This window comes from Eubalaena glacialis, chromosome 13 (assembly GCF_028564815.1).
Source record: "Eubalaena glacialis isolate mEubGla1 chromosome 13, mEubGla1.1.hap2.+ XY, whole genome shotgun sequence".
NCBI classification, from domain to species: Eukaryota; Metazoa; Chordata; class Mammalia; order Artiodactyla; family Balaenidae; genus Eubalaena; species Eubalaena glacialis.
In genome coordinates this window covers 28,717,855-28,788,858 of record NC_083728.1, presented here as the reverse complement: position 1 = coordinate 28,788,858, position 71,004 = coordinate 28,717,855, and the positions used below count along the sequence as shown (strand labels likewise).

General features: G+C 49.0%; 2 protein-coding genes across 7 annotated transcripts; one reads left to right on the top strand and one right to left on the bottom strand.

Moving 5' to 3' along the window:
* Window positions 1-3,237: 3,237 nt before the first annotated feature.
* On the bottom strand, window positions 3,238-4,821 carry FAM110A (family with sequence similarity 110 member A). The gene has a single exon (XM_061209013.1). The coding sequence runs from the start codon at window positions 4,685-4,687 to the stop codon at window positions 3,800-3,802; it is 888 nt and encodes a 295-aa protein (XP_061064996.1). The 5' UTR covers window positions 4,688-4,821; the 3' UTR covers window positions 3,238-3,799.
* A 26,522-nt stretch (window positions 4,822-31,343) lies between these two features.
* On the top strand, window positions 31,344-48,669 carry SLC52A3 (solute carrier family 52 member 3). 6 transcript variants are annotated; one of them, XM_061209092.1, is made up of 6 exons: window positions 41,204-41,293; window positions 41,784-42,396; window positions 44,051-44,556; window positions 46,606-46,729; window positions 47,237-47,281; window positions 47,902-48,669. In XM_061209092.1, the coding sequence occupies exons 2-6, from the start codon at window positions 41,830-41,832 to the stop codon at window positions 47,911-47,913; spliced, it is 1,254 nt and encodes a 417-aa protein (XP_061065075.1). In that variant the 5' UTR covers window positions 41,204-41,293; window positions 41,784-41,829; the 3' UTR covers window positions 47,914-48,669. The 6 variants fall into 6 exon arrangements, with proteins under 6 accessions (XP_061065074.1, XP_061065078.1, XP_061065075.1 ...); XM_061209091.1 differs by lacking the exon at window positions 41,204-41,293 and adding an exon at window positions 31,344-31,368 and having other exon boundaries at window positions 47,237-48,669; XM_061209095.1 differs by lacking the exon at window positions 41,204-41,293 and adding an exon at window positions 31,929-31,952 and having other exon boundaries at window positions 47,237-48,669.
* The last annotated feature ends 22,335 nt before the right edge of the window (window positions 48,670-71,004 follow it).

Sequence of the window (71,004 nt, the reverse complement as noted above, 5' to 3'; positions counted from 1 at the left end):
TGCCTAAAATAATCAAGAAAATAGCAGGAAAAAAATGTTACTTAGAAATACGGAGTAAAGTACCAGAAGAAATAGTTTAAAAAGTTGACTGTGGTTGCTTTGGGGAGCAGGGCTGGGAGTGGGAAGTACAGGGCAAGGGAATGTTTTTATTAGTAGTATTTAATTTATATAGATCCATCCATGAGTTGGGGACAGGAACTGACAGGGAAGGAACGTGAGGGAACTTTTCATGGCTCTATATCCTGACTAGGGTTTGGGGTACAGTATGTACTTGTCTAAACTCAGCAAATGGTACCTTTAAGATCTATGCATTTCACTGTATATAAATTTTACCTCCCACTCCCAAGAATAACCATAAACAAATACAGAACTCTAGCTAATGATATGCATGCTGAAGTGCCTTTAAGGGGAAGTGTACTGATGTTTGCAGCCTACTTTGAAAAGCTTCAAAAAAAACAAGTTGTTTTAATGGATGGATAGATGGATAGATGTCTGATAGAGGAAATACAGCAAAATATTAATAATTGTGCATCTAGTAGGTGATATATAAGTGTTCACTATATAATTCTTTCAACTTTTAAGTTTGAAATTTTTCTTAATAAAATTTTGGGGGAAATATATGAATATATTATCTGAAAAATAATATTAAATTAAAAAAAAACTGGATGGGGCTTCTGTCTTGGGCCTGGATGGACCTGCATAATCCCCCTGGACACAGGATGTCAGGCAGGATGGGGGTCTCCTCCCCCTGGTCCCCTTCAGCAACTCATTAACAAAGCCAGAACCATTTCATCAGGGACAGGAACAATGCCCCTTGCTATATCCCATCCTCTGCCAAAAGGATAAACTGAGGTCCGGCAGGTAGGGATGGGTACATTTCCCAGGGGGCCCATCACACCTTCATGACAGAAGTGACCAGCCAGGTTGCCAGTCTCCCAAGCCCACGTGTGTATAATTAGCTGGTGGGAAATAGATCAGGGAGCAGATCTCATCTCTGCCTAATTAGGGGCTAGGCAGCTGGGGCCAATCTGGCCTGGGGAAGCTGCTATGGCAGCCAGGCGGCCCCAGGGGACACGGCAGCAGCTGCAGGCCCTCAGAGGGCCTGAAACACAGCGGCTGCCACTCACTGCCCCTCACACTCCAACTGGAGGCAAAACAATAGAGGGCCTGTTTCTGCAGATCCCCGAGGCTGGTAGACCGGTGGGTACGGGGAGTGGCAGAAGCCCCTAGCCGCTCCCTCCACAGAATCCTGGAGATGGGGAAGCCCTCCCAGAACCAGGCAGCCCCTGTCAGAGAAGTCAAGGCTCAATGTGGCACCTTCCCCACTTCCAAGAATCCCTCCCTGCTCTGTTCCAACAGACCCTCCCAATGCTCCTCTCGGCTCCCCCGGCCCAGCTCCTAGGAACAGCTCTGGTCTTAGGGCAGAAGTCCCTGAGTGTAAATGACTAGTTTCTGCTTGGCTGCCCCTTCCCTCCCCCTAGACTTGGCAGGGCCCATGGCTGTCTTGTCAACCGCTGGGCATCCAGTAGGTGCTCAATAGTGACTAGGAGGAAAGGCTGCCAGAATGGGGAAGAGAGGTGAGGCGTGTGCCGGGAGAATCAAGGAGCCAGAGTGCCGGTGACTGGGGTGTCCAGCAGGCCAGGGTGTAACCCCAGGCTGGAGTGCAGGCCCGCTCTGTGACAGCCCACAAGCCACTACCCCTCCCTGCTCTAAGACAAGAGGTGACCTTCTCAGGTGACCATAAAAAAGTCACCTTGAGGACTCAGTGACAGGTTTAGTATGAAAGGTCTGAGCCCAGCACTTAAACTTCCTCCAGGAACAAGGGGTCTCCCAGCCCATCACCAACAGTCCTGTGACCCGAACCTCAATTTCTTCACATGTAAAATGCAGCCAACACTCCCACCTTCTTGTGTTTCTGGTGGTCTGGCAGCTCATGGCAAGGGGCAACCCTTAGCACCGAATTCTGGCTGGGTTGCCTTGGAGGGAAAGGTCTTTGACACCTCAAAGGACACGACCTCTGCAGAGCTTACCCAGATTATCCCCCCGACCCCATCACTCCTTTAACATGGGGACCAGGAGGCGCAGCTCCTGCGTTGCCAAACTTGCTGGGAGCCTATGGCGGGTCATCCCCCTCCTGTGCCTCAGTCTCCCCGTCTGTATCATGAGGGGTGAACTCCATTCTCATGAATTTGAACACCATCCTCTTCTATAACCCGATTTCCCCTTGTTTCCCCAAATGGCCCAGGCCCAGCCAAGTCCCCTGGGGACTGGTTGTGGATTGTCAGACAGACAGACAGCTGGGCTGACCTGGATGTTTGTCAACAGCCCAACGGAAATCTCCTCTTTATGCTTAAAATAAAACCTACATCAAACCTGTCACCAGGGCCCCCATTAGAGCTTCCTGTTTCTGAGTGCTGCAGCCCAGGCAGCCTGCGGGAGAGGAAGCACCACCCAGCCCTGCCACCCCCCCACGGGAAGAGGGGATACAGAGGCCACCCAGGCTCTCACCCTTTGTGTGCCCGGCCCTGGCTGCTTCACCAGCCAAGGGTGAGGGACGGGGGTCTCCTAGCAGGTAACTAACCTGGAGGGAGCCGAGACCTCAAAGCCCAGTGCCAGCCACCTCCTTCCCCTTCCCCAACCCAAACAGGACCATGCCTCCAACTCTCCCACTGAGGCCCACAGAGGGAGGACTGGCTTGCCAAGGGTCACCTAGAGTTGGAGGCAAGGCCACTCATTTTTGCTATCCACCTCAAGTCCCTCTTCCTCTAAGAACTTCCACTTCCAATCTCCAATCGATGGCCTGTGTGACCTCAAGTTCAGGGCTTGCCCTCTCTGAGCTTCCTGCCCTCTTGGGAACTGGGCTGGGATGGGAAAGGGCAGAACACTTAACGGTTGGGGAGGGTCCATGTGCCTGTCAGCCTTTCCCAGGCAGGTCCCCTTCCTGGTGCAGGGGCAAGTCCCCAGTCCTCTTCCCAGTTCTTTCCCGATTCACTCTGTGGCCAGACCCAGCGTCCTCCACTATGAAGGAGGCCCATCAGCTAGCCTCCCAGAAGGGTTATGAGGGTGCCCTGTGAGGCAAGCCTCAGGCAGAGCCAGCCACTGGCCTCATGCCCCCCCCAGATACTGGGGTGGACAATCACTGAGTTTTGAAGGCCCCACCCCAAGACTTCCCCCACCCCTTCCCCTTGTGTACACAGAAGAGTCTGATGACCCAGCCCTTGAAAAACAAGCATTTGTGTTTATTAACCAAGAGGAGGGAAGTCAGAGCAGTGCAGACTCCTACCAGTCCTTTCTGTAGTCTACCCACCTAGGCCCAGGCTGGCAAGCCCCTTGAAGAATGTGGATAGGCCACTCCTTCCTACCCCCACCCCAGGGTGAGTTCCCAGGGAACCAAGGCCCACTGGGTAAGGAAGAGGAAGTCAGTAAAGGACAGAGGCCAAGGAAGGAAGAAAGAAACAGAGCTGCTGGGTAGACAGCTCTGGTGAGATCCCTTAGTCCCTCACTCTCAGTGGGAAGGGCTAAGTGCCCCAAATCCAAACCTACAAGCAGGGGTACATCCATGTCAAAACCCTACATGTGAGTCGTAGGCGGTAGTCCAAAGTCAAGAGCCAACTCTCTCCGGGTCAGTCCTTGTCAGATGGATGCTGGTCCAGCCTCTGAGCCTTTGCCTCTATAGCAAGTTCACACGAGGCAGCAGCCTCTGGTCTGCCCCAAGCAAGGGAATGGATGCAGGAGAGGTCAAGGGGCCTATGGCTTCTGTAAGATCTGTCCCGTGGCGAATGTCGAGTCCCATGGAGGCCTAGCCCTCAGCTGCTGGAGTCTCCCGCGCTTGTCGCAACCCATACAGCCATTTGATCACCCGGGCGTTGCGCTCTATCACTGACACACCATAGGGGACGCGCTCCCGAGCCAGCTCCTCGATGGTGGCAGAGCTGCGGCGGGAGCAGCCCCCCTCGGAGCTAGCCGGCCCAGCACTGGGCCCAGCCAGGGACACGATGTCTGAGTTGGCCCGGGCTAGGTGGGCCACACCCAATCCCCGTGCCTCCTCCTGGTCCAGGCCGCAGAAGTTAAAAAATCGCTCCAGGTCAGCTGCTGCCCGGGAGAAGCGTTCACTCAGGTCTGACTTGGAGCGTTGCAAACCTGGGGGCCGGGCCGGGCTAGAGGTGGCGGCAGTGCCTGGTGATGGGCAGGGCTGGGCAGGTGACGCCGGCAGGGGAAGGACATCCACTCGGCGGACTGCAGCAATACTGGGTGGTGGGCGTGGGGGGGTGGCTGGGGGAGCCTGGCGGGCCCCCTCTGACCGTCCGGGGGTACGGCTGGCCTCAGCAGGGGACACAGGACTATCACACAAGTTGATGAGGCTGCTCAGGATGTCCAGGTCCAGCTGGGGCCGGCGGCCGGGGCCAGGCAGGACTCGGCGGCTAGGCGTGAGCACCGTGCGGCGAGTTCCAGCACTGAAGAGTGGCTGTTTGCACAGCAGGGGCTGCACAGGTTCCTGGCGGGTACTGGCCACTTGCAGGCTCTTGACGTACTTGGCCTTGTCGGCCTCCAGGCGCTCTACAGCACTAGGTTTCCGGGCTCCACAGTCTGCTGGCCGCTGTAGCGGGTAGCTGGGGACCTTGGTCTGTAGGCGGAAAGGTAGGGCTGGGGTGTCTCGGGCTCCCGGAGTCAGCGTGTCCACAGGCATGGCTGTTACATACCCCGAGGGCTTCTGTCTGAGGAGACTGGAGAAATGAGGAGACAGAGATCCAGGCAGAAAGCTGGCAGCTGGACACCGCAACGGCTGCAGGGGAGGAAAGAAAGAAAGGGGCAGAGCACACTCAGACAAAGGCTCAGCAAAGACTGAGAGAGGTTGAAGACGCCTTCCTCATTAAAAGGTAAAGGCCACGCCTTTGATTCACAGAGAGCCAATCAGCAGGCAGAAAGCACCCGCTCACGGCCCTGTGGCTCCGCCCACCCCCCTCCTTCTCCGTGGGCCCAGCCCAGCTGAGGCAGAGAGAAAAAAAAGGTGCCAAAGAAGAAAGACACGGGCAGGCTGTGCAGAAAAGACGGGACATGGCACATTTTAAAGGAAGCAAAGGGGGTTCCAGGCTGAGTGCTGGGCACCAGCCGGCTCAACTTCAGTGGGTCCTCTTCACATTTCCATCTTGCAAATGGGTAAACTGAACCCCAGGGAGGCGAGCTTGATTAAGCTAATTCAGCAAGTTGGTGGCTCTGCCCCTTGCCTCCAAGCAGGGAGTTGCTTGCGCAGGGGTCTTGGGGTTGAGTGACCAAGAGAAAGGGCTCCAACTCCACACCCCACCTGGAATACCCACAGGAAGCCTGGTACCACCTCCACCCCACACTCACCCAGGCAGGAAGCTGCCCTGTGCCACCCGCCTAGACATGCCAGGCCCCAGGCATAGCAGCAGAACTTGTGGAGGAGGAGTGTAGAAAGTCCCCACCCCTGCCCCAATGGAGTCCAGACACCCATTAGCTTCCAGTATGAAATTCCAATGCCAGGCCCACAGTGATCCATGGATGCCTGTCAGGTGGAAACGTCAGCCCTGAGCTATGCTGCTCTGAGAGAAGCTGGAAATGCCCAAGATCACACAGCCCTGCTTAGGAGCATCCAGCAGACTCTGGATCTGCCAGCAGCAGTAGGATGGACACGCATAGGCAGGAGGGCCCACATCTGGATGCACAAGTCTCCACATGATCACCTAAGCATCAGGGCCCAGTACCCCAGCCATCAGGCCACCCCTGTCCCTTTTTCCAAGGAAGGGCTAGAGCCACAAAGTGCCCCCCGCAGTCCCCTGGAGATGGGCCAGAAGAAAACCCATAGAGCAAGTCCTGAACCCTTTCATGTGTAAAATGGGGGAAAGGGACTCTGTCTAGGTGATCCTCAAGAGGACCTGTAGCTCAGGCCATCTAAACCTGTATTGTCTAATTCAACAGCCACTAGCCACATATGGCTACTCAGCCTTAACTTTAAATTTATAGTAAATACACACAATTCAGTTCCTGAATCACACTAGCCACATTTTAAGGGCTCAATAGTCATATGTGGCCAGTGGTCACTATACTAGACAGCACAGATTAGAGCATTTCCAGCCATAGCAGAAAGCTATGTTGGACAGCCCCACCTAGACATCCAGAATGCCAGGAGGGAAGAGTCTGGATTGGGGAGGAGAGAGAGGAATCTGTCTTCTAGACATTTGATACCATCCTCTCCTGTAATCTTCCAAGTCTGGGATACGGGTCATTGTCACCTCATTTTTACAGATGGAGAAACTGAGACTCAAAGAAGTGACCAACCTAGGTCCCAGAGACAATAAATAAGACACAAATTCATATGAAGCCTAATTCACTTATCTAAAAAGAATGAATAGTTTTACTCATTGTTGCTCACATTCTCCTAAAACAGCTCCATGAAGGGGGTGGGGGTAGGGGGGTGTCCGTTTTGTTCACTGTATCTCAGTTTCAAGATATTGCCCTTTACACATAATAGGCAGTCAATAAATTTTTACTGAGCTGAAATACCTATGGGGACCAAATGTAAGCAGGCCGACCAGGGATAAGCTAGAGAGGGGCCTACCCACCCTACTGCAGGCATATGGGTCCAAAATGGTAGTTATAGAATGTTCTAGGAAGCTGGGAATCCAGAGTGCATGGAAACTCTAGATTCTTAGCATATTTGATAATAATAATTTTAAAAACAGTGCATGGACAGGGCAAACAAAACATGCCTGCAAACATATCTGCCCCCCGCCCCAGTCTGGCCCCCAGCCCCCAGTCTGAGACCTCTGCAGCAAAGGCAAGTTGACAATAGAACCTTGGGGGCTGTTGGCCCAGAGCCAGAGCTGCTCCTGAGTTAGAAGGGATAGAGTAGGTGGGAGAGAAAGGCTGCCCCACTCAGGGCCCACCCCCAAGGAGACCTCAGGAGGGAAGGGTCACAGGAAAGGCAGCCTTGCTGAGCCCTGTCAATGTAGCTAGACTCTGCCCTACCCCCCGGCCGCCGCCTCCCAAACCAGTCCAACCCGTTGGTGGCAGCGGTTTCCTCCCGGGCACCATCCCGGGAAACAGAAGGAGGAAGGAGGTCAGATGGGCAGGGCTAGGGCAAATGTTCTGCGACACCCCTCCTCCGCCCCCCACCCGGCTCGGGCCCCCACCCCCTCCGGCCGGACATGCAGACCCCAGGGGCTCTTCTGGCGGGACCCGGACAGATGCTAGAAGCCAAGCCCGGCTTTGGGGCCGCTGGCCGTCTCGCCCGGAGCTGGCCCCCTCGCCCGCTGTGCGCCTTGCGCAAGCAGCTGCGCCTCTTCCAGACTTGGTTTCCTTATGTGTGAAATGCTGTTAAAAATACACCTTCCTGATCCTCCAGGTCACCGTGAGGATGGAGCGATAAAAACAAGTTGAGGACTTTCCTCAGCACCTGTTAAAAAGGCGGCGCTGCATGAACTGGGCTCCTTGTTTTTATTATGAATTTGACCTAACTCCTGAGACCGCCCCTCTCGCAGGGGTCTCTAAGCATTCTCCAGAAGAGTCTGCCCGAGCCTAAGCGGCGGACAAAGGAGGCTAATCAGTGAACAAGACTCATTTCACAGGTGGGCAAAGCACGATGTGCTGTGGCTCCTGCAAGTTGAAGCCAGGGTCCCGGTCCCCACGTGGGACTCGTGTCCTCTCTGAGGCCTCCTCTCATCGCCCAACGCCCCACCCACGGATTTCAAACACTACCCACAAATGACCGCAGAAGCGCCGGCCCCGGACCCTTCCCATTGGTATCCCCGGGGCACGCAGCCTCACCTTGCTCACTCCCCACTGGCTTCCCTGGCGTCAGCCTCAGGAGGCTGCGGAGGGGGAGTAGGGGGAGCACGGATCCCTGGTCTGGCTTTTGCCCTTCCCAACTGGGGGCAATCTTGGAGACTCCCAGCGGCGCAGGACGCCAAGAGCCCGGCGGCATGCTCTGTGATTCTGTCTGCTCGCCGCCCCTCTCTGAGCCCGGGTTGTCCTGGCTCTTAAATGAGGGAGCTGATGGCACGATTCCTACAGCCTCGTCTAGGCCTGAAGGTGAGGCCCTGCCCGGGCCCCGCCTTCCCCGAGGAGGAGGGAGAGGTGCCCGGGCAGCCCCCGACCCCGGCCCGGTGCCCCCGGCTCCGGCCCGCACGTACCTGGCTGCGCCCTTGCCGCCGCTCTGCGCTGCTCCGGCCCGGCCCACCTGGGCTCAGGTAACACGCGTTTGCGCAACTTCCGGCGGCCGGCCCCGGGCAGGTGAACACGCCAGCCCAGGTATTACTCGAAAAGGGAGAACGAAAGCCAGGCAGCGGCGGGGACCCGACCCAGCCGCCCCCGGCCTACCCCAGGAAGCTCTTCCGAGAGCCAGGCCCACCTATCCCACAGCTGCACTGGCCCGCACGTCTGGCGCACAGAGTCTTAGTGGCCAGCTCAGGCAACTGCACCCATCTTGGAGATGGAAAAACTGAGTCCCCCTTTCTCACAGCCACAATGACCACCAGTTAATGTATTAACTTCTCCTGGTGTTAATTAACCCATTTTAATCTTCCCAACAACCCCTACAAGGGGAGCTCTATTATTATCCCCATTTGACTAATGGAAAACTGAGGCTGGGACAGGCTGAGTCAGTTGCCAAAGTCACCCTGGAGAGTCCAACCTGGGCACTTTCCCCCCAGACCAAGCCTTAATTAATGCCACCCCTTTCTAGCTGTGTGTCCCCAAGCAGGTTGCTGGACCTCTCTGGCCTTCCATTCTGTCAATAAAGGAAAGCCCCACCTTCCAGGCCAGGTCAGTGTGAGTTCTTAGAGCTTGAGAATGCCTGTAGAAGCTTTGTGCAAGCTGTAAACATTAGTAAGGACAGCAATAATAGAAATAATAATAACTAGAATTTTTGAGTGCCAGACACTGTACTTATTTAAATCTCTGGACCGCCCTGGGAGGGAGGAACTATTTGATCCCCATTTTACAGATGAAGAGACTGTAGCCCTGCAGGAAGGAACTCCTGGGAGGGAGGTGATTGTCTCTTCTGCCAGCCCAAGCTCTATTATGTCACTTCAGGTGGGACATTTGATTAAGCCAGTTTCCACTGGGATTCTGAGGCCCAGAGAAGGAATTGCACACTGGGCTCCGACCTGAGCCCCAGGGAGGTCAAAGAGGGCCCACTTCCATGTCTGTGCCTGGTAGGGGCTGCACCAGGGTTGGGGTGGAGGGCATGAGGGGACAGGAAGTGACTCAAGGAACAGCTCTCCTCCACCTGGGAGTGAGTCAGCCCTGAAGCCACTTCCAGCCCCTGGGCCCTGATTTTAGGGGGATAAGGGAGGTGACGAGACCATCATTCTCCACAGCAGCCTGCTGGGTCCCTGCCTAGCCCTCTACTAAGGCAACAATGGGGAAGGATTAGGGGGAGTGGTTGTGCTCAGTTAGGTTCTAACAGTAGTAAAAGTAAGACAACAGTGACAATTTTTATAAAATGGGTAAGACCTTTTCCAAGTGCTTTCTTTGTACCTGGCATTTGTTCTAAGCTCTTTATATGTGTAAACACATTTAATCCTCACACCTACACTATAAGGTAGATACTACTATTATGACCATTTTACAGTTGAGAAAACTGAGGCATGGAGAGGTGGGGCCACTTGCCTGAGGTCACACAGCTGGTAAATGGCAGAGCCAGAACTTGAACCCAGGCCCGGGTCTGGGGGGCAGGGGTGTGGAGAAGACAGTCCTCAGTGTTGGGCTTTGGCCACTCACTGGGGAACTCCTAAGGAATCTATAGCCTCTCTCTCTGGGCCCCAGAGGGAGAAGCCACCTTAGGAATCACTCCCTGGCTATGGTTCTGGGTCTTGTTTCCTCAGCTATAAAATGAGGGCAATAATGGCAATGTTTTCCCAACAGAAATCAGATGTCATCACAGCTCTGCTTAAACCACCCCATCCCCAGCCCCCAAGGCTCCCCATCTCCTTAGAATAAAATCCAAACTCTCCACTTGGCCCTCAGGCCCTCCAAGATCCAGTCCCTGCCCTCCTCTCCCACCTCATCTCCAGCTTTTCCTGCTCTAGCCATAGAGTCCTCCCTGCTGTTCCTGAGCACACCAAGGTCTTTCCTGCCTCAGGGCCTTTGCACCATCCTTTCTCTGCCTGGAACCTCTTCCCTCTTCGCCTCTTCAGAGAGGCTTCCCTGACCACCTTGAGGCTCCTGCCAACTCTCTTACCCAGTCTGTTCCCTTCCAAGCATTCATCTCACCCTGTCATTTTAGATATTCACTATCACTTGTTTCCTATCTCGCCCATTGGGCTAAGAACTCCATCACACTCTTCCATATTTCCTTCCTCCAGTGACAAAGCACAAGAGGGGATGCCATTGACCAAGTGGCAGGACTAAAACCCAGGCCACCTCAAAGACCAAGGCCCCTCAGCACCAAGCCTTCTCCCAACCCCCAACCCTGACCCAGGCCTTCCCCCACCTGTCCCACTCCTCCTCCAGCCTCCAGGAGCCCCTATTCAAGCTGAGATCCAGACAGCTCTAGCTGAGCCCTGTCCGTCCTCCAAAGCTGCCGCATCCAAATCTCTGCACACGCTGGGTCCACTGCCGGCAATGACCTTTTCCACTCCAGCGCCCTGGACACCCCTGTAGCATGGACTCTAGGACCAGCCTGAGTGAGTTCAAATCCCAGCTCCACCAGTGATTAGCTATGAAACTTGGGTAAGATACTTAACTTCTCCATGCTTTGGTTTCCCCAGCTGTAAAACAGGATCCCTAACAGTGCCTCCCTCCCAGTGTGAGGCCTGTACATGACAAGCGCCACCAAAATGTGAGCTGTGATAACTATTCAACCAAACAGATGCTCCAATGCCCAACTCCTGGGTGAGGTCTTCATCAGCCCAGACTGAAAGTTGGCCACTTCTCTCAGAGGTTACAAATTGAAGAATGCAGACTCACTTGAGTAGATATTTCTCCAAAAGAAGGTATACAAATGGCCAATAAGCACAAGAAAAGATGCTCAGCATCACTTATCATTAGGGAAATGCAAATCAAAACCAGAATGAGATACCATATCACACCCATAAGATAGCCATTATCAAACATACAAACGGAACAAACAAAAACAGAAAATAACAAGTGTTGATGAGGATGAGGAGAAATTAGAAACCTTGTGCACTGTTGGGAATATAAAATGGTGCAGCCACTGTGGAAACAGTGTGGCAGTTAGGCAAAATTTTTTAATAGAATTACTTTAGGATCCAGCAATTCTACTTCTGGGTATATGCCCAAAAGAACTGAAAGCAGGGACTTGAACAGATATTTGTACACCAATGTTCATAGTAGCATTATTCACAATAGCCAAAAGGTGGAAACAACCCAAGTGTCCATTGACAGATAAATAAACAAAATGTGGTATATGGTATATACATACAGTGGAATGTTATTTAACCTTAAAAATGATGGAAATTCTGACACATGCTACAACATGGATGAACCTTGAAGTCATTATGCTAAGTGAAATAAGCCAGTCACAAAAGAACAACTACTGTATGATTCCACTTATATGATGTACCTCGAGTAGTCAAATTCACAGAGGCAGAAAGTAGAAAGGTGATTGCCAGGGGCTGGAGGAAGAAGAGAATGAGGAATTACTACTGTTCAATGGGTATGGAGTTTCCATTAGTGATGGTTGCACAACAGTGTGAATGAACTTCATGCCACTGGACTGTACACTTTAAAATGGTTAAAATGGTAAATTGTATTTTATATACATTTAAAAAAAAAAGAAAAGAAAAAGAAAAAAAAGAGGGTGCAGAGTCTGGAGCCAGGCTCCCTGGATTCCAATTCCAGCTCTCGGTGCAAGTTATTAAACATCTCTTGGGCTCAGTTTCCCTTCATAAGGAGGAAATAACAGCAGTAATGACTACCATACATCATAGAATTGAGAGAATTAAAGGAGTTCATACTTGTAAAGTACTTAGCACACGGTAAGCGCTCAAGAGGTGTCAGGGATTTCTATTTTTTGCTAAGGGGGCAGGAGGTGTGGTTTCTGATGTTTTTCATTTTCATGACACTGTGCACTCCCACCTCACCCCTCCCTTCCACCTGCTTCTCATTCTATTCAGCAGAAGCTTGGCCCAGACTTGGGCGGAGACAGGGAGGCCCTCTCCTGCCCCAGAGGGATTCAGGAAGGCTCCTGGCAGCAGAGACAGCCAGCCCGTAGGACAGCCCAGCTCGATTTCAGCCCAGCTGTCAGGGTCAGAGACACCCAGCTGGGCATTCTCCAGGGCCACACCAGACCCCACACTATTTCTGGAATTTTCCCAGATGCTCGTGCCCTGGCTTGCCTGGAGTCAGCCTTGCCCAGAGCAACCTTGCACAGACCTTAGGAAGGGAGAGGCAAACAGGCTGTGGGAGGGGTGTGGGTGCAGCCACCTAAGGCAGCGATCTACTGTTTGGCCCACGACCTCACATGTCCACCAACTCAATCCACTGGGCCTCAGGTTTGCACCTGAGCTTGCAAAATGAGGACAAAGGGACTTGCAGTGGAGACTGAGTAAGAGAGATACCACATGCAAAGCCTTAGGGAAGGGCCTGGCACACAGGATAGGGTAGGGAAGGTGGGGTTGGGACAGACCCACAACCTAGCCCACTTCCTGGCCCAGATTGCCCTCTGCCTGGGCCTGAGCTCACCATCACGGCTTCTTTTCTCGGCCCAAGGAAGTGAAGAAACTTGCCCAAAGTCACAAGTAAGTTAATGACAGATCACAGACAGGGCAGTGGTCTCATGATTAGATAAATAATCTAAAATACATACATATATATTTTTTTTCAACCAGATGATACATGTGCATGGCTCAAAATTCAAAAGCTATAAATGGAATGAAGTTTAAAAGAAAAAAAACTCCCTCCATTCCTATCCCCAGCCACCCAGTTCCCCTCCCTGCAGGAATCGTTGTGATCAAACAGTTGTATGTCCTTCCACGGAGATTTTAGGCACATACAAGCAATGATGGACATATATTCTTTCTATTTTTTATGCATGTGGCAACATGCTCTGTGCACTGTTTTCGTCTTGCTCTTTCACTGAATAATATATGTTGTTCTTAATAATACGTGTTATTAACATATTAATTATAATGTTATTAATAAACTTAATATATGTTGTGCTACATCAGTACATAAAGAGCCCATCAGCCCCTACCAATGGCCACTGAGCGTGTGTGTCTAGTCTCTATTACAAACCACACTGCAGCCTCACTGTGCCTACGTCATTCTGCCTAGAAGTGGGACAGCTAGGTCAGGGGGATGCATGTGTAATTGTGACAGAGATGGGGGACTGTGCTCCGTGGAGGCCATACCAGTTGGTCTCCCACCAGCAGAACACAGAGCAAATGATCAATGTTAGCTTTAGTCATTTGATTACTGGGGCTTTGGGTACCCCTCAATTTTGCACTGGAGGCAACTACCTCATTTGTCTCACCCTAGCCCCTTCCTGTATCACATTCCAGTCAGGGAAGATAATAAACTCGCTAATAAGTGAAATTATATGACATCAGATGGGGTAAATGCTACTGAGAAAAACAAAATAGACAAGGCGGAGGGCAAGGCATATGAAGGCAGTAAATATTTGTTGAAAGAATGAAGGAAAGACTTGTTTTCTTTCTGATCTCCCAGAGCTCCTCTACCCAAAGCCAGGAGACGGGTTTGGAGGAGAGAGGGTAAGTAACTCCCCTTGAAGAGATTCAAGACTCCCAGACGCTACAATTCTGAGTGTCTAGGATTCTAAGATGGAAGCCAGGTAGACTGGGAACCAGCCCCAGAGTTGCCAAGTCTGACCATGTGACTTTGAGCAAGGGGCTTAACTTCTTAGAACCTCAGTTTCCCCACCTACAAAAGGAAAACAACAATAGCAATCTGTGGTGGGGGCTCCCCAGGAAGCAAGGACTGGTGCAGGTCAGATGCTCTACCAGGAGGGGTCCCGGGCCCACCCCCAACTCCAAAGTCTCTGGTGACTAGTGTCTTCCGTTGAGGGTGTGCCTCTACCTTTCCCCCAACCTGGGGTAGATTCCCAAGAGTCCTACAGCCAAAGGTCCAAGAGTCCAGGGCCAAACCATCAGCTGCTCACCTGCCACCTAGCTCAGGAATGTCAGTCCCTCCCGATCCCCCCAGCTCTTCTTTCTGAGAGGGACAGCACTGTAATTCAGAGCCCCGTAAGCGGAAGGATCCCAAGTGAGCCCTAAATCCACCCGCTGGCTTTCCGGAGAAGTGAAGACAGATGCCCTGGAGGAGACCCCAGGACGCTGCGGGGAAGAGGCAGCCAGGAGGGGATGCAGCCAGGGCTCTACTGGCCATGTTCCGGTTAATAAGAGGCTAAGAAAGTGACCACCGGTTACCCGTCTGGGTTTCTCAAGGTAAATCTAGATCTACCCAGACTACAGGCTGAGAGATGGAGCAGAAGGACCTGAATCGGATTCTCTGCCAGACTTCGCCTGAGCAGGACACTTGCCTTCCTGGGCCTCAGCGTTCTCATCTGTGAAATGGGGTACTACAACCTCTCCGCAGGTACGACTCGGGGAGGACGCGCACCGCAGGCGCTCTGTGAATGGATCCCCCCCTAGACCCGGGCTCGCGCCCCGGACCACCTGTGCCCTCACCTGGAGCCCACGCTAGGCGAGTCCGGCTCCTCCAGTGCCGGTCTTGAGGAGGCTGACAGCTCGGACCCAGGCGGGGAATGGCCGCACCCAACGCGGCTCGGGAGGCCTCAGCCCCACGTGAGGACCCGCGGGGCCTCTGCGGAGCTGTCCTCCTTAACTGAGATAAGCCGGGGGACCTGACTGTCCCAAGGCCCCCAACAGAGCGAAGGTCCTGCGGCGCAGGGGAAGGGGAAGTGAGCGCGCCGCCCCACTCCCACCCCCGACACCGGAATGGTTTGCCCTGGAAATCCTGATTGGTTTCTCTCTTCCGTTCGAACGCCGCGCGGCCCGCGTTGCCAGGCGACCGCTTAGCTTCGGCAGGGCGAGGAAGCACCCCGGCTCCGCAGCCCCTCCCCGCCGCTCACCTCCCCAGTGGCCTCAGGTTCTTCCGGCAGCCTCTTTAGCTCAGGCACCTAATTCTTTTCCTTGCTCACCCGGGACTTTCTCTTGGTCCCCAGCTGGTTCCTAGTCCCGACTTCAGCTAACGCGCTGTGTGAGCCAGTGCAAGCCCATTTCCCTCTCTGTTCCCCCAACTGCACAATGATGAGTGGGTTAGCGTTAAGATGTGCATGCCCAGCAGTCCCGAAATTTACTAAGGAAATAACCAAAGATGTGAGCAAAGATTAATATAGTCCAGCGTTATTTATCATAGCAAAATAATGGAAATAACTTCAGTGCTCAGTGAAAGGAGATTGGTTATATAAATCCATCCTGCAGAAGAACTGAGTTTTTTACATACCAGTTAGCTTTGCATGACAAAACTCTTGTCAGTGCTCATGGCATAACCCTCTGAGATAGGTACCTTTAATTATCCTCACTTTCTGATGAGGAATATTATGCAGTCATTAAAAATGATGCGGTTAAAATACACTTAAAGTATGGGGAAAACACTAAGAAAGTATTAAATTTTTTAAAAGTATGTTTCAAAGCACTATGTACAACATAAACATGCATTAAATACATAATGGTAATATCACATGTACTATATTTATGTATAAACATTTATAATAACAACAGTTAATGTCTTCTTTCTGCTTGTATGAATTTTCCAAATTTCCAATAGTTAAACCAGTCAAGGGAAAAAAAAGAATACATTTTTTTAAAGAGGATTAGAAAAATTAACTCTAACACCCCTTCCAGATGAGCAAATTTTTTAGCTGTGAGTCACTGTTTGGGTGTAGGGCATTGCTCAGTTTGGACTCAGCCTCTTTCTATCCCAGGTGGTGTTTTTCATTCTCTGATTGAATTGTCAGTGACTGAGCACTGACTGTGTACATGCCTTGGACAGGTGGGGGAGGAGGCCTAATAATAAACCAATAGCTAACAATGACTGCATGTTCTGGCATGGGCACCAACTAACCATATCAGAACAGATACTATCATAAACAGGGAGTCTGTGAGGACCAGCTAAATATCAAACCTGGCACTAACTGTGCCCTCTGCTAGATTGTGCTCAAATGTACCCACATTTTCTCATTTGCCTTCATTACTGTCTGAGGAGAGAGATTCTATTAATATTCCTATTTTATAGATGAGAAAACTAAGGTTTGTCTGGATCCAGCAGGAGTCCTCTCAGCCATTCTGATATATTACCGCGTAACCGCAGTTTGACAGTAGCAGTGAGGAGAGGCAAGGAGGGTCTGTGATCCTAAAAGACAGAGAGAAAACTGAGTAGGAGCAGGTCCAGACTTCGTACTTCCTGGGGCTTAAACAATTTAGGGAGTGTTATTTAAGAAAAGGACTACAAAATTACAGATATAAAATTAGGTAATAAAGTGGTGATTTGGTTAGAAAGATAAAAGAAACCTCAACAAATGACAAATTCTACAAAGATTACAAAGTCCAGAAAAATAACATTATTTTTGTGAATTACCTGTTTGACATACCTCCATAAAACTTTCCATAAACAAGCTTCCGGTTCCATGTATACATTCCAAACCTCTCCTCTACTACCTCATACTGGTGGTATTGGACACCGTAAGACCATCCATGTATATGGAGCTACGACCTCTGACTCTGCACTTTCATGTCACAGTGCCAGGTGAGTCAGCTCAGTGTACCAGGTAGGGGTATTTCTGGAAGCCATTCCTATACTAGGGCAGTTGGTAATAATTATCTACTCACAAAAGTGACTGGAAACAACATAAATAAAAGCACTAACCCCAAATTAAATGTCAAGGTCCTCTTCGCCAGATCCCCAAAATGCTCACACTCACTCCAACATCAGCTGACACAAGGGGAAGTCGGAATGGAAGGAGATGGTGGTATTAACAGAATGAGGTTAAATTACCTCACTTTGGAAAATTTTACAAAAGCATATGACCATATGAACACATTGCTAGAGTGCCTCTCAGACCTCGGCTTCCCTGTCATTAAAACAGGAATGACAACAATGGTGTCATGGTCTAATTTTTCTCTGAAATGTATAGTTTTAATCAGGAGCTGGGAGATATTTGAGATGCCTGGATAAAGGCCCTGCTGACCCTTGCATCTTCAAAGCTTGCCTCTGCCCTGCACGCCCTGGAGCTTAAAACAAACAACACCAAAACCCTGAGCCTCATTCCCAGATTAAGAAAGTAAGGCAAACGGAGGGCAGAAGGAACTTCCCCCGGGTTCCAAATTAGGCCACACAAAGAGAGATTATTTGGACACACTCAGATTCCAGGACGCTGAGCATCTTCACGTGCCAACAACATACTGGTAACGACCTCTATTTCAAGGATTTGTTAAGCACCTGGTGCCAGTTTAGTCATTGAAAGCGTCCCAGTCCTTCCCCTTCCCCACTGTGTGGGGTGGGGAGGGAGAGCCCATAAGAATAAGAAGGTGGCCAAGCTGTCCTTAGTGTGTCCGGAGCAGAGGGAGCTGGAGGATCCTTATGCCTTATCTTGACCCAGCACGTGAGCAACAGTAACATCCTGCCCTGTACGCAGGCCTGTGGCTGCTCCGGTGCCTCCTCCAGCAGCCTGACCTTGGCAATGTTTTCTTTTTCTTTTATTTTTAATTGGGGTATAGTTGCTTTACAATGTTGTGTTAGTTTCTGCTGTACGGCGAAGTGAATCAGCTATATGTATACATATATTCCTTCTTTTTTGGTTTTTTTGGGTCTCCTTTACCAACTGTGAGCTCCCAGAAGGCAGGGTCCACACTTCTTTGCCCACTTTTCCTGCAGTTAGAGATTGGCAATGCACTTAACCATGGTAAAGACTCTGAGAAGGCCTGGAGCAGAAACTCCTCTTTCTCTTTGCTTCCTCCATTGTTTCCCAAACATACTCAACCCTGAAGTCCTGTGTCCTCAGAACACTTCCTAAACAGCCCACAGGAACAGTGAAAACACCATGTATAGAAGGTGCGTCTCCAGGATGTGACAAGGGGCCCTTCCTCCTCTGCCAGTGCCTCGCTTAAAGTACAGGCTGCTTCCCCTGGGACCAGATTTCCCAGACCCAGGAACTGTCTTCAGTCTCCAGTCCCCACCACACATGCCTCTCAAACTACCGCAGTGCCTCCAGGGGGCCAGGTTCCACCTGCCAAAGAATCAGGCCCAGCTTCCAATGGGGATATTCCAGGACACATTCTGCTGGCCCTTCCTATCTCTGAGCCTCAATTTCTCCATCTGTACAATGGAGGTAGTAACATTCAACTTGAGTGGACTCAGAAAGGTGCCCTGAATACGCAACCCAAGCGAGATTCTGGGTTTCTGTCCTTAGAAAGGATTTGATTCTAAACTAGGCAGGATCAGAGCAACCACAGAGCCATGAGATCATGGGGCACCAGTCCCCCGGATTCCCAGGAAGAAGCAGCCAGGAGACGCAGCAGGGGAGAGCTCAGCTCAGCAGGAGCACCCAGAGAGCCCAGCCCTCGCAGCCTCTACTCTCCCCCACCCCCAGCCCTCTGCAGCCCAACCTAGCAACATCCGGCTGCTTGGAGCTGTGCCCACCCGCCACCCTGATGTTCCCCTGTGTGCCCACCACCTGCCATGCTCTTCCTGGCTCACTCCGCCTTGTCCAGTGGAAGTCACTTCCTGGAGCCTTTCCTGACCCCCTCCCCGGCTGAGCTGGGAGACCCTTTACCGAGTCTCCTGGATTTTTCCCGATGTATCAGATTGTGTTGCATGTCCACTTACAGGTTCACTCTCCCCACGAAGGCAACAGTGAGCACTAGGGGTGGCAGGGACTGGCCTGCTCCTCTCCCACACCCCAGGGTCCAGCCCAGTGTACACAGCAGGCACTCAATTAATATTTGAGAACAGAACTGAGAAAGAGCCTGTCCACTGCTCCCGTACATCCCCCATCCTCCCTGCTTCTCTCCTCCCAAGAGCCTTCCAGAGGGGTGACTGGTGCAGGTCAGGGGCCCTGATGGACATGTGTTCAAATGCTGGTTCCACATTCTCTTGGCTGTGTGATCCTGGAAAAGTGGCTCCACCTCTCTGAGCTACATCTCTGCCACTACAAACTGGGAATGGTGATATCGCTTCACAAGGATGTTATGAGAGTCAAATGAGGTAGTGGGAACCAAGCATTCTGCACGGGACTTGTCACATATGGTAAGTGATCAACAAACCTCATGATTAGTACCATTACTACTATTGGAATTACTGTTATGGGTCAGAGTGAAATTCTGGTTCCACTAAAAAGTTTCTGGCTTGAATCCTGGGCTGTTCCATCAGAGTAAAACCCAACAGTGAGTGAAGCTCACTGTGGACAGGTCTGTGGCCCCTTTCTATTGTGTCGGGGAGGGAGATTGGACACAGAGTCTGTTCTTTTCAACCCCTTGCCCCAGCAAGGGCTGAGAGTGAAGCCAGCACCTTCACAGAGACAGGAAACCTGGGACCCCTGCTCTGACACTACAGTGACCCTCCCAGCTGGGAGAGTCTCCTGACCTTGCAGGCTTCGGGCTTTTATCAGGTAAATGGAGGTGATGATAGCTCCCAGGATATAGCATCTGAGAAAGGGCTTGGCAAGTATAAAAACAGGGCTGAGCTGTCCAGGTGGGACTGTTATCACTGAGCTGCTGCTGGGGCTGAGCATGCCTCCGCCTCTCCATCTTTCTGAGGCTCAGCTTTCTGTCTGGACAATTAGGAGATGGCAGCTACTTGTTTGGAGGCCCCTGCAGACCTCCCTCCTTGACTTCCTCTTGTCTTATTTCAAGATGTATTCACTCATTCAACAAATATTATCTGAGCCCCTGGTCTGTGCCAATTACTAGGAAGAGAGATGAAAACACAAGGAGTTACATTTAGTGAGGGAGACAGAACAATAGATGAGCAAGTGAACCAAGAAATGAGAAATGTTATAAATAAAAATGAAGCAAAGTAAAGAAACAGGCATGAAAGAAAAGAGGCTGCTTTATATAGCATGGTCAGGGAGGCCTCTCCTCTGAGGTGAGACACAAAGGGTAAGAAAGAGGCAGCCACGTGGAAATCAAGAGGAAGGATGAGAGGGAGCAGCATGTGCAAAGGGCCTGGGGTAAGAATGAGCTTAGTACATGTGAGCCAAAAAGCCAGTGGCTAGAATGGAGGCAGAGGAAGAGACTGATGTTAAATTGCTGAGAGTCTGTAGGCCACAGAGGGAAGTTTCGATTTTAAACATAAAGAGAAGCAGTTTAAGGCCAAGACTGGGAATTCTGGGGTCAGCCAGTCATGGTTCCAATCCCAGCTCTACCACCCACTAGCTGCCTGACTTGGGAAAGTTCCTTAAACTCTGAACTTTCCGTTTCCTCATCTGTAATCAGAAGAATAATTTCACCTACATTGTAAGGTGTTACCTTGAGTACCCAAGATGATGCCAGCAAAACCTGGCCAGAGTGTGGCTCAATAAAAAAGGTGCTATGCTAATGACAATATCAGAGATTATACAGCACAATCACAGGGGCTCCTGATAGATCTCCTCAAATCCTGGCAGAGAGCACACGGGCTTGGGTCCTGGAGCCAGGAAGCCAGCGGCACCAGGTGCCAGCACAAACAACTAGGGCGTCCAACAGTCTTCTGGGGGTAGGGGGCAGGTGGGCCGCTGAGGGAAGTAGGGGAGGGAGCAGACAAGCCTGAGGATCATGGGGGATTTGGCCCCAGCTGAGCTCCATCAGCTCTCCACTCCCAAATCCTTCAGGTTTCAGGAGTGGGGACAAGTTTTGAACCTGAAACTCCCAGAATTTTTAAATCCTGAGGTCATCAAATCCTTAGAATCCCTTCAGTCTAAAACCCTAGATGCCCATCATGTTCATCCCTTAGACTGTGATAGTGAAATGGTCCTTAGGCCATCACCTGACACCAGGGCAAGTCAGAGTGGAAAGAGATGATAGTCAAGGTCCTACTGTATAGCACAGGGAACTATACTCAATATCGTGTAATAACCTATAATAGGAAAGAGTCTAAAAAATATATATATATATATAAAACTCAATCACTTTGTGCTACACCTGAAACCAACACAATATTGCAAATCAACTATATTTCAATAAAAATTTTTTTTAAAAGTACAATACCCTAAAAAAAAAAAAAGAAAGAAAGAGATGGTGGTTTTCACTGTGAGGTTAAAAATCAAACCCAGTGTTTCCCACAGTAGGAGAAAAGGGGGATAACTATTTTTAATTAGATGTACCAAATAAATCCTCTAGGGCAGCACTGTCCGCTAGAACGTTCTGTGTGGGTGAAATGTTCTATATTTGTCTTGTAGAGTAGCCACTAGCCACACATGGATATTGAGACCTTGAAATGTGATTAAGCACAACTGAGGAACTGAATTTTAAATTTTATTGAATTTTAATTAATTTAAATGAAAATAACCACACAAGGCTAGTGGCTATTGTACTCAGTAGTATAGCTCTAGAGTCAAAGTTACTCCTCTTCTCCTCCCTTGCACCAAATCTGGTTACCTCAAGGAAGTAAATGTGCCCGGCTTCTTTTACTTGAAGGTAGACTAGAATTTAATAACACCATTTTGTTCCTATTCCATTATATTTTCCCCAGTATTTTTCTAATTGTAACAAATGATACTCCACCCAATCCCACCTCTGCGTGTGACACATGGGGAAACCAAGGCCCAGAAAGGGGAGATGACTAGCCTGGATCACTCTGATCAGGCGGCAGAAGCAAGAGGACGCCTGTGCAGACCAGGACAGATGGTGGAGGCTGGGAGGGGAGGCTTGGGTCTCCTCAGGGCTCGGGGGTCTCCCCTCCCCAACCCTACAGCCTGTGAGCCTGGAAGGTCAGAGGCTGGGCCTGACAGATGGGATTTTGCAGGGGAAGAGTGTTCTGAGAGTGAGGGGCCTTTGTTCTCCTAGTGTTCCAACCCCAGATGGCAGGGCCAGGCCAGAGTGCAGTTGGGGGGAGTAGAGCCCCTCTAGAACTGGAAGGTCGTGGCCCCAGAGACAGAATCTTTGTGGAAACTTAACACCCAAGACCCTCCACCTAAGGGCCTGGAGCAGGCCTTTTCAGCTTTCAACTTGACCTCTCTATTCTATATGCAAATCAGATGCAAATGAGCCTGCGGTGCTGCAGGAGCCCCACCTTCCCTTCTCTCTTGCTGGGGCCCAACCCGCAGGTCCAGACACTGCAAGCCCCAGGCCCATTCTCAGCACAGATTCCTCAGACTCCTCACCCTGGGGATGGGCACAAAATGGGCTCACCTGTCCCATCTATGCCTGGACCCTGCTTCAGACTCTGGGCCACTCCTGCCCTGTCTCCCCACATCCATCTTCCACCCAGTGCAGGAAGATCTTTTAAAAATATCAATCAATATACAAAACTATAGTAATCAAAACAGTATGTTACTGGTATAAAAACAATCGAGAGCCCAGAAATAAACCCATGCATATATGGTCAACTAATATTTGACAAAGGAACCAAGAATGCTCAATGAGGAAAAGATAGTCTCTTCAATAAACAGTGCTTGGAAAAGTGGATATCCACATGCAAAAAATGCAATTGGACCCCTATCTTACAACACTCAAAATATTAACTGGAAATGGATTAAAAGCTTAAACCTAAGATCTGAAACTGTAAAACGCCTACAAGAAAACATGAGTATAAAATGCCTTGACATTGGTTTTGGCAATATTTTAGATATGACACCAAAAGCACAAGCAACAAAAGCAAAAGTCAACAACTAGGACTACATCAAACCAAAAAGCTTCTGTACAGCAAAAGAAACAATTAACAGGACTTCCTGGTGGCGCAGTGGTTAAGAATCCACCTGCCAATGCAGGGGACACGGGTTTGAGCCCTGGTCCAGGAAGATCTCACATACCACGGAGCAACTCAGCCCGTGTGCCACAACTACTGAGTCTGCGCTCCAGAGCCCACAAGCCACAACTACTGAGCCCACGTGCCACAACTACTGAAGCCTGCGTGCCTAGAGCCCATGCTCTGCAACAAGAGAAGCCCCCGCTGGCTGCAACTAGAGAAAGCCTGCATGCAGCAACCAAGACCCAATGTAGCCAAAAATTAAATAAATAAATAAATTTATTTTTAAAAAAGAAGAAACAATTAACAAAATAAAAAGGCAACCTAAAGGATAGGAGAAAATATTTGCAAATCATATATCTGATAAGGGATTGATCCTTTAAAGTACTTTTTTTTTTTTTTTTTTTGGCTGTGTTGGGTCTTCGTTGCTGTGCCCAGGCTTCCTCTAGTTGCGTCAAGCAGGGGGGCCACTCTTCATTGTGGTGCACGGGCTTCAAGGGATTGATCCTTGAATAGACATTTCTCCAAGGAAGACATACAAATGGCCAACAGGTACATGAAAAGGTACTCAACATCACTAATCATCAGGGAAATGCAAGTCAAAACCACAAAGATATCACCTCACACCTGTTAGAATGATTGTCATCAAAAAGACAAGAGATTTAAAAAAAAAAAGAAAGACAAGAGATAAAAAGTGTTGGTGAGGATGTGGAGAAAGGGAAACCATTGTGCACTATTGGTGGGAAGGTAAACTGGCACAACCACTCTGGAAAACAGTATGGAAGTTTCTCAAAAAATTAAAACTAGAACTACCATGCCAGCAATTCCACTCCCAAGTATAGCCCCAAAGGAAATGAAATCACTATCTCAAGGAGATTTCTGCACCCCCATATTCATTGTAGGATTATTTACAATAGCCAAAACATAGAAACAATGTGTCTATCAACAGATGAATGGAGAAAGAAAATGTAAATATATATATATATATATATATATATATATATATATATATATATATATATATATATATGTATATGAGTGAATGAAGGACCAAATGCCCATTCTGAAACCCCTGAAGAGGCAAAGAGATTGGGTTGAGAAATGCAATAATAATCATTTGTTCATTCAACAAATTTACTGAGCTCCTACTATGTGCCAGGCACTGAGGTGGGGGCTGGGGATACAGTGGTGAACAAGACAGAAGCTCTCTGCTTTCCATGCCCACAGCCAGTGGGGGAGACAGAGAAGGCACAGGGATTACAGTTGTGAGTGATCACGGGCAGCTGTGGGGTCCAGACGAGGGGGCAGGGCAGGCATCTAGAAGGAAGTCACGTCTGGGCTGCAGCCCAGAGAGTGAGCAGGAAGACCCAGCCAGAGCACAGAAGGGGAACAGAGAAAGAGGTATGGAGCTGGAAGAGATGGGAAGCTAGGGCACGAAGGTCACGCAGGTCCTCAGGATCCCTGGCAGGAGCGGGGGAGGGGTGGGGTGGAAGGCCTGTCCTGGCATCACTATTTCCCCAGCTTTACAGACAGAAACACAGAGGCCCAAATCAGAGCAGGGACAGATCTACCCCTTCCCAAGTCCCCTCCAGTGTTCTTCCCACTGCATCATGGTCTTCCAGGAATCCCAGGTCCATCCCCAGAACCTCCTGGAGTCTTGGGAATGGGCCACTTTCCTGGCCTGCCCACACCTCCTCGCCCCTGCAGACCAGTCCCACATTAAATAACTCTGACCTCAACGTGGAAAAGGTGATTCCCTTTCTGAGTCCTTTTCAAGTCTCCTTACATCAGTGAGAAAGTCTTCTCTGCTGCTCTGTGTTTAACACCAGTGCCCACTAGTCTCCTGCATAACAAGTAGAGAGCAGGCCTCAGCTGCAGCCTGGGCACTGCATCAGCCTGAAACACTGTCTCCATTTCCAGAGGTACATTCTATTCATGACAGAAGATACTTGCTTTTCATTTCGTGTGTCAAGTTTCCTTTTTACAATGAATCCATGGTCAACTGTAAAACACATTTTGGAGAAAATTAAGGAAGTCAGTTGTGGACTAAATATTAGATATCAGAGAAATGTTGATATTATTAAGTGAAACAGTGGTCCTGGAAATAGCCTTACTTTTTGGACATGCAAACTAAAGTATTTGGGGACAAAAATTGATGCTATCTATAATTCACATTAAGATATTTCAGAAAGAAATAGATGAAGCAAATATGGAAAATACCAATGTTAAATTTGGGTATTGGGTATGTAGTTCATAATGTTATTCTGTATTTTTCTGTGTGTCTAAAATTATTCGAATTCAATCTTAGCCAGCTGATTTAAAGAAAAAACGTTAAGAAACAATCATTATGGCAGACTCTGGGCATGGCCAAAATTGTGAACATGCCATGAGAGTGAAGGAAGCCTGGGCGAGGTGGGAAGAACATTCTGGGTTGGGAAAACCAGAAGCTTGGGGCTCCTTCCCCTGGGACCCCCTGATTCTCCCCTCAGGGCTGGCTTCTGGTGTTCTGAGCAGCTCCGCAGGCCTTGCCACTGATTGTTCCCTCCCCGGTATATTTGCTCTCAGGTTTGGAGCCAGGGAGGAAGCCAACAGCTTAGCTGTCCTCGAGGGGCCCGGCCACACTGCCAGTGTCTGGAGTGGGGAGGGGCAGAGGGCACAGCCCCTTCACATCAGCCCATCCCCCCCTTTGGACCTGGGCCTGGGCATCTGCCTCTCACTGGCTACCTCACTAGACAGATGGGGAAACAGGCCCAGGCCTGACCCAGATGCCCTGTCTCCAGGGCCTGGGTGCTTCCTGAGGACCCAGGACACACAGTCCTGCAGAGGGAAGAGGTGAAGACAAGGCCTGTGGCACCAAAGGGGTCAGAAGCCTGCCTCTGGCCCCCAGCAAGTCAGGGGCATTGCGGGAGGGTGGGGGAGAGAAGTGTGAGGAGGTTGAGATGAGGGTGCGGTGCCCCCCAGCAGGAGAGGATCCCCCCTCCATCAGTGCAGCCCAGCTCCCCTCCACCTGTCACTCACACATGGACCTGAAAGTCACTCTTACCCTCACGCCCAGCTGTCCCTTCTCAAGGTCTCCCCTGTCACTCATCAGTCAACAAATATTTCCTGAGCTTATCTGTGTGCCAGGCACAAACTAGGTACCAGGGCCTCAGCCAGGAACAAATCAGACATGGTCCCCACCCTTGTCGAGCTGATGCTGGTGGGAGTCAGACACCAAACAAGGTACATGAGAGAACACGTAACACAGCATCAAGGGCACAGTGAAGAAAACGGGAGCGGCATGTGCAGGGAGACAGAGTCAGCAACCAGGCTATTTTAATAAGGGGTCACCTCTGAAAGGTGAGTTTGAGCAGAGACCTTAATAAAGTGAGGGAGGGGCCATGGGGTTGCCTGGAGAAAGAGCCCCAGGTAGAGGGAACAGCAAGGGCAAAGGTCCTGAGGCAGGGCACGAGTTTGCCACATGAGAGACAGCAGGGAGGCCAGTGTGGCTGGAGTGGAGAGTGAGGGGGGTGGGAGGAAGCCGTGCTCAGTATGATGGGAGCAGAACCCCACAGGGCCGGTCCATGGGGAGGAACCGAGCAGGGCTGGGAGGGTTCTGAGCAGAGGCAGGACAGGCTCTGAGCCATGTTGTGAAGGGCAGAAGGGGGAGAAGTAGGATGGCCAGTGAAGAGATGACCGCAGAAGTCCAGGCAGGACATGAAGGAGGCTGGACAGGGTGGTGGCAGTGGAAGGGTACCGAGTGGCCCGATTCTGGGTCCCGAAGGATCTGCTAAGAGATTAGATGTGGGGTGTGCGAGAAAAACAGGAGTTGGGAGAGGAGAGAGCAGCTCCATTGCAGAGACCGTGTTCCTTGCTGTATCCCCGGTGCAGGGACAGAGTTAATCTCAATCAATAGTCACGTAAAAGAGAGATAAAGGAAGACAGAGATTCCCAGCCTCAGGTTCCTCTTCAGACCAGGCTGGCTTTTTTCTTTTTCAAGCCTGTCAGCGGCGACCTCTGGTGGCTAATGATTGGAACTGCAAATCCTCAGGTTGAGGGCCATAAGGAAGAGTATGAACCCTGGAACATCCTTGACTGGAAAAAAATCAGAGACCATACCCCAGCCCTCACCCATTTTACAGATGAAGATACTGAGGCCCACCTACGGTTGAGGTCTGATCTCCATCTCACTGGCTGCTCCTTCTGGCCTCCCAGCTGTTGTTTTCCAGAGCTGAGTGGGCATTTCACAAAATCCCCCACAACCTCCCATAGGATGCTGGGAGTCCATCCTTGGCATTCCTACATTCCTAGGAAGCATCATGATGCCTCATCTTGCATACATTCCAAATCCCCAAATTAGCCCACACCTTCCCTACTTAGCTAGATGGGAAATCTCTACCCGATCTGGGCTGGAATTTCCACCATCATTCGCTCCTGGAATCCTGCCCCAGGGCGCCCAGCAGAGGTCTGTCAGCAGGGACCCATTTACCACATACACACCTGAAAGTTGTTCCCATTCAGCCCAGTTTTTCCAACTTGGGTAAGGGGCGTGATCCCCCATCTGCACACCCCATTCAGGTGGCACCACAATTCCCCCCAACTTCAACTCTTGGCGTGCCTTGAGCTGTCATTGTTCTTCACACAGGACAGAGCCAAGGAGAGGAAAGGAGGTCCTAGGTATGCTCTCAGCAGAGCAGAGGAGGCTGTCACCCCCCTTGAGCTGCATGGAAGACTTCTATTGATGCGACACTAGGATGGCATTTGATGTTTCTTTTATTTCTTTTTCTTCATTTTTTTCTTTATTTCAGCAATTTTTAATTTTAGGTTACACAACTAACAGGGTTATAGACTCCTAGAAAAGTAAAATATTTCATTTAAGTCTAAAGTCCTCTTCAATCACTTCCCATTCCACTTCCTACTCCCTGACCCCCTCCACACACACAGTCCCAAAGGTAACCACTGTTGTCAATTTGAAATTCATCTTTCCAGATTTTTTCCTATAGACGTATATGTGGTAAACACACACGCAGCCCTAAAGAATATGTAGCTTTTATTTGTGGAGAATATAATTTTTTTACACAAATGGAATCATCATACTGTATATATTTATCTTGTGAATTTTTTCTCCAGTCTGTTCTGGACTCTTGAGTTCAATTCATGGATATGAGATTGTATTCCCTTTGGTGGGGTCTGCACCATGCTGCGAGCCCTGATCAGGGAGCAAACAAGTCCTGAAACTGGTCTGGAGGCACCCTTGGAAGCCCCTTTCCCTAATCCTCTTCTCCCGCGTCTTCTTTTCCCCTGCTCTCTTTCCTCCTTCCTACCACCTTCCACCTTTTTCTCACCTTGGCACTTAGGCCCCACACAACCCCAGTGAGAAGGTTCTAAGCGTCCAGATGCCCTTTGCAAGGTCCATCTCCCCGGAGTTTGGGGCTTCCTGCACCCCCTGGTGGCTTCTCTGAGTAACGGCAGTGGCGCCTTCAGCCCCTAATCCAATTGCCCATCAACCCATTCAGAAAGCGCTGCACACCTCCGCAACTGCAAGTGAACCTCCGGTGCCTGCCTTGGGGGACCCGCCACGAATCAGCTGATGTCTGCCCTGGAAACTCTCCTGGTGGAATGTGAGCGACCTCCTGACCGGCCAGAAGAGTGTACCTGTTTGAGAGCACCCGGGGCAGCGCTTTGTGGAGGACTCGTGGTCCTGGTGCAGCGTCCTTGGAGAGCAACTGGGTGATCCCTCTCAAGTATGTTGTAGTTCACGGCCAGGGATTGATTCTACAGGTATTTCACACCTGGGCAAAAAGACAGATTGCCACGGTATTTGTTGCAGCGTTGTTCTTGATGGCAAATGACAGGCACCCAGCAATAGGGGCAGGCTAAATTCATCCCTGTTCTTTTAGGTGATGGAACACTGCTAGGTCCTGCCGTTCCCGGCCTGGGACTCCCTCAAAGTGGCTCTACAGGCTCCCTGCACTCTGCAACCTGCCCCCGCTAGGTCCTTCCCCACTCCACCTCACCCTCACCCTGCTCTCTCTTTTTTCTACAGAGCATATCCTCTAACGTACTGAATAATTTCCTTATTCTTTACCATTTACTGTCCATCTTGCTCCACCAGAAAGAATATCAGCTCTCCAAGGACAACAGCTTTGTCTATTTTGTTCAGTTTTATATCCTAAGCTTCTCTCACAGTGCCTGACATACAACTGACACTTAAAAGTTTGTTGAATGAATGAAGCCAATGAATGAAGGTCTCAATGCTGGGAATATAGAAAGATCTCTAAGATATTAAGCCGAAAAATCAAGCTTCAGAATGACGTGGATGATGTGCCCCACTGTATTGCCCCACTGTATAAAGAATGTTTTCCCATAAACCTAAAACTGCTAACAACTTTTAATTAATTAATTAATGTCTATTAATTAAACAACAAAGACTATAAAAATATCTGGAGATGACAAGGAAGGGGGGAACATTTTGGCTGGGGTTCATTCATTCACATATGCAACAAACATTAAATTCCCAGGGTATACTGGTTATAATAGACACAGATGTCAAGAAACGTTTCTTTGGAGGAGGTGGTATTTGAGTTTGGCTTTGAAACATATGTAGGATTGTGGCAGAAAAAGATGGGGCAGAACGGATATTCTAATAGAAGGATCAGTACGGAAATTTTGGTGGCTTAAAAGTACTGTAAACACTTAGAGAATTGTGAGCAGTTCTGGTTGTAAGTAGCAAAGGCTACATATAAGAAAGAGGAAGTGATAAAGTTGTCAAGATTTATTGGTCCCAGCTGAGAAAGGATGTAAATGAGAGGCTTGGGCATTTCTCTTCGTTTGGTGAGCAACGGGGGAGTCTTTGAAGTTTGACAATAAAGACATATATAGAGAGATATATATAGATTTTTTTTTTTTTTTTTTTGCCGCGCCACTGGCATGCGGGATCTTAGTTCCCCAACCAGGGATCGAACACGCACCCCCTGCAGTGGAAGCTCGGAGCCCTAACCACTGGACCGCCAGGGAATTCCCCAAAGATATATTTTTAAGTTAAAAATAAAAATGACATAAGGAGCACCCGTGAGATGGATGTGGGTCACACCTAAGACAGAACTTCCTGAGAGTCGGGAGGGGGCATCACTGGGAAGGAGAGATTTGAGGGGGCAGCAGCCTCACGGCTGCATCCTGGTAGAGGACGAGCAAATTCTTGTGTCCCTACGACCCAAAGTGTTGGGTTCATCACTTCCTGAGCCCCTGCCAGCTGAGAGAGGGGCCCGGTCTCCTCCCCTGGGGTCTGCTTACCTCTCACCCCAAGCATTTGCCAGGGGAGTGATTGCTTATCAAGTAAATGACTGTCTCAGAGAATAAGACAAAAAGCAAGCCAGAATTATTCGTAGACCTCAACACACAGTGAGCCAGGCCCTGTGAGATTCATTTCACACCGTGTGTGCACAAGTTTGAGTCTGGGTTCGAATCCTGACCCGCACTTACCGGCTATAGCACCTTGAGGGAGTCACTTAACCTTTTGAGCCTCGGTTTCCCCATCTACAAAGTAGGGAATAAAAGTAGCACCTGCCTAGGATTATTGACAGATTTAATTGGATATGAACTATTACTATTTGGCAGAGTAGTATTTGTCAGTGGATATCAGAGACTACCTCTGCCAGACTCTTGACTTCTCTGGGCCTCCGGTTCCTCATTCGTAAAATGGGGATAGTAGCTGTATCTCCCCAAAAGCCTGTGGTAGGGCTTCCCTGGTGGCGCAGTGGTTAAGAATCCTCCTGCCAATGCAGGGGACACAGGTTCGAGCCCTGGTCCGGGAAGATCCCACATGCCGCGGAGCAACTAAGCCCACGGGCCACAACTGCTGAGCCTGTGCTCTAGAGCTCGCGAGCCACAACTACTGAGCCCACGTGCCACAACTACTGAAGCCCGCGCGCCTAGAGCCTGTGCTGCACAAGAGAAGTCACCACAATGAGAAGCCCGCGCACCGCAACTATAGAAAGCCCACGTGCAGCAACGAAGACCCAACGCAGCCAAAAACAAATAAATAATAAAAAATAAATTTAAAAAAAAAGCCTGTGGTAGATTAAACGTATTAATGCACGTCAAGCTCAGGGCCTGGCACAGGTCCGCTCAGCACACACTGGCTGTTTTGACTTCTGCTCTACAAGGAGGGAGTTATTATCCCCACTTTCCAAGTGACTTATTTAAGCACCACTATTTGAACCAAGAGTTTCTGCTCCAGGGGGCGCCATTCCTGCACGAAGGGAATTACGGTGGCCCGAAGGTGGGGCCGGAGCCAATGCCTGGGCAGCCCTTTTGTCTTCTGGGGGTTAAAGCGCTGGGTAATGAGCCCTTTATTGTTAAGTTGAATCATCAGGATCCTCTGGATTGGGCTGTTTGGGCTGATTCAGACACACAGTTAGGCTCTCGGTGAGCCCCGCCCACCCTGCCCCCGCCTTTCCCCCTCCTTGGGGCGGGGACAGGTTAATACTAACCGGCTGCCTCTGGCCCCTCCCATGCAGAGCCACTTGGGAACAGGACCAGCAGGTAAGTCAGCCGAGCTGGGCGACTCAGGCCTGTAAGTGCACAGCTGCAAGTACCAGGGGCCAGTCTAGTTTGGGGACAGCAGGTGGCCCATGGCCTTTCCCCTGGCCGTGGGGAAAGGAAATTTCAGCTGCTGGGTTGGAGGCCGAGGGATAGCGGGGAAGAAGGGCCTCCTCCTCCGCTGGCCCGCAGGTCCGGCTGGAGTTGGGGCACCCTGAGCCAGCTGGGTGGACTCCAGACCCTTCCTCCCCGGGCCAAAAGACTGCGCCCCCCCCGTCGACCTCTACCCGGCTGCATCTCCACGCCAATGGGACAGCTGTTCCTACCAGGTGGGGGCCGGAATCTCACCAGCCTGGCACGGAGACCGAGGGTTGGGATGGGCACTGAGGGGAGAGGAACCCAGCCAAGGTCAGCCCCTTGGGAGGCCTGAAGCCCTTCCAGGCCCTGGGGGAGGCAAGGGGGAGAAAGGGAACTCAGTCCCCACTGGCTGGCTGGGCTCCCGTTATCTCCTTGCTTCCTTCCTGGCAGCCAAGCCCTAAAAGCCTGGGCATCCTCAGACCCTTTGGAGACACAAAGACCCAGAGAAGGTGAGCAGCTGGCTTGAGGATGCACAGCCAAGCGAGCACAGGCCTGGTTGACCAGGGGTTGGACAAGGTGCGGGCAAGCACTGCTCCCTCTCTGGGCCTGGTTTCCCCACATCTGTGAGATGGGAACATTGAGATGGGATGAGGCCCAGTGTAACGCCAAGCTTATGGCGAGGAGAGGTGAAGCCCTCTTGATACACGTGGATGTGAGCCACGAGGGTGGTGGCTTACCTGGACCGGGCCTTCAGCACACACAGACTCTCCCCTCTGCTTCTACCTCCTGTTCATCTCAGCCCCTCCTTTTGCCCTGCCTCTGTGCCTCTGTCTTCCTGCCCATTTCTGCTTCTAGCTTTTGGTTCTTTGTGTCCCTCTGTGTCTCAGTCTCTGTCTATATCTCCCCATCTCTTCTTCTAGGTTTTTTGTTTTTGCCCCTCTCTGTCTCCCTGTTCTGTCCACTCAAAGCCATCTTGCTCCTGCCTGGACCACATCCCCACCCCTCTAGTCTTACTAGGAGTCTGGAACCTGGGACAACATTGACTCAGACCCTTGTCTGGGAGCAGTGTGTGGCCAGTGCCCATGCCATCACCTGGCACTGCCCGGGCTGCCGTGGCCGACTTAACCCACATGGTTGAGGCAGGCTCGATCAGGTGGCCCAGCCCTTAGCAAACCAGGTGGCCATCTGGACACTGGGAGAGAGGACAGGGCCGGGCTCATGTGGGAGAGAGCAGCACTCGACAGATAGACACATAAACTGCCGTCCCCAAGCTGATGCCCAGTGATGCTGTAAAGGGAGAAAGCAGAGAGCAGGACAGAGTGCAGGGCTGGAGGCTCGGGCTCTGATGGGCAAGGCTGGACAAGGCCCTTCCTGCCTGGTGAGGGAGGAGATGGCCCAGCCCACACACTGAGGGTGTGCTGGCCCCTCACCCCCTACTCCCTTCACTCCTTTGGGCCTGGGACTCAGCTCTCCATGCAAGAATGTGAAGGAAAGAGACACCTTTGCCTGAGACTGTCCTTCTGGCTTCCCTGTGTGTTTGCCTATCTGTTGTGGGAGCATCTCAAGTGTCTCACTCAAAGCCTTAGGTTTCTGGTCTCCCACAGTCACTGAAGGGGCCCGGGAAACAGATATGTCTTGGAGTCTCTCCCAGGTTCTCCAGGGCCTGAACCCCATTTCTCCCTTTCCCAGCCCAAGTGCTGGGGAGGCTGGAGGTGAGTGGAGAGGGGTCCTGCTCAGCTTGGCCCCTGCAGCAGCTTCCTAACCCCCTCACCCACGGGGCCCTGCTCAGGCTGGTTAAGAGGGCTGGGTCCACACTCAGATATGCCTGGGCTCAAACCTCAGCTCCCAGATGACCAGCTGTGTGACCTCGGGCAAATGACTTTCCCTCTCTGAGCCTCAGTTTCCTCACCTCATAAATGGAGACAATTATAATGCTTGTTCCAGGATTGTTGAGAGGATTTGATGGATAGTGTGTGTGAAGTGCTTAGCGCCAGGCCTGCAAGACAAGCAGCAAGAAATAGCAGCCATTGTTGTAGTTGTTGTTACTGTTATTGTTTTTATCTTTTCTGCCTGGAGAACTGCACCAGCTTCCTAATGGGTTAACAGGTTTCACTCCTGCTTCCACCCTGGCCCCCCATTATTCTCCTCACAACAGCCAGCATGATTCTGTTAAAAATGAAATTAGAGCTGGTCCCACCTCTGTCCGGCAATGGAGATTTTAGCTCAGAGAAAACCCCCAGACTCTTGCCTACAGGGCCCTACATGACCTGCCCATTCCTCCCCACGGGAATTGCTGTAGCCACGCTGGCCTCCTGGCTGTTCTTCCAACACCAATACCTGTTTCTGGCTGGGACAAGACAGGTGAGGCCCCGCCCCAGGGCCTTTGCAATTGCTGCGCCCTCCCCCACCACCACTCTTTCCCCTGACATGGCTCACTCCCAGGCTTCCTTCAAGTTCCCTCTGACAACCCCATTTATGATTGCAGCCACCCTTCCCGATTGCCTGCTCCCCCGGCCAGCTTCTTCCCTCCACAGCCCTATCACTAGCTGACTTGCTCTGTGTTCCTACTTTGCTTAGTGATTGTTTCTTCCCACACTTTCCTGAGAGCAGAGATTGTGTCCAGCACACACCAAGTATCCAATAAATACTGGATAAATGAATGAACAAGAACTGCAAGGTCACTGTAGAAAAAACAGATAACAGAGATGTGCACTTTTAAACAATATCCCCAACACACTCTGAGCCACTCCTTAGATCTCTGAAGAAACGAGGCCTCTGCACAGGCAAGTCCCTCTGCCTAGGACATCCCCCATCCACTGTCATTGATGGCTGTGTCACCGGGGTCCAGGAGCACATGGCAGTAAGCCAAGGCAGGGGAACCATAAAGGAGATGGGTCATGCTGGACCATACACCACTGTGACTTTTTTCCAGATGAAGAAACAGAGACTTGCAGAGCCAAATCAGTTCCCTCGCAGCTGTGGTGGCACCTTCCTAAGGACCCAGAGAAAGCTCTGTGGGCCGTGGGGATTTAGGCTCTCAGTGCATGGGACCCATTGCACATAAATGAAATTCAGGTTCCTTACCTCCCCTGTCTGCCCTCTTCTCCCCATTAAGCCCACTGTTCCAGCCACACTGGCCTAGGCTCATTCCTGCCCCAGGACCTTTGCACAAGCTGTTCCCTCTGCCTATATGTTCTTTGGGGTATTTTTATGATTTTTTTTTTAATTTAAAAAATATTTAAACATTTGATCCAGCTAAAATTGATATTTTTTTTTGGTGGGGGTGGGGGCTGAGTAAGAGATAAGAAAGAGGTCCAGCTTTATTTGTTTTTCCTAAATGACTACCCAATAGAAGTCTTATTTTCTAACTGGTTCTATTCAGGAAAACTACATATTTGTAAATGTGTAACTGGCCACCTTGCTGACCTCATAGTTGAATAGCTGTTCAAGTGATAAAAGGTAACCATCTTCTGCAAATTCGCTTCCTCCCTTTAATTATTTACTTATTCCTTAATAGACATAGGCATATGCCTATCATATCATTTATTGCATATCATATTTATTGGCATATCATTTATTGCCTCTTCTATATTCTTGTTTACTTTTTACCTTCTTCTGCTCTCAAGTCCTGGAACAATGAGTCAAAACCCCACCATTTACTGTGCTTCTGTCCTTTTCTCCCAGCATTTCTGAGGCTTCTGGAGAATGTTATTCAGAATATAGATATTCATTACTGTTTTGACTCGATTATGAATTTGTCTTTATCAATATGAAATGACTCTGGGTCTCAGTTCCTACTTTTGACTTTTGCCATCAAATTCCATATTGAGAGCTACCTCTCCCTCCCTCTCCCCCACCACTCTGCATTCTTCTGGAAGACCTTTGCCCCCACATTTACTCCTAACCTTTTCCTTTTGGTATCTCTTTAAGGTGTGTCTCAACAACTAATTTTGTCTGATTTTGGTTTTTGATCAGATCCTAGTTGTGGCAGGACCTGAGTTTCTGAGTCGGGGCTTTGATAGTAAATGAGATAAATGTACTCATTAGTTTTTGGCTACTATTGTAACCAGAAGTGGGGTCCAGCTGCTCGCAGCTCAAAAGCCAATAAAGAGGCAAGGTTGGTGGAAAGGAAAGTTTGCTTTATTTTGGATGCCAGCAACCGGGGTGGTGGGGGTGGCAGGCAGATGCCTGTCCAAAGGCCGACGTACCCCCCCTCCGCCGCTGCCCCAACAATCAGGGGAAAAGAGCATTTACAGACAGAGGGAGGGGGCTACATGCAGAAACAGCATAGTCAGCTCTGACAGTCATCTTGAAATTGATCATCAGTGGTCTGACCAGTGTCATCCTGATTAAGTACAATTAATCTTTAGTTCCAGGGTTGGTTTGTTTCCATTTCTTGAGGCCAGTTCTCGGAATTGTGGCAGCTTATGTCAGGGCTACGTCCTGATCATCATGCAGTTAACTTCTCCACCTGGTGGGGGTTTCACTATCTATAAGACTGCTCATAGAATATGGCTCAGAATATTATCTATAGCCCTTTGAGAAGGAACTAAAGGTCCTTGACTATGCTTAATGACTAAACTATTATTATTTAGTTTTGTTGGACTGTTTTCCTTTGTTTCTGCATTTTCTCACTTCTCTAATTAAACTTATTCTTTGGCTAAAGTTTTTCCACAGACAAAAGGCAGGCTGAGGACCTGGGGGGCAAGGACCGTAGGGTCCTGCTCCATTTCACTATCACCGGTCAATATACATCCTTGAACATATATCTCCGTACACTTAGCCAGTGCTTTGCTATTTACAAAATAAGAGTGGCTTAAGCAAGATAGAAACTTATTTATACCTTAACAGCATTAAACAAGCAAAATGGTCCAACGGTAGACAGAACAGGGCTGGTGTGGCAGTTCTGGGCCACAAAGTCCTGAGGGGGTCTAGTCTCCATCTAGACCCCATGTCATCTCCCATTGTGCAAAATGGCTGCTGGCGTTCTGGCTATCACATCTGAATTCTAGACAGCAGGATAAGGAAGAACAGAAGGACACACTCCCTTTAAGGAGACTTGCCAAGTCGCTTCCAACTTCATTGGCCTGGTCTTGATTGGATGGTCATGTCCAGCTACAAGGGAAGCTGGGAAATGTAGTCCTTTAGCTCAGTGGCCATTTGCCCAACCAAAAATCTGGTCTCAGTAATAACTAAGGAAGAAGGAAGAGTGGCCAGTGGGAAGCAGCTAGTAGCCTCAGCCTTGGAATATCATACAATGCTCTACCTTTTCTTTCCTTCTGTATTGTTTCACCAATCCTAGGCAGAACTCTACCTTAACTGATGTGGGTCAGCTTTTTTTCAGTGGGATTCTGCCTGCTTTATACCAGATCCTGGTCTCAGGTGGGAGTGGGCAGGCAGCGCCTATTTCTGGGTCTACTTGGACAGTACTTTGGGCAGCCGAGAAGCTGCAATGAATTGCTGGCTTTTGAAAAAGGTCCTCTCCCTCTTCCACTCCACTGATCCTCCAGGGCCAGACAGCCCCTGTTTTGCAGCCATTGAGTTACCTGCCTTGGCCAAGGCAGGGTGGTGTATTGCCGGAAGCCTGCTTTCAGTTTCAAGGTTCGTTGGATTCGCTGGCAAAATAACCACTCGTCCCACACAACTGAACAGATTTAATTAATTTCTTTAATAGAAGATTATTTAACATAATTTCAATATACAGTCATTAGAAGGGGATGAATAAAAGTATTAGAGAGATATAACCAAGTATACATCACCAGATTGGGCCGACACTTTCATCCAGATTCAAACAGCAGCTGGGAAGTCCCGAGTAACAGCAATCTGAAGTCCCAGTTGGGAAGGGTCCCGGGCAGTGCGTCCACCCCACGGGTGAGACTTCAAATTGTAGTTCTGGGGGCTTCCGTTTATAATTCCAGGCCGCAAACTGATATCATCTGTTTGCGCGCAAAAATGCAGCTCTGGTTCAATTGTAACAATGCTGTTGATTTCACCATGTGAGTCACAAGATTTTCCAGACCGCAGGGGACTGACCAGGTCCCCAGGGCTCAAGAAATTCCAAGACCCACTCCCTTTCTTATGGTAAGTGCTGCTTGACTAGTTAGTAACAATTGTGAAGTGTGTAAGCAGGCACGCAGTGCAGTCCAGGCAGGGTCACAAGTCAGTCAGAGGCCTACTTCTGCCTCTGAAGCCTGAACAAGACTACTTTACTTGTTTTCCCAGCAGGTGGGAAACCCTGCCTTTCCATCCAGTCCCAGCCACTGCACCCTCCCCTCTACCTGCAACTCTGCCTGCTTTGGCCCATGATGCATCTGGGTCCTGCAGCCCACACACCTCTTCCTTACACTTTTCTCTGGGCATAGCCCCTGTGGCTTTTCTGCTTGCATCCCTCACAGCACTGGGCACAAAGTAGGTGCCTGATAATCCCTGGTTGATTGTTTAGGGGGAAGTGATGACAAAATTTTGCCATCAGGAATTATGTGTGTTGTGGTATCTAGACGTGTGTTCAGGAAAATTGTGTGTTCTTAAATGCAACTGACATGTTTGCTGAAATCGTAATCATGATCGTTCACGTTTATTGAGCACTTACTATGTGTCAGGCATCATGCTAGCATTTTGCAAGTTCATGGTCCTAACAATTCTGATGTTGGTACTGGGACCCTCCCATTTTGCACAAGAGGAATCAGATAGCAGAGGTTAAGTTGTTTGCGCAGGGTTGAAGCTGCAGTTTGAGCCCAGGCGTCTGCCTCCAGGTGGCTGGAGTCAGTGCCCGGAGTCCAGGACTGAGAGGCCCAAGGTTGGATCCCAGCCCCCACTTTGCCCCCAACTAGTTGGGGAGCCTGGGCAAGCCACATCTTGCTCTCAGAAATAAGGGCTAGGCTTGATCAGGGGTTGCAGTGTCTACCGGGCCTGGAGGGGCCCAGGCAGGTGCCCTAAGTTACAGAGGGCCAAGGGTGATTGTTGCCATGTTGGGCACGTTGTCCTGGTGTGGTCTTCCAGAATATTCCCGAGAAGCCAGAAATCCTGAGTTTTGTATGCCGCCTCCTTCCTGACTTGTGGATTTCAGTAACTAATTATTTACAACATGCCACACATCAAAATAATACATCTGCTGCTCGCCTGCGGCCAGTGAGTTACCAGTTTACAAATCCGGAGCTAGGTCATCTGTAAAGGCTCTTCTGCGGTCAAAATGCCAGATTCCAAAGCAGCCCCTGCCCTCCAGGGGCTTCAGTCTCCCCGGGAAATGTACCAGCATACACCCACACCAGGAAAACCCTAAATGGCGGGTCCCGGGTCCCAGGGCTGGGCAGCCAGAGGAGGTTTCCTGGGGTGTGGGGTCCTGCAGAAATCTGGGATATGGACGGGAGAGGGATGGTGCCCCAGGCAAGGAGCACTGCACAGGCAAAGGCAGAATATTGCCCTCTCTCCATGGGTCCTCTGGGCATGCCCACAACCAGGCCTGGCCTGAGCTGTTAGTGGGCCAGCTTCGCAGGTGAGGAAACGGAGCTTAGTGACTCACCTAAGGCTCCCAGACAGGAGGTGGTGACGTGGGACTGAAAGCAGGTGGGGCTGCATTCTGCATTCTGCCTCCCAGAGAGGAAGAGGTGGCAGCCCGAGGATTGGGCTCCCTCCAAGGAGGAAGGAGGAAAGGAGTCTGGAACTGGAGAGTCAGTTCTGTATGTGGGAACCTGGAGAGGAGCTTCCTGGGTGGGGCGTAGCCACAGGGCTGCCCCTGCGGGTTCTAGAAGAGAGACAAGGAGTTAAAGGCTGACCATGTGAATTGAGCAGAACCGAGATTAGCGTCTTGAGGAGAGGTAGGCGGAGCCAAGTGCTGCAGGGGACCCGCTCCAAATCCCATCACCAGCCTCAGGAGAGCCCCTACACCCCTGCAGACCCTACCCCTTTTCCCATCGGTAAAAGGAGGTAATGGCCCAATCAACATCTCTTTCCAAAATGGTGCATGTGCCACCAGTATTTCAGGTGGTACCTCATGGGGAACTTTTTTCCTTTATTAATTTTAATAGTCATATGTTAATTTTCATGCAAATTAGAAAAAAAATAACTGTCACCAAACCTGGCATTGCACCATACATAGCAATAACAGCTAACCCTTAGTGAGCGTTTTCTGTGCGGCAGGCACTGAGAGAACACATACTCATTAGCACATTGCATCTCATTACAAACCATGAGGTTGATACTATCACTGCCCTCTATTTACAGAGGGGGGAAATGAGGCAGAGAGGCAAACTCAGTTGTCCAAATCATCCAGTTAGTTAAGAGGCAGAGCTGTGTTCAAGTCCAGGCAGCTGGCTCCAGAGTCTCACTCAAAGCTGTAAACAAAGAATGTTGTCTGACATTCCAGCTCTACAAGGATCTAGTTGCAACCCACAGAAGTTGACCACTGACAGGGCTCCCTGGGGGGAATTCAGGATGGAAAAACAGCATGAAGCATTCTGTTTTGGATATACAGCCCCTAGACAGTTAAGATGCATATCTAAGGAAGAATTTCAATGACCCAGAAATCTTGCATCTTCCCTTACATAGAAAAACACTAAAATCATTAACTTGAGCTATCTGGGTTTGTGTGTGTTTATGTGTGTGTGATTAGCAGTAATCTTTTACCAAGATGTATGCATGACTACATGTATTTCCCAGCCAAGAAATTCCTACATATCCTGGCTCCTCCCCTACCTCTCCGGAGCAGTTCCTCAGAGGCTATAGTCCTCAGTAAAACCCCTGAATAAAAACTGAAACTCACTGCCCTTATGTTGTGCGGTGCTGATTTTTTTTTTTCAGTTGACAAAGCCTCTCCAATATTTTTCCTTAGACTGAGGGTAACTGCACAGGTGGTATGACACAGGTAACTGGGAAGGTGGTAAACAGATCACAGAATGGTTCCAGGGGGGCTACAGTCAGGCGGTCTCCCAGGGCCTGTCCAGAGAGGGAGCTCTATAATTTGAGGAGAAAAACTCCAGACTGCAATTTTATATCAGATAACCTTATTTTTGTAACAGATAGTATGTTTTTTTAAATGTTGTTTTGACAATGATCCTGACTTTTTTAAATATTTATTTTATTTTTTTGTTTTGGCTGCATCGGGTCTTCATCGTGGGATGCGGCTTCTTCGTTGCAGCATGCGGGATCTTTTTGTTGCAGCGCGCAGCCTCTTCGTTGCAGCATGTGGGCTTCTCTCTAGTTGTGGCGTGCGGGTTTTCTCTCTCTAGTTGAGGTGTGCGGGCTCAGTAGTTGCAGCGCGTGAGCTTAGTTGCCCCACGGCATGTGGGATCTTAGTTCCCCAACCAGGGATCGAACCCACATCCCCTGCGTTGGAAGGTGGATTCTTTACCACTGGACCACCAGGGAAGTCCCCAGATAGTATGTTTACATGGTTCACAAATCAAAATTTTATAAAAAGATCTATACTGAGGTGCTGCAAACATCCCAGCGGTTTCTGTGTGTCCTTCAAAGGCTGCTTTGTGCAAATACAAGCAAAGAGAACATATTCTTCCTCCTTTTCTCCTGTCTACCTACCTTGATGTTGTTCACTTATCAGCTCGGCCTCGAGGCCTGTCGTTATCCTATCAGCCAGTGAGCTCTCCTGCATCCCTCTCCTTGTAACAGGTGTGTGCTATTCCAAGAGGCAGCCATCCCTTCCACTAGCCCCTCTTCTGTGGGTAAAAGGGAGGTTGTCTCCCATATTTTGCTATTACCAACAAGGCCGCAAGAAATAATAACCTCGTACATACATCATTTTGTCCAGGGCAGGTAAACATTGGCTTTGGGACAATCTCACAGTGCGAAATGGCACCTTGGAGTCATTGTTAATTGACATTTCCCATGGTGAATGAAGGTAATCTTTTCATATGTCTAAGACTTATTTGTACTTTTTCCTCTGAACTGTTCATATCCTTTGTCTACTTCTCTATTGGGTCTTTTTGTTCTTAATCTGTAAAACTCTTTATACATTAGGAAGATAAATCTTCTGTCTGTGATTTACATTGCAGTATTTTCACCCAGGATGTCATCTGTCTTTTGATCTTGTTGTTGGTATTTTTTGGCATTTTTTGCAGAGGCTGTTTTGTTTGTTTGTTTGCTTGCTTTTGTGTGTTCTAATATTTATGCAGTTGAATGTATCAAATTTTTCTTTTGTAGTCTCTGGATTTACAAGTCATGATTAGGAAAGCCTTCCCCACTGGAAGCTTACTTATAAAGGAATTTGTCCATGTGTTCTGCTAATAAAAAGCCACCTTGTTCATGGGGAGGGCCCAGAAGCACAGTCTTTTGCTAGATGGTGAACCTGACATTGCTCACCTAGTATTTTTCTCCATCAAACACTGCAGGCTGATCTGTGGAGGCAGCAGCCTCCGGCCCAGGGCAGACATCACCATGGCCTTCCTGATACACCTGCTGGTCTGTACCTTCGGGATGGGCTCCTGGGTGGCCATCAACGGGCTCTGGGTAGAGCTGCCCCTGCTGGTAACGGAGCTGCCCGAGGGCTGGTACCTGCCCTCCTACCTCACAGTAATCATCCAGCTGGCCAACATCGGCCCCCTGCTGGTCACCCTACTCCATCACTTCCAACCCGGCTGCCTTTCTGAGGTGCCTATCATCTTCACTGTGCTGGGGGTGGGCACCATCGCCTGCACCCTCTTCGCCTTCCTCTGGAACGTCACCTCCTGGGTGCTAGGCAGCCACCACAGCATCGCCTTCCTGGTCCTCACCTTCTTCCTGGCCCTGGTGGACTGCACCTCCTCCGTCACCTTCCTGCCCTTCATGAGCAGGCTGCCCACCCACTACCTCACCACCTTCTTTGTGGGTGAAGGACTCAGCGGCCTCCTGCCTGCTCTGGTGGCTCTTGCCCAGGGCTCGGGTCTCACCACCTGTGTCAACATCACTGAGACATCAGACACCACCCCGATCCCTGAGACCACCAGGAACATGGACAGCCCACAGGTACCTGGCATTACCCAGAGCTGTTGCAGCTCTGTTCTTGGTCATAAGCAAGATCATACGGAGGGCTGGTGTTTCCCAGATGTTGGGTAGACCAGTGTTCTTGACCTGGCAGCACTTTAGATCACCTGGGGGAGCTGCTGAGACATACCAGGGGGCACCCCCCTCACCCCCATCTCTGAAATCCTTGGGGTCAGATGTGTTTTAGAATCTGGAGTTTCAGATTTTGGAACACACTTACCCCAAGTCTGGGACAGGGCCTGTGACTCAGCAGTGCAGCACAGTGACCCCCGCTGCCCACAGCCCGGGGCATTCATGCCCAGTAGGCAGATGAAGGCTGTAAACAGACTCATATCCAGCTCAAGTGTTGCTGTCAACTGAGTCACAGAAAAATTCTGGCTTTTAGAGCTTTCTGGATTTCAGAATTGCAGATAAGGGATTGTAAACTTGTATGTATTAAAAATTCCCCAGGTGTCGCTAATGTACAGCCAGGGCTGAGAACCATAGACTTTAGACATTGCTTCAATACCTCATGTTGTTACAACATCAAACTTCCTCACTGGGTATTGGACAATATATACATCTAACACTATCCAAACCACCGCAGTACAGCCGTGGTTGCAAACCAGTGGCCTGGGCCACCATAGCCTGAAAGCATTTTTCTTTTTCGAGAGTTTGAATTAGTTGATAACATTTAAATTTTTTGAAATTTCACACACATAAATCTAGATGCATGATATCTCTTGGAAAAAAGTAGCCACAGGGCACCTTTGGGTGGGGATGCTTTCCCGTCTCCAGCCAGCCCCTCCTCTGAACATGTATATTTGTGGTTACCAGCCCTGGAGGGCAGTAAGGGGGGAAAGCTGTAGCTTCCGGGTCAGAAAGAACCAAGTGCACTGGCTTCGCCACATACTCCCCGGAACCCTCAGGTAAGACAAACCGTCCTGACACCTCTGTGCCCTCTAAAACCAGGGATAATGGACCCCACTGCACGGGGCCATCAGGAGGCGCACACGAGCTGCTACATGCACACTGCTGCTGCCCAGTGAGCAATCAGTCAGTGTGAGCATTTATTATCCATCACTTACTTATTAATAATAATGCCTAATATTATTGTATACAGGCAGACCTTGGAGATAATTGAGGGTTTGGTTCCAGATCACTGCAATAAAGCAATATTGCAATAAAGAGAGTCACACAAACTTTTTTTGGTTTCCCAGTGCATATAAAAGTTATGTTTACACTATATGTAGTCTATTAAGTGTACAATAGCATTATGTCTAAAACAACAATGTACATACCTTAATTAAAAAATACTTTATTGCTAAAAAATGCTAACCATCATCTGAGCCTTCAGCAGGTCATAATCTTTTTGTTAGTGGAGGGTTTGAAATATTTCGAGAATTACCAAAATGTGACCCAGAGATACAAAGTGAACAAATGCTGTTGGGAAAATGGCACCAGTAGACTTGCTCGATGTAGGGTTGCCACAAAACTTCAGTTTGTATACACACACAAAAAATGCAATATCTGCGAAGTGTAACAAAGTGAAGCACAATAAAGCAAGGTGTGCCTGTATTGTCATCATTAATTGTGTTGTTACCTGTACCCTGACATCACCCAGGGATCCGACTGACCCTTGTTTTGTCTTTCCCAGGGAGCTAGCAGCACTTTGGTGTCTGAGCTCGCTAGGACGGCACCCTCCGTGGTCCATCTGGAAAGCCACTACCTCCCCGCCAACTTCTCGCCTTTGGTCTTCTTCCTCCTGCTCTCCTTCATGATGGCCTGCTGCCTCATTGCTTTCTTTTTCCTCCAGCGTCAACCCAGGCGCTGGGAAGCTTCCATAGAAGACCTCCTCACCTCTCAGGTCACCCTCCACTCCATCCGGCCGCAGGAAGGGAAGGACCTGGGTCCCCCAGGCCCAGAGGACAGCGGCAAGGGCCAGGAGCCTCTGGAGGAGAAGACAGCTCCCCGGCACCTGGCCCACCTGACCTTCATCTACATCCTGGTGGCCTTTGTGAACGCGCTCACCAACGGCGTGCTACCCTCCGTGCAGACCTACTCCTGCCTGTCCTATGGGCCTGTGGCCTACCACCTGTCCGCCACCCTCAGCTCCATGGCCAACCCTCTCGCCTGCTTCCTCTCCATGTTTCTGCCTAACAGGTCTACCCCCACCTGGCCCTGGAGAACTCTGGTTGGGGGCACACTTCATGTCAGAACCCAGAATCCCACACCCACCTATCAGGCTGGATGTGTAGTGGTTAAGAATATGGTTTCTGGGGCTCAACTGCCTGGGTTCAAATCCCGGCTCTGCCACTTACTAGCTTTGTGATACTGGACAAGTCACTCCACCTCTCTGTGCCTCAGGAATCTAAAAAATGGGGATAATAATAGATCTTCTTCCTAGGTTGCTGGGAGCATAAGATGAGCTAATTTCGTAAAGCCTTTAGAGCAGTGGCTCATGTCAGGTCCACTGTCACCGCCATTGGCCCATGTGGAGGAGCAAGCAGGAATTGAGGTTCCCATTTACAAATGGAAACCCTGAGGCTTGGAGAAAGGGTCTGCCGTGGTCTAATTCCCAGGATTTCAGCCCTGCCCTCCTGCCTCCGGCCCATGTCAGCTCCCTTATAGCTGCAGTTCTAGAAGAATGGCTGGGCAAATTGATAAAATGCAGATTGAGCCAGCCTAGATTTCAATTTTTTTTAATATAAATATTTATTTATTTATGGCTGTGTTGGGTCTTCGTTGCTGTGCGCGGGCTTTCTCTAGTTGCGGCGAAGCGGGGGCTGCTCTTCGTTGCGGTGCGCGGGCTTCTCATTGCAGTGGCTTCTCTTGTTGCGGAGCACGGGCTCTAGGCGCGCGGGCATCAGTAGTTGCAGCACACGGGCTCAGCAGTTGTGGCTCACGGGCTCTAGAGCACAGGCTCACTAGTTGTGGCGCACGTGCTTAGTTGCTCCGCGGCATGTGGGATCTTCCCGGACCAGGGCTCGAACCCGTATCCCCTGCATTGGCAGGCAGATTCTTAACCACTGTGCCATCAGGGAAGTCCCAATTTCAAATTTTAATAAGCAACCTAAGTGGTTCTGATGTAGGGACTTCGGATCCACACAGGAGAAACACCCACCTTGGGGTCATGAAACTTTAGGTCTCCCTGCCTCCCATGTGCTCCTCTGCCCTGCCTGGCCACACAGCCTCTCAGCCCTGCCCACCCCTCACCCCCCCAGCCTGGGAAGGAGGAGTAATGAAGACAGGAGAGCTGGACAGAAGATGTCACTTTGCCAGAAAGCTGATTTTTCTCCCTTGAGGTTTAAAAACTGGAGGGAAGCTGGAGAATTCTGAGGGAGCAGGACCAGAGGCCACAGACCTGTGGATGCTGAGACGCCCAGAATGTTAGAAATACAGAGTCTGAGAGTCCCAGAATTCAAGAATCTTGGAGCAGAACGAGTCCTTAGAGGCAGGGCAGCCCCTCCACTCTCACCTAGGGGTGCATACCTGTCAGTGTTCCGAGGAATGTGGCCAGGGAGACCCCAGGGAAAAGGCCTCAAATGAAGGATGGTGTCCTCAGTGGTCAGACCGAGGGCCTACGTGGAAGGCCACCAGTGTAGTGCATCTAAGCCAGCCACCAGGACCCCCAGATCATGCAAACCTCACGTTGTAGACAAGGTAGCTGAGGCTGGAGGGAGAAGGGTCACCCAAGGTCGCACAGCGCACCCTGCAGTGCCAGTGCCATGATCCAAGCCTCCCGCTCATCAGCGCGGCTTCCTGGCTGGGCTGGGGAATATCGCAGGAGGAAATGGCAGCAGATGGTACCAGGTGGGCCCACAGCCAGGGCCAGGCCCTGCACAGTCTGCTCCCCAGCCCCACAAGACTCATTGCGCAGGTGAGGAAACTGAGGCTTAGGGACCAGTCCTGCAGGTGGAACTGGGATTTGAACCAGGCTCATGTAGCACTAGAGTCTGTTCTGTTTTTCCTGCTGGGATGCTGGGCCCTGCTGTTAACGCTCAGGATGACTTAGGCCAGCCTTGACCCCAGGAACCTCGCTGACCCACTTGAACTGGGTAGCCTGGAAGTTTCCACATGGGTCTAACCTCTAAGCCTGGAGACGCTGACCACTCCATGTGGCCCCCTGGGGCTGGGGCAGGGTGGGGGAGTAGGGGCAGAGGTCAGGCTACTCACCTCCTCCATTCACCCCCCTCCCCCGCTCTGTCCTAGGTCTCTGCCATTCCTGGGGGTCCTTACAGCGCTCGGGACCGGCTTTGGGGCCTACAACATGGCCATGGCCATGATGAGCCCCTGCCCCCTCATGCAGGGCCACTGGGGTGGAGAAGTCCTCATCGTAAGTATCTGGCCTGTGGAGCTGTCCGCCTCCCACCCCCCAGCTAGCCAAGGCCTGGGAGGTCGAGAGTATAGCCCCTTCTATTGACCAAAGTCTTTGTGGTTACTCACTCAGGAAGCCCAAGGTTGGGGGGAGGGGGAGGGATGCTTCTCATTTGGGAATAGAGGCTTAAGAAGGTGAGCTGGCTGGTCCAAGGTGACAGTCCAGCTTCTCCCCTGAATGCCACACTCTTTCCACTATGTGTATGTCAGCGTGGCCTTCTCTTAGTTGCCCTTGACTTGATCATGAGACAGAAAAGCTATTGGGCTCTCCTTTGTCCTTGGGGAGGTCAACTCAGGGGGCCCCATTAGTCCAGCAGAGTCACCCCCAAAAGGCTCTCCTTGAACTTAGAGGTTATTCCATGGGGTCCCCTTAGCCCTGTTAGGTCACCCTAGAAGCGCCCTTCGCCCCTGGGGCTCGCCCCAAAGTTACCTTCACTGCTGAGTCTCTCCCAACCAATCCCCGCAGGTGGCTTCGTGGGTGCTGTTCATTGGCTGTCTGAGCTATGTCAAGGTGATGCTGGGCGTGATCCTGCGTGACCGTAGCCGCAGCGCCCTCTTGTGGTGCGGGGCGGCGGTGCAGCTGGGCTCGCTCCTCGGAGCGCTTATCATGTTCCCACTGGTCAACGTGTTGAGGCTCTTCTCATCCGCTGACTTCTGCAGCCTGCAGTGCTCCACCTAGGCCAACTGAAGTGGCGTGGTCCATCATAAGGCCCCGCCCCCATTACTAATACCCGGAAACTGGGACCCCTCGAGGCAAGGCATGTGCCCAAGGTCACAGAGTTAGTGGTAGGGAGCTGGGAGGCAGAGCTTTTAACTGATCTGCAGCACCCAGCTGGAGGATGTTAGAAGCGGAACAGCTGGGAGGTTGAGCTGCCCATTATAAGCTATGTGACCTTGGGGAAGTCACTTGATTGCTCTATCCCTCTGTTTCTTCATCCATAAAATGGTGATTATAATAAATAGCACCTACTTCATAGGTTTGGCACAGGGATAAAATGCAGAAGCACCCAGCACATCCTGATCTGACGCCCAACAGTAATAACAGGAGTGACAATCTACAAAGCCTAGAAGTGGCCAGAGGCGTTGAGAGATGACCCCTTCTCCATATCCTTTTTCCCCCTATCGTTTCAGAGAAGCTTCTAGAAGACAGATGGCTAACGGTAGAATCTCAGGCACCTTGGCTTCCCAATTCCCAGTATGGAGGAACATTGCACCCCATGCACCCCTTCCTGTCACTCCTGCTGACCCAGTAAGGCCCACTCCTCGGAGATTAAGTGACCTCCTAAGAGGCAGAGAGAGGATTGGGGCGGAGGGGCCACAGCAAGACTCTGAACGTGAGTCCCCCCACCCCATTCACCGGCCGACACTGAACTGGGAGGCAGTCCTCTGAACTGGGGGGAGGAGGAGAGTGGGGAAGAGTATGTTAGCTACCTGATAGTTTTTTGGTTTTACTTTTTGTTTTTCTTTTTTTAAATAAAGACATTCCCTGCTTTTACACTAAGGTCAGCCTTCCAAGAAAAAGTCCAGCATGAACATTAAAAAAAAAGTTTCAATATAATCAGCTTTTAGTTGGTTCTAAAGTCAAGGCCGAGCTCAGAAATAAACAGAATCAAGGGCTTAGAGAATGTCTGGTCCTGGGACTTCTTTTCTTTAGAGGTTTGTTTTGTTTGCTTGCCACCACCCTTGCTTTTTAATTTTGAATAGATAATATAGTCACATGTTTCAAAAATCAGAAAATATAAAATGATGTTCAGCAAAAAAATTCCATCCCTGTCCACTCCCCCCTCTGCCCAGTTCCCCTTAACACATACATGAGCACTTTTATTTGTTCCCTGTTTACTCTTCCAGAGATTATGCAAATGTAAGCAAATCCAAATATAGAGCCTTTTTACATAAAAAGTAGTAAACTGCTGTGTACTTTGCACTTTCAAGCAACAGTGAAAATGCGGAGAGCCGTCTTCTTCTTTGTCGTGACTGCATAGTATTCCACTGTGTGGAGGTGCCAGATTTGTTCAACCAGCCCTCTGTAGAAAGACATTTGAAGGTGTTGGAGACAAAATTAAACACTAAATCTCCCACCAACCCCAAAAACCTCTCCACAAAAGTAGAAAAGAAAGAAAATAGTTTCACTATTGAATATATGTTCAACCTGATTGTGGTGCACATCACAGACAGTCTGCTAAAGAGATTGCACAGGCGGAAAGAAACTCTACCCTTCTGTATAGTCCAGCAGACACAACCTATTACATCAGGTTCGCAAATGATAACCTCAAGAGAAGTAGATAACACCGTTTGTCATCCTGAACTCAGCTAGTGATTGGGGTGGCTCTCTGTGTTAGCTAATTGTCCTGAACCACAGGAAAGAAGAACTCATATCTTTATGAAAGGAGGTGGCTTTGCAACTTGGAGCCAAACCCTGAGTTAAGCTCCTACACTCCAGAGACTGGGTGATGATAGGGGTGTGGCTTCCTGATATTTACATTGCAGAGGGTTCCCTTGTCCTTGAGAAAAACATTCCTGGGTGGTAAAACTGGCAAGAGGTTCATTCAGCTTTTTTAAAAGCCTCGCATACATGCAAAAAGGAGCAGAGAAAGAATGTATGTTTTCTAAGGTAAATGCTCTTAAGAAAAGGGAGTGGGGATGTCTCTTTCCCTTTTTGGCACCAGAAAGAAATGTTTTTATTTGTATTTGCCCTTACAAGGGCATTTGGGTTGTTTTCAGTCGCTCTCTCCCAGAAAAGATATTGGAGTAGGTAATGAGCAAGAAGACCATCTCTCTGTACTGACGTGGGAACATGCTCCAAGATTAATTACACACACGGGAAGCAGATGCAGAAGAACGTGTAGAGTACGGTGCTAGCCATGCTAATACACTCTGTCAAGCACTAGGTGGGAGGGCGGGTGACTTGCTGTTTGGAAAAGGCACCTCCATCTGACAGCCCTCTCTATGGTTTTGCTTTCGCCCTCCTCCTTGGAAGTCTTTGTGACCTTGACAACCTTTTAGTTACCAGGCACAAGTCAGCTGTCCTCCATCTCCTCCTCTGTACAATGGAGACAATAAAAGCTCCTCCCTCTCAGGGTTGTTGTGAGGGTTAATTAGCCCCACACCTGCAAACAGTGAGTGTTCAATAACTGTCATTAAAAAGCTTCCACTTTGAGAGAATATCTGCTATGGACCCTGGATGCCCCTTCCACCCCACCCCCACCCACCCCCTCCCTGAACTTAAGTCCAGTTGACCCACGTCACGTGATGTCTCTACAGTCCAACCAAGGAAGTTTCCCCGAAGAATGAGAGCGGGACTCTGGACTCTGCCTAGGGTTGGCAGCGGGTGGGCATCCCTGAGGACGACCCTGCTCCCCAAGCTGGTATCTCAAGGTGGTTGGAGGGAAGGAGGTAAAGCAAGAAGGAAGGGGCCTTCCGGGCAGCAGAAACTGCACTTGCAAAAGCGGTGGGGCAGGAGGCAGCAGGCCGCATTCAAGCACCTAAGGCAGGAGGCAGCAGGCCGCATTCAAGCACCTAAAAGGAGGCCAGGTTAGGGAGGCCAGGGGCAGGCACAGAGGCAAGGGCCTGAGAGGCCAAGGTTGTGAAGGGGTGGAGGGTTGTGTTGGCCTCTGTGGGTTTTGGCAGGGAGGTGGTGATATTGCAGGGAACCACAGCAGATATAAACAGACTTGGAAACTACTGCAGCCATCTGGGCAGAAAGGGCCCTGCACTGGGTGAGCCACGCAAAGGCCGGCTTATCACACAGACTGAAATATACGATTTGTCCTTTTTGGTCTCCTAAGAAATTTTCCTGGAAGTCAATGACTGATTGAGCAAAGGGACTCTAAATAAAAAGGACAGAACGACCCTCCTTCCACCCCAGACCATGGATGGGGGCTAAAGGGATCTGAGTATGGAGAGCAGGTAGGGTCCCAGCCTCTGCCCCAAGAAACCAGAGCAAGAGGGGCTGCTCTGCTTTGAAGCTGGCCACCCAAACTCCCGAGTGGGGGTCCCCAGGAGACATTCCCTCCCACCATTTTGCTGGTAGTATACTCTGAGAAATGTTTAGAACTGTCTGGAAAACAAAGCCTGAAAAGTGACACCTGGGGCAGGAGTCTCACAGGCCCCGGTGCTCTGGGGAGATTGACCTGGTCAGAGCTGCCCTAGGTTTAAGCAAGTCCAGCCGGCCTCTGTCCAAGAGCACTGAGCCCGAACCCAGCTTCCGCCCCGCCCTGTCATTTTCTGCAGTAGAGACATCCCGTAAACCACTTTCCAGAGAAACTGCAGAGAGCAGGGAGCATGGCGGTATGGTTTGATTTATACCTTCTAATGCTTTAGACAGATGGCACATGGGCCTCTGAGTGGGCCCCAGGCCCTGCAAATGGGGTCATGTGTGAGCAGTGGTCCTTGCTCTTCAGGGCTCCGAGCTCCATGAGGGAAGGCTTGCATCTGGACTGTTTATCCTGGACCCTCAGGCCTCAGCACCATGCCTTGCCCTGAGAAGGGCTCAGCAAATATTACTTAGTGGTGGGAAGAATGGCCTCTCCAAAGCTGTGCATGCCCTAATTCCTGAAACCTGTAAATATGTTACATTACACGGCAAAAGGGAGTTTACTGTTGGAATTAAGGTTACAGACCTAAAAATAGCAAGGTTATTTTGGATTTCTTGAGTGGGCCCAATCTAATCACATGAATCTTTAAAAAACAGAGAATCAGAAGAGATTCAGTTGAAGAAATGAGAAGATGCAGCACCATACACTACAACAGCAAAAAACCCAAACAATACTATTAAAAATGGACAAAGGACCTCAATATATGTTTTTCCAAAAAAGACACACACATGACCAACAGGTACATGAAAAGGTGTTCAACATCACTAATCATCAGGGAAATGCAAATTAAAACCACAATGAGATATCTACCACATGGCTGTTATCAAAAAGACAAGAGTTAAGTGTGGGTGGGGATGTGGAGAAAGGGCAACCTTGTGCACTGTTGGCAGGAGTGTAAATTCAGGCAGCCACTATGGAGAACGGTATGGCGGTTCCTCCAAAAAAATAAAGATAGAACTACCAGATGATCCAGCAATCCCACTTCTAGGTACATAACTGAAGGAAATAAAATAACTATCTCAAAGAGATATCTGCACCTTCATGTTTATTGCAGCATTGTTTACAATAGCCAAGACATGGAAACAACCTAAGTGTCCATCAACAGATGACTGGATAAAGAAATGTATTTTTATACACAGTGGAATAATAATCAGCTATAAAGAAATCCTGCCATTTGTGATAATATGGATGGACCTTGAGGGACACTATGTTAAGTGCAGTAAGTCAGACAGAGAAAGGCAAGTACTGTATATTCTCACTTATATGTGAAATCTTAAAAAAACTGAACTGATAGAAACAGAGTAGATTGGTGGTTGCCAGTGAAACCATGCATCTCAGATTAGGACTTGAACCTACGTGCGAGGACTCGAACCCAGCCAAAACCCAGATTGGGACTTGAACCCACGGTCTTTTAACTGTGATCACACACCTGGTCTCAGGACTTAATGAAGCTCAGGTTCTTGATGTCTCATCACAGAATGAATTCAGTGAGAGACAAAGTGATAGGTAAGAAGTGGATTTATTTAGAGAGAAACACACTCCATAGACAGAGCGTGGACCATCTCAGAAGGCGAGAGCAGCCCCAGGGTATGGGGTTGTCAGTTTTTATAGGGGTGGGTAATTTCATAGGCTAATGAGTGGGAGGAGTATTCCAGATATTTGGGGGAAGGGGTAGGGATTTCCAGGAATTGGGCCACCGCCCACTTTTTGACCTTTATGGTCAGCCTTGGAACGGTCATGGCACCTGTGGGTATGTCATTTAACATGCTGATCTGTATAAATAAGCCTCAGAGTATACTGAGGCATAAGGTCTAGTGGAAGTCTTGTCTGCCATCCTGGACCATTTATGTCTTGTCATATGGCTATGTCGTTCTTTTAAAGGTTGTGCCCTGCCCCCTTCCCTCCTGTTTCACCAGGAGCTGGGGGGTGGAGGAAATGAGGAAATGTTAGTCAAAGAGTACAAACTTCCAGTTACAAGATGAATAAGTCCTGGGGAAGTAATGTACAGCATGATGACTATAGTTAACAATAATACTGTATTGTATACTTCTCTGGCAGTCCAGCGGTTGACTCCATGTTTCCAATGCTACGCGGTGCAGCAAAAACAAACAAACAAACAAACCAAAAAAACTGTATTGGGACTTCCCTGGTGGCGCAATGGATAAGAATCCGCCTGCCAATGCAAGGGACATGGGTTCGATCCCTACTCCGCGAAGATCCCTCATGCCGCGGAGCAACTAAGCCCATGCGCCACAACTACTGAGCCTGCACTCTAGAGCTCGCGTGCCACAACTACTGAAGCCCGCGCGACTAGAGCCCGAGTTCTGCAAAAGAAAAGCCACCGCAATGAGAAGTCCGCGCACCGCAACGAAGAGTAGCCCCCGCTCGCCGCAACTAGAGAAAGCCGGCGTGCAGCAACGAAGACCCAATGACGAAGACCCAATGCAGCCAAAAATAAATAAATAAATTTATTTTTTTAAAAAACTGTATTAGATGCTTGAAAGTCACTAAGAGAGTAGATGTTAAATATTCTCACCACACACAAAATAGTAACTATTTGAGGTGATGAATGTGTTAAGTAACCTCATTGTGGTAACCGTATATTATACATGTATCAGATCATCAGAATATACACCTTAAACTTACACAGTGTTATATGTCAATTATATCTCAATAAAGCTGAAGAGAGAAAGAAAGAGAGGAACGGAGAAAGAAAGAAAGAGAAAGAGAGAGAGAAAGAAAGAGAGGGAGAGAGGAAGGAAGGAAGGGAGAAAGGGAGAGAGAGAGAGGGAGAGAAAGGGAGAGTGGGAAGGAGGGAGAGAGGGAGGGAGGGAAGGAAGGAAGCAAGGAAGGAAGGAAGAGAAAGGAGAAAAGAAAGAAAGAGAGGAAGAAAAAGAAAAAGGAAAGAGAGAAAGAAGAGGGAGAAAAAGGAGGAGGAGGAAGGAAGGAAGGAAGAAAGGAAGGAGGGGAGGAAGGAAAAAACAAAGACTTGGCAGAAGTCAGAGAGATGCCAAGTGTCCTGGCTCTGAGATTCAGGAAAAACCCACATGCAAAGACCAAGAGAGGCCCTGAGGAGCCAAGCGCAGCCCTGGCTGACAGCCATCGAGGAAGCAGGAACCTGCAACTGCAAGGAACTTGATTCTGCCAGTGACCTGAATGGCACGGAAGCAGATTCTCCCCCTGTGGGCACCTTGATTTTAGCCCTGTGAGACCTGTTTCCGACTTCTAACTTAAGAATTGTGAGATAATAAATTGGCATCGTTTTAAGCTGCTGTTTGAGGCAATTTGTTACAGCAGCAACAGAAAACGGATACAATGGTGTTCCCTCTCTTGTTCTCACAGCCCCTTTAAGCTCGTAAGATACATTCACGTGCATTATGACAGTCACCCCCAGAGTCTGACGTCACACTGCAGATGTGGAAGCAGAGGTCCAGATGGGGAGTGACCGAGCCAGAGTGCCCCAGAAAATGGGCTGCAGAGACAGGGCACAGACACTGGCTCTGAATCTAGGGTTCTTTCTAATGAGCTGTTAGCATAAATACTGAGGTATCACACTTCAGCTTTATCCTGGAGGAAGGTGGTCCCAAGAACTTGGAAGCATAAAATCAGGACTGCTCTGAGGAGAGACCCACAGAGTCATCTGAAAGGGAATTGAGAGGCATTCCAACATGCTTCCTCGGGTTGGTCAGCACTGGAATCCCCGAAAAAGAAGCATCCACCATGTCTACCCCCACTCATGTCCACCATGGTGACCATTAACTTTGTGGCTGTAAAGAGCTTCCCACTGCTGCCCTTCCTGGTGGGCCAGATGCCAGGGCACAGGGCCGTTGCCAAGGGCCTCCACATGCCCCAGGCTCCTCCTGAGCCTTTACTGATTTAAATCTCACAGAAGCACTATGAAATACTTTCTATTATTATCAGTCCTATTTTGCACATGAAGAAACTGAGGCACAGAAAGGTTAAGTTACATGAGGTCACACAGCCAGTGAGTGGCAGAACCAGGACCCAGAATGCCTAGGCTCTGTATTACATGATCTTTCTGTGTCAGGGACATGAGTCTCAAAGCACGTGAACTCGCCAGGAAAACCTTGGCTTCAGAGGAGGAAACTGGGCCACAGAGAGATACAGCGCCTCCCGGGCTCGAGGTCATCTGGTTTGAAATGGAAGCAGAAAACTCCAATCCACCTGGCCCCAACTTCATCACCCCCCAACACACAAACGCACACACACACGCACGCACACACTCAAACTCCTCTGGAAGTGAAAAGAAGAAATTAGTGCTTTTGTAGGCAGGATGTGATTTACACGTGCAGAGACTAGTGGTATCCCTTTAAGAATGAGTAGCAGAGGCGCTAGAAGTTGCCAGAGTTTTGTCACATACAACGCCTTGAAATTCTGATTTTGCCATGGCATGGCCTTTCCTGATTCACTTCATGATGTTTATAGAGGTAAAACCTGGGGGAAGTGCCATGACAATTTTTGGTGTTTCCAGGACTCTGCCTTTCATTTGGAAACTGGTGGGTGATCCGCTGGCTTCTGGGTGTGCCTTAAGAAAGAAAGGCTGCTCTATTACAACTTGCAATTTGGCCCAGACCCCTGTCTTCTCACAGGGCTCAGTGGTTAGAATGTAAGATACGTAGCTTTCTCTCTTGATAGGAAAGATACTATTATTAAGAGAACAAGGATAAGCAACAAATAGCACTGCTAGTTGCTACAATGTCCATTCTCCTGTCTCTTTCATAGTCATAGAACCCCTGATTTTTTTTATTTATTTATTTTTATTTTTTATTTATTTTTGGCTGCATTGGGTCTTTGTTGCTGCACGCAAGCTTTCTCTGGTTGCAGTGAGCGGTGCTACTCTTCGTTGTGGTGCGCAGGCTTCTCATTGCGGTGGCTTCTCTTGTTGCAGAGCACGGGGCTCTTCTAGGCACGTGGGCTTCAGTAGCTGCAGCGCGCGGGCTCAGTAGTTGTGGCACACGGGCTTAGTTGCTCTGCGGCATGTGGGATCTTCCCGGACCAGGGTTCAAACCCGTGTCCCCTGCATTGGCAGGCAGATTCTTAACCCGTGCGTCACCAGGGAAGTCCATAGAACCCCTGATTTTAGCTGGGCACATAGTAGCCCAGAATAAAGGCCACATTTCCCAGGCTTCCTTGTGGCTGGGAATGACCACGTGACTAAGTTTAGACAAATGTTACAAGAATAACGCTTATAACTTCCAGGTTGTGTACTTAAAAGGCAGAGCAGGACCTCCAATTCCCATTTCCCCCTTCCTGCGGGCAGAAATGCAGATGTGATGACTGGATCTGGAGCACCTACCTTAGACCAAGAGGAGGAAGCCACAAGTTGAGAATAATACAGCAAGAATATAGAAGGAGGCTGAAACCATGATGATTGTGGAGCTACCATTCTGCCTGGAACCCAGATTTAACGTGACAGAGAAATAAATTTCTGTTTTTTAAGCGTCTATAATGTAGGGGACATTTTGTTACAGCAGTGGAATTCTCATATTTGTATATGTATGTTTCTCTATATGTGTGTGTGTGTGTGTGTGTGTATATATATATATATATATATATATATATATATATATATATATGCATACATACACTCACACGCTCACAGTCAGTCACACAGAAAGAGGAGAGGACCTGGAAAGATATATACTGAAATGTTAGCCTAGTTAATTCTGGAGGAAGGGATTTCTGGTGATTTCTTTTTTCTTCTTGACACTTTGCTGTAATCTGAATTTTTTTCTTTGAGCATGTGTTATTTCAAAACTTGACAAAAATAAAAGCCTAAAGAATGGGAGCATCCTACAAATAGATCCTATTGTTTAAATCACCTTCATTTGCTTCATATGAGCCTTCATAGGTCACACACACACACACACGAACATAAGATTTTACAGAATATTTGGCTTTGTTTCCTGTGGGTTGTGGAACTTTTTTTCAGATGTTCTTTTTACTGAACAAAATGTCTTGGAGATGGTTCCATGTCCCTATGTGTAGGGTGGCCTCATTTCTTGTAACCAGCACAAAGCACTCCCTGGCTGGGCATGCCAGGTTTACAGAAAAGCTCTGTTGATGGACCTCTGCAGTTTCCAATTTTAAGCTACTGAAAACAACACAGTGATGAAAGTCCTGACATCTGCCTCTCTGCACTTGTGTGGAGCTTTGAAGCTTCTAATCTGGCTCCCCTGCTTATTCACTGTGTGACCTCAGGCAACATATCGTGCATCTCTGAGTCTCTATCTTCTCACCTGTAAAATACGGGAAATAACGAAGCTTGCTCCATAACATTATTGTGAGGATAATAACATCTAAAATTTATCACGTGCTTACTGCATGCCAGGCACTTTTCTAAGTGCTTCTCAAGAGTTAACTAATTTAATGCTCACAACAGGGTGACATGAGGTAATGCTTAGACAGATGCCTTGAAAGTTTTCTAGAATCTTCCAGCTTTCAGACAACCACCATGAAATCCTCTGGCTAAATCTTCATGTGGAACCATTTCAGAGACTTCTTAGAGTTGGTGGTCAAAGAAGATATTTGTATGATTTCAATCTTTTAAAATTTATTGAGATTCATTTTGTGGCCTGACATATGGTCTATCCTAGAGAACTTCCGATGTGCATTTAAGAAGAATGTATTCTGCTCTTGTTGGGTGGGATGTTCTACAAATGTCTTTTAGGTCTAGTTAGTTTATAGTGTTGTCCAAGTCTTCTATTTCCTTGTTGATCTTCTGCCTAGTTGTTCTATCCACTATTGAAAGTGGGGTATTAAAGTGTCCACCTATTATTATTGAATTGTCTATTTCTCCTTTTAATTCTGTCCATTTTTGTTTTGGGTTTTTTTGTTTGTTTTAATATTTATTTATTTATTTATTTATTTATTGGCTGCGTCAAGTCTTAGTTGTGGCATGCAGGATCTTTCATTGCGGTGCATGGGCTTCTCTCTAGTTGTGGCACACAGTCTCATTACTTGCGACACACAGGCTCTGTAGTTGTGGCACGTGGGTTTAGTTGCACCACAGCACGTGAGATCTCAATTCCCTGACCAGGGATCGGACTGGCATCCCCTGAATTGCACGACGGATTCCCAACCACTGGACTACCAAGGAAGTCCCCATTTTTGCTTCATATATTTTGGGGCTCTGTTGTTAGGTGTGTATGTGTTTATAGTTTTTATAAAATCATCCTGATGTGTTGACCCTCTGATATTGCTGTTTGCATGATATATATTTTTCCGTCCTTTAACTCTCAACCTATCTGTATCTTTGAATCTAGAATGTGTCTCCAGTAGACAGTATATAGTTACAGCTTGGTATTTTTATCCAGTCAGAATATCTCTGCCTTTTGATCGAATCCATTCAAATTTAATGCTATTAAGAATAGAACTAGATTTACATCTGCCATTTTACTTTATGTTTTCTATATGTCTCATGTCTTTTTTGTTCCTCTATTCTTCCTTACTGCTTTCTTTTATATTAAATGAGTAATTTTTATTATAACATTTTATCTTCTTTAATAGTTTTTTCACTTTTTTAAAATGACTGCTCTAGGTTTACTATATACATCTTATCAGAATCTATGTCAGGTTGACACTAACTTAATTACAGTGAGATATAGAAGTGCTACTCCTCTATTGCTCTATTTCTTTTTCCCCCTTTTTGTACTATTCTTGTTATATGCATTACATCTCATATGTTTAAAAAGCCCACAACACTCGCTCTAGGGGTGTTCACTAGCAAGAAGGGAGGCAAGAGGAGGGAATATTTGGTTAGATCACCTGCTTCCCCCAAAATCTGTTCCAGGCTCCAAAGCTAATAACAACTTTCCCTCCAAGGAACTCGAGGAGTCTCCTTATCCCCCAACTGCCATGCACACAGCCAAAAAGGTTCATAAAGATCTGGCCTACTGGTGCCTCAAGACACCCTCCATTAGGGCTGTTGGATAGCAGGAATATTAAATAATATCCCCCAAACTGAGAAGGAACTTTGAGACCTAAAAATGAAGCAGGCAACTCCATAAAGTGCAATTATGAAGCTTATTGTGGGTAACTTACAGACAGGCAAAATTGAGCAGACAGCAATCCAGAGGCACTCTGCGCAGCCAAAAGGGATACAGGAGGATTTAAAGGGGCCAAAGTTAAAAACAGAATCTGACTAGCAAGGGAGAAGTACGTCTGCACTGATGGGAACCGGGGTTTTTTTCTCTCCCGGGGGGTCTCATGGCCATTATTCCTTGCAGACCATTAACCATCTGTGTCAGCAAAAGGCATTCTTTCAGTTTTCATATCAGATGAAGGAAAGGGTAAAAGTTGATAAGGAACTTTTCTGGCTTGGGCACATTCTTTGTGAGTAGGTTAAAGGTCAGTCACACAAAAGGGGAGGGAGTAGGACTGCAGGTCTAAGATGGAACTGCCAAATGGAATCAGTGTGGTTCAGCCACACAGGGGCCTTGACCTGAGGATACACATTGCCCTGGTCAAGTTCCGCCCCACCCACTTTTTTTTTAAAATAAATTTATTTATTTGGCTGCATTGGGTCTTCGTTGCTGCGCTCGGGCTTTCTCTAGTTGCGGCAAGAAGGGGGGGCTACTCTTCGTTGCGGTGTGCAGGCTTCTTATTGCGGTGGCTTCTCTTTTGCGGAGCACGGGCTCTAGGTGCGTGGGCTTCAGTAGTTGTGGCACGCAGGCTCAATAGTTGTGGCTCACGGGCTCTAGAGCTCAGGCTCAGTAGTTGTGGTACATGGGCTTAGCTGCTCTGCAGCATGTGGGATCTTCCCGGACCAGGGCTTGAACCCGTGTCCCCTGCATTGGCAGGCAGATTCTTAACCACTGTGCCACCAGGGAAGTCTCTGTCAAGTTCCCTCTTTGACACGGCAAGTCCCATTCCCATCACTCCCTTTCCTAGAGTGGGGAAACAAGAAAGTTCCTCCACCTCCTAGGCTGATTTATAATATTAATAAGTAACATTTATTGTTCAAAGAGAGCAATAATTATGGAGTAACATGGATGCTCTCATGAAACCCCTAATGAAATAGGTAATCATCTTATGGATGAGACTACTGAGGCTCAGAGAAGTTAAGTAACTGAACCAGGTCACATAGCTGGTAAGTAATAGTTAGAGTTTGAACGCAGGTAGTGCGGCTCCAGAGCCAACAGGTGAGATCACTCCACTGTGCCGCTCCCTGAAAGTAGTCATTAGAGGATCCGTTTCCTCCTGGCAGTGGTAAATGGTTAACATCTCTAAAGGGAAATCCCCCTGTTTGTACCACTGCCAATTTCCATGGTGTAATTACTCTCACTGTTGCCGATTTCAAGCTACAAATATGTTACTGAAAGCAGCATTGGGAAAAGATGCACACAATCAGCTCTCCCAGGCTGGTGCAGACTGAAAGCCCAAGGAGGGGGTCAACGGGAGGTGGGCAAGGGAGGACAGAGGATCTTTAAAGAGGTTTTCCACCGAGGAGCTCGTTGGGCCCTCCAGCAATCTGAAGTGCTGACTCTTATTCTTGTCTTACAGATGAAGAAGCTGGGGTTCAGTGAGCCTGATGCATTGGTTCAACAGTTACTGAGCATACACTCTGAGTGGGCCCCAGATGAACGGGACCAGTACTGGGGATGCAAAGATGACCCAGACCAGGTTCTAGCCTGCCTAACGGAGCTTGTGGACTGACAACAGACACACAGACACATACACGTGGCTCCCATGGGGCCTCCCTTCAAACAGGTAGCATGACATTTAAGATGGTGGGTTCTGGTCCCAGACTCCCTGGTCTCAAGTCCAGGCTTTACCATTTACTAGCTGTGTGATCTTGGGCTAGTTACTTAATCTCTCAGCTCCTCAGTTTACTCATCTGTAATAATGGTACCTACCTCATAGCATTGTTAGGAGGATGATATGAATTAATGCAGACAAAGGCCTCAGAACAGTGCCTGCTGCATAATAAATGCTCAATAAGTGTTAGCTGTTTTTATTATGTAACTTCAGAAATGCAACTCTATGTGCCCAGAAAGAGAGAGAGAAGGGAGAATGAGTACATGGTGTGGGCGATTCCACCTGGACATGAGCCCAGCTGTGAGCAAGATGCTGGGGGCATGGACAGAATCCCACACATCTGAGTGAGAGCCGAACCTAAAATTACAGTGTGCAAACCAATGCAATGGCTACCACACACTGCCACTTTTTATGTTCAGAGTGTATTTATTACTGCAAAGGACTATATTCAGAAGACTGCCAATACCTTTCTTTATGAGAGATTGAAAGAATTTTTCAGAGTTTTAAAAAATGTTTATTTTTATAATTTTCTCCTCACATTAGAACCTAACACCCACGTTAAATGCTCTCCCTGCAGTAACTATCGTTTCAAAATGACAAGCGCTAGAATAAACAGTGGGGACTTTCCAAAGGCTATTCAGCTGGTGGTTGGGAGAGCCGGAGCGAGACCCCAGCTTGAGGACTCACAGGCCAGTGCTCTTTCTTCTTCAATCTAGGCCCTAGGGGACAACCGTGACGTTCTCCCAAAGACCCCGACCTCCACTTCTGGCTCCTTTCTGAGCGGAGGGGAGGACGGGTTCGTCTGCAGAGCTTGAACTCACCCAGGGAGGGTGTTTGGAGTGGAGAGAAAAGGCGCGTGGATTAGAATCCCGGCTTCACAGCTGGCTCTGTGTGACCTCCCTGAGGCTCAGTCTCTATAGATAGAGGTTGACACCTACGTCAACATGTGTATATGTACATATACACATGTGTATACATATATATAGTACATACATTATATGTATGTATTCTGCACCCAGCAAGGGCTCTCGTGTTTACTCCCTTCCCTCCGTACAGGTGGTGGGCTCTGGATGCATAACTTTGAGCCAGCAGGTGGCGCTGCAGCCCAAGAAGCAGGAGAAAGGGCAGGAAAAGGGTGTGCCTGGAGGGTTGATCAGCTGGGGTCCTGCAGATGGGGGGTGGGGGGGCATTCAGAGGGAAGGTAGTAGTCCAGGCCACACGAGTGCCTCTCATGCCCACACAGGCAGACACACCCAGCATCTCGCATATGTGCATAACCGAGGATCGACCTTGCATGGGAAGGAGGCCTTCCCATACAAGATCTCCTTGAATCCTCACAACTGTCTTATGGGTAGTGCCAACGTGATTCCATTTTACAGGTGAGAAAAAATGAGCCCAGAGAAGCAAAGTGAACTGTGCTAGGTCACACAGCAAGTCCATGACAGAGCTGGGATTTGATCTTTGCCCATAATAATATTAACAGCTAACCCTTCTACATGTGTTAATACTGTCCCAAGGCCTTCTGTACACATTAACTCACTGAATCCTCATAACAGCCCTATGAGGTAGGCGTTAGCATTTTTAGTTTCAGGTTACAGAGGAGGAAATGGAGGCACTGAGAGATTGGGCAGCTTGCCCAAGGCCACACAGCCAAAGCAAGAGAGCTGGGATTTTACTTCCAGAGTCTCTGCTTTAAACCACTGCACTCCTTGGCCTGCTGAGGCACACGGGATGCACGGACACACCCTCCTCTCGTACTCACATTCTCAGCCAGGGCGGCTCCAAACTGTACAGAGTGCAAGGTCCCTGGGTGCTATGAAGTGAACAGGGCCACAACGCACCCCTCACCTGGCCATGACACCACCTTCCCTGTCTGGCCACATCAGGAGCCCCTCCTCTGTGGTGGTGAGGGGGACACCTCCCCTTGGAAGGACTCTGCTAAATGCTCCCATTTCCCCTAGGGAGCCTCCTCTGTGAAATTTTCCTGCAGCCCCCCAGACACCAGGAGGTCACCCCTCCTGTGGCAGCTCCACTTATGCACTGAAGGCAAGATCTCTCTAGCTGCTGCGGCAGCCCAGGCTGGCGAAGAGCGTGAGTGAAGCAGGGAGACCAGTGAGGAGGCCGTGGCAATGACCCAGGTAGTGGCGGTGGACCCTGGTGGCGGACCCTGGTGGCGGCTTTGGACCCCGGTGGCAGCTTTGGAGGTGGGAGGAAGGATTTGGAGTCTGGATTTGTTTTGAAGGACGAGCTCACAGAATTTGATGAATTTGATATGTGGGTGTGAGAGAAATTGTTATGATATGTAATAAAATATATTGCATACATTTTGTAATAAGGCATTAGTTATCAAGCGCTGCATAGCAAATGAACTCAAAACTTAGTGGCTTAGGATGACAATAAACATTTATATCTCAAACAGTTTCTGTGGGTCAGGAATTCAGGAATGGCTTAGCTGGGTGGCTCTGGCTCAGAATTTTTCCTGAGGCTGCAGTCCTCTGAAGGCTTATTGGTGCTGGAGGATTCACTTCCGAGGTAGATCACTCACATGGTGCTGGCTGTTGCCAAAGAGTCTCAGTTCCTCTCCATGGGCAGCTCGAGCGTCCTCGTGACATGATGGCTGCTGGGCCCCCAGCCAGTGACCAAGCGAACAAGATGGAAGATGCAGGGCCTTTTATGACCTAGCCTCAGAAGTCACACTCTCTCATTCCTGCACTACCTGTTGGCTTCACAGGCAGCCATCAAGGCATGAATGGCAGCAGGCATGGATCCCTGGGCACCATCCTGGAGCTGGCTACCACATAAGAAGAAAATTGTTCTCCTTTCCTTTTTTTTTTTTTTTTTTGGTCTTATTTTTTTTAAATTGTGGTAAAATATATATAACATAAAATTTATCATTTTAACCATTTTTAAGTATACAGTTCGGTGGCACTAAATACATTTACATTGTTGTGCAACCATCACTACCAATCATCTCCAGAACTTTAGCATCTTTCCAAACTGAAATTCTGTACCTGATAAAAAATAATGTCCCATTTCCCCTTCCCCCAAGTTCCTGGCAACCACGATTCTACTTTTCGTCTCTATGAATTTGATGACTCTAGGTACCTCACGTAAACGAAATTATACAACGTTTGTCCTTTTGTGTGACTCATTTCCCTTAGCCTAACATCGTCAGTGTTCACCTATATTGCAACATATGTCAGAAATTCCTTCCTTTTAAAAGCTGAATAACATTCCATTATATATACCACGTTTTATTTACCCATTTATCTGTCGATGGATGCTGGCATTGCTGCCACCTTTTGGTTGTTCCGAATAATGCTACTATGAACGCGGGTGTACAAATATCTGTTCAAGTCTCTGCTTTCAGTCCTTTAGCTATGTACCCAGAAGTGTAATTGCTGGATCATATGGCAATTTTATGTTTAATATTTTTGAGGAACTGCCATACTGTTTTCAACAACAGCTGCACCATTTTCTATTCCAACCAGCAATGCACAAGGATTACATTTTCTCCACATACTCATCAACACTTGTTATTTTCTGTGTTTTTCTTTTTTAATAATAATCATCCTCATGGGTGTGAAGTGGTATCTCATTGATTGTGATTTTGATTTGCATTTCCCTAATGATCAGTAATTTTGAGCATCTTTTCACGTGCTTATTGACCATTTGTATATCTTCTTTGGAAAAACGTCTAATAAGGTCTTTTGGACATTTTTTCATTGGGTTGTTTGGTTTCTGTTGTTGTTTTCTCCTTTCTTGGCAAGTATATACCCTGCACGCTGCAGCAAACCACACATTTTGGCTCTGCCTTTTTCCACTCACTCTCAGTCCATGCCAAGCCCTGCCCTATATGGTGGGGATGCTGTGGGGAGCAGAACCTGAAGCTTCCTGCCCCATGGAGCTCACTCCATGGGGAACCAGGCACTAACGAGATGTCAGCTGGTGACAGAGTGGCTTTTATTTCAGGGGAGAGCAGCAGGCAGCCCCAGGCCCCTTTCAACCCTTGCGCCTGGCATGTCAGCTCCTCATAGCATGTTCTAAAAGTCTGAAAGAGTTTCCAGCATTTTTAAAAATTGGGAGACAACATCAAAATGTAGATTTATTGCTACTCTTGAAAAACTGGAAGTTCTGACCACTTGGGCCTGCTTTCCCACCTGGCCGACATCACCTGGATCAAGGTACCAGCCCCCACATGCCTACAGTGTTGGCTACTGATGGCTCACCTTTCCCAGGGGCACTCACTCCAAAGACTGGTCAGTGCGGAGCATAGAGGCCTGACCTGCCTGTCTCAGACTGTGACATCTCTGAAGGGCTGTCCCCTTCTAGGCTGTCCCCACTCTAGAGCTCCTGATGGGACTGCCCAAGGCAGTTGCAACTGCCTAACCCTGCTACCTTCACTCCCCCGATATCTGAAAAGCATTCCCTGGAAATCCACCTGCACCCAAATTTCCATCTCGTGGTCTGTTTCCTGGGAACCCTGACCTTCAAGAAAGGCATGTGCTTGCCTGCTCCCCAAGGCCCTGGCCTAGCCCACCTGGCATTTGAGTTCTCCATCCTTGGTTGTGTCCTGGCCTCCCCATAGTGATAACAAAAGGAGGTGCTAATGCTTCCAAGACAGGGACCACGTGCTCATGTTCTAGACATTATTCTCAGCGATATACTCATTTAATCCTCACAATAAACTTGTGACCCTAAGATCACTAGGTACTTATTAAAAAGGCTAAATTTTTTTTTAATTTTTATTTATTTATTTATTTAATTTTTGTCTGTTTTGGGTCTTCGTTTCTGTGTGAGGGCTTTCTCCAGTTGTGGCGAGCGGGGGCCACTCTTCATCGCGGTACGTGGGCCTCTCACTGTCATGGCCTCTCCCGTTGCGGAGCACAGGCTCCAGACGCGCAGGCTCAGTAGTTGTGGCTCACGGGCTTAGTTGCTCCGCGGCATGTGGGATCTTCCCAGACCAGGGCTCGAACCCGCGTCCCCTGCATTGGCAGGTGGATTCTTAACCACTGCGCCACCAGGGAAGCCCTAAATTTTTTTTTTTTTTTTAATTGACAATACTAAGTGCTGGTGGGAATGCAAAATGGTACAGTCATGTTGGAAAACAGTTTGTCAATTTCTTATAGAATTATAAATACAGTTATAATATGACCCACTAATTGCACTCCTAGGTATCTACCCTAGAGGAATGACAACTCATGTCCACACAAAGACCTGCATGTACATGTTCATAGCAGCCTTATGTATAATCACCGATAATTGGAAGTGACCCGAATGCCTTTCAACTGGTGAATGGAGAAATAAGTCATGGTGTATCCATACAATGAAATACTACTCGGCAATAAAAAGGAACAGACTTCTGACAGATGGAACCGCATGGATGAATCTCAAATGCATTATGCTGAGTGAAAGAAGCCAGACTCAAAAGGCTACATACTGTAAGATTCCATTTATCCAACATTCTTGCAAAGGCAAAACTATACAGACAGACAACAGGTCATGGTTATTAGGCGTATTCATTTCCGAGGACTACTGTAACACAAAGTACCACAAACTGGGTGGCTTAAAACAACAGAAACTTGTTCTCTAATATTCCAAGTCCAGAAGTCTGAAATGAAGGTGTTGGCAGGGCTGCACTCCCTCCACAGTTTCCCAAGGACAAGCTGTTCTTGCCCCTTCCAGCTTCTGTGGCTCATTCCTTGGCTTGGGGCCACATCACTCCAATCTCTGCCTCTGTGGTCACATCAGCTCTTCCTCTGCATGTTTGCCTCTCTCTATAAGGACATGTGATGGCATTTAGGGTCTGCCTAAATAATCCAGGGTAATCTTCAATTCAAGACCCCTAATTTAATCACATCTGCAAAGATCCTTTTTCCAAATAAGGGTACATTTACGAAATTCAGGGTTAGAATTTCGGACCTTTGCAGGGTCCTTATTCAACCTACTATACAGGGATTAGGGGAAAAGAGGTTAACTACAAAGGGGCATGAGGGAATCTGGGGGGGTGATGGAAATGTTCCATATATCAATTGTGGTGACAGTTGCATAACTTATATATTTGTCATGCCTCCCCCAGTTGTAAGTGGCAGAACTGGGAATGAATGAGGCAGGCTTGGCACTGAGACTGTTCTCAAGGTAATCAATGCACTATTTATTACATGGGGAGAAAAATGAGGTGGGGTGGGCGTTCTGCATTCCACTGCTAATAATTAAGCAGAAAAGTTTGAAAATGACGAGAATGGATGAGCTTCCCTCCAGTGATGACATTTCACGATTCTCCAGTTCTCTGGCTGTCAGACGCTTTCCTTCAAAATTCTGTGAAGCTGAAGATGTGGCCCACTTTGGAGCCAAGAGGGCAGTTGTCTGGGATGTGCTGGCTGGGTGGGGGAGGGGAGAGGATGCTGGGGATGGATGAAAATAATAGCAGGGGGAGGGTTCTGACCCCTCTCCCCACAGAGCACTCATGCCCTTTCCCCCCGGGACAAGGCCTCTGTCCTCTCCATTCACTCACCCCAGCTGATGCCACACACCCCCCACCAGAGACCTCCCCACCTCCTCTCATTGTCTGACGGGCTCAGATGGAGGGGCAGCCCATTAACCCCTTCCTGGCCTCATTGCTTCACTCTGCAGCTGTCACACCCGCAGCCTCAGGCCCAAGCAGGGAAGAGGACCCGGTAGTTAATCACAATTACTGCGCAGAGTGTCAGCTGTGAAGCTGGCCTCCTTCATTGACTGCCAGCCGGCCCAGGCCGGGGACGACCAGTACCAGCCATGCAGCAGATTCTAAGACCTACAGAGGCAGAGAGAGGACAGTCTCTTCCTAGTTCATTTCTGGGGACTTCCCCCAAAGACCCCAGCAAGGTGTCCTCCATTGTCAGGGCTGCAGCCAGTAGCCTACAAACCCCCAAGCCCGCCCCCTGCCCTCAGCACCTTTGCATGATCCTCAGGTGGTGGACTCCTCATCTAGAAACGCCACCTCCTCCAAGAGGCCTTCCCTGAGCACCCTGGCTGACGCGGCGCTGCTGTTCCCAGTCACTCTCTATACATGCCCTGCTTACAAGCTGTTTCACTTTTCCAAAGCACTTGTCACTACCTAGAATTGTCTCAGGTGTTGACTGGTCTAGTGTGAATAATAGTTTCCGGGGGCTGAAATAAGAAATTACTACAAACTAGATGGTTTAAGGCAACAGATATTTATTCTCTCACAGTTCTGAAGGCTAGAAATCCAGTATCATGGTGTCAGCAAGGCCATGCTCCCTCTAAAGGCTCTAGGGAAGGATACTTCCTTGCTTTTCCCCAGCTTTGGGGGGTTGCCCACAATCCCTGGTGTTCCTTGGCTTGTAGACTCATCACTCCGCCTCAGCCTCCATCATCACATGGCCTTCTCCCTTCTTGTGTCTGTGTCTGTGTCCAAATTTCTCTCTTCTTATAAGGACACCAGTCACTGGATTAGGGTTCACCTTAATCCAATATGACCTCGTACTTGATGACATGTGCAAAGACCCTATTTCCAAAGAAGGTCACATTCACAGGTGCCAGGGGTCAGGACTTCAGATCACACGATCCCTCAGTGATTGTGCCGCAGTGAAGCATCCCACGATGTGGGGTCGCCAGTTTGTTGATGGAGATTGAGCTGCCTCCATTTATTGTCTATTACAAATGAAACTGTTATGGACATTTGTGTACAAGTCCTTGTGGGGACATATATTTTTATTTCTTTTGGGCAAAAACCTAAGGGTGAAGTTGCTGGGTCATAGGTAGGTGTACGTTTACCTTTATAAGGAACTGCTAAACTGTTTTCCAAGGTAGAATATCTGAAATGCTGTTTCATGTCAGTGCACCGTGAGTGTCCTCATTTGTGTTTATGGCTGTGTAGTGCTCCAGTGTATGGATGTCCCAAAATGTGTTTAACCAGTCCCTTATTGAGGTTGTTTCCAGTCCTTTGCTGTTACAAACAATACTGCTGTAAATAACCTTGTAGATATGTCACATGTCACATGAGTGAGTCCACCTGTAGGACACACTCCTAGAAGTAAAAGTCCTGAGTGTGACAGAGACTAATGGTTGTCCTCTAAAATCCAGGCTTCACTTCCTCCTTTGAAACAGAACCTACTGTTTTCATCTGGACACATGATGCCTGGAACACACACTGTATTTCTCAGCCTCTCTTGTAGCTTACTGTAGCCATGGAATCAAGTTTTGGCCATAGGAATGTAAGTAAAAGGATCACATTTGACTTCCAGAAAGGGTCTTTAAAGGGACTTCCCTCCCTTTTTGACTCCTTTCTAATGACCGGAAGTCTCTCCCTCTGGGATGCAGATGTGATGGCTGGTGTTTGAGCAACTATTCTGGGCCATGAAGTAGAAGCCATATACTGAGTGTGGTGGAGTAAAAAGATAGAAGGAGTCTAGTTCTCTGAACTATGGAGTACCTTGTCAGCCCTAGACTGCCAGCCACCAGACTTTATTTACATGAGGGAGAAATGCCTCTACTTTGTTTAAATCACTATTAATATGGGGTTTCTGTCACAAGCGGCCACTGGGTTATAGATCCTATGCATTTGTAAGTTTGAAAAGTAGTGCCACATAGCTTTGCTTTTAGAAAGGTCATTTTGGGGGACAGAGTGCAAGTAGACTGAAGGGCTAAGGAAATCAGGGAGACACCGGGACAGTGGTAAAGGGGGAGAATGATAAGGCCTAAGCCCTCATGAGAGCAGTTTAGGTGGGGGGGGGGGTGATGGGGTGGGACAGCCGAATTCTTTCCAAATCTAAAGGAGAGAATGATAAACTAGAAATGACAGGACAGGTGCTCCCACCCCACCCCACCCACAGTCCACGCTTTCATTTGACCCCAGCCTGCTTGGCCACCCCCCTGCACAGTAAGTTCCAGGCCCCTCCCCAGCGAGCCAGTCTTCCCAGGTACACCGTACTTGCTCTTACTGCAACATTTTGTACCTGCTGAACCCTTTTATGGGCAAAGCCCTCATCTGCCACATCCCTCTACCCCCTCACCTGGCTAATTTCCACTTGCCTCTCTGGCCTTATCTCAGACTGGGCCTCCTCCAGCAAGCCCTCTCAGGCTCCCTCCTCTGCCGAAAGTCCTTCTCTGAGCCCACGCCCTGTTGCTGCCCTTCCTCTAGCATTTTCCAGGCTGTGTTATAATTGTATAGAAGTCACCCTGCAGCACTGGAGAGCCTTTGGCTGGTGAGGGGGAAACCAAGAGGGGCCCAGCCCAGGACGCAGCATTTAAAAAAACGTGACCCACTTGTCAGGCGCTATTCTCAGCACTTACACGTGCCTAACTCAAAACAACACTGTGAATGGGCGAGTGAGCGAACGAATGAATGAATGAGTGAACGAATGAATGAAGTACCCACCAGGGGGCGGTGGCGCTTTACCGCGGAGCACCGAGTGGAAGAGACTGGGAAGAGCCGCTTTCCCACCGCCCCTCCTCTTCGGGTCTCGCCACACACACACCCCCAGCCCCACGAGGGAATAGCCCAGCCCCGTCCGCCCCCTCCCCGCCTCAGATAATTAACTCGAACCAATAAAACGCTGATTGCGGCGCCTTTGTACACGCCGCCTCGGCATTGTCATGGTAAACGGGGTCCCCTCCCCATCCGGGCTGCCGGCCCCTCCCCAGCCCCCGCAGCTGGCCCGGAGTCGGCCCGAGCCACCTGGACGGGACCGGGGGACCCAGAGCTGTCCGGCGCCCCGTCCATCTGCTCCTGCTCCCCACCCCCGCCCTCACCGTCAGCTGCGGACCCGGCCCAGCCCGGAGCCGGCGAGGGCTGCCTGCGAAGCCCGCACCTCTTTCCTCCGCCTTGCCCGCGGGACCCGCAGAGCGGGCGCCGGGGATCCCTCCTGCAAGCCTGCGGTCCGTCCTCAAAGACGGCGCGGGTGGAGGTGCGTTCATGGTCAGAAATAATAACAATGCTGAGAAGCCAAAGAGTACAGAGGGAACCAGTGGGAAAGCGCACCCCCGTTCCTAGTTCCCCAAGAAAAGCTTCCAGAAACCTTCTAACATATATAGGTACATATAGGAATATATATATATATACACACACACACACACACACATATATATATATATATATATATATATATATATATATTTTATTAATAGGAATATATTTTAAAGAGGATACAAGTAACACAGGAAAACAAGCTGGAGGTAACCAATTTAAAGAATGCAGTAGGTTTTACAGGACTGTTCCCCCTTCATCCTCACCACCTCCCTCCCCACGACTGTCAGTTTGGGAGTATTTCTCCAGAGAGCTTTCTCTGCATGCACACTCATAAATGTATCTGCATATACACACATGTATTACCCTAAATGGAATCATGCACTACCTATT

What these genes read in the sequence shown, in the direction of transcription:
- FAM110A (XM_061209013.1), bottom strand. Translation starts at nt 4,687, where the DNA reads ATGCCTGTGGACACGCTGACTCCGGGAGCCCGAGACACCCCAGCCCTA.
- SLC52A3 (XM_061209091.1), top strand. Translation starts at nt 41,830, where the DNA reads ATGGCCTTCCTGATACACCTGCTGGTCTGTACCTTCGGGATGGGCTCC. An exon ending in GGAACATGGACAGCCCACAG is followed by an intron (nt 42,397 to 44,050) that starts GTACCTGGCATT and finishes TGTCTTTCCCAG; the next exon opens with GGAGCTAGCAGCACTTTGGT. An exon ending in GGGGTGGAGAAGTCCTCATC is followed by an intron (nt 46,730 to 47,236) that starts GTAAGTATCTGG and finishes CAATCCCCGCAG; the next exon opens with GTGGCTTCGTGGGTGCTGTT.